Below are 61,209 nucleotides of genomic sequence, written 5' to 3'. Positions count from 1 at the left end.
AGAGCAGAGGTTCATGCTCATTCATGACACTACATGCATTTCAAACTGATATAGGAACAGCCACTATATTGCCATAAACATTGCTCATCATCAACCTGAGCAAGGGATAGGTCAAGTCACAAAGTGAGTACTCACAAGGTACACTCACAAACCAACTGTAAAGACATTCTACTAGGCCCTAAATATGGGAAATGTCTATCATAATTTACAATTACCTCACAAACAGATTCAAAAACAATACATTCACCCCCATCAATGGGACAAGAAAATTGAAAGACAATATCCAAATTCATTATAAACATTGGGACCTAGAAATGGACATACCCCCATTCCATCTTTTGTCTTGCCCATTCACCCTCTAAATGGACACATGCAATCCATGTCTCAAGGCTTAAAAATCCTTCTTTAACCTGTCTCCTCCCCTTCACATTTGAAGTGGATTTAACAAGTGACATCAGTAAGAGATCATGGCTTTCACCTGGATAGTCTGTCATGTTTTGTATACTCCATGTATATGAATACATAAGAAAATAATGAGACATTTTGCAATAAATTGAATACCTGATTTCCCATCAAAATGTCTGAACAATATCTGATTTAATAAAAAAAATCTAAATGTTTGGAGTATCTTCCTTCATTGTCCAACTGTTATATATTTCTTTTAACCTTTTAACAATTTAGTTGACCCTTGCTAACTTATGGGAATGTTAAATAGACATATGAAAGTCGAATGAGCACTTAGGTTTTGTGAACAAAAGTTCCATGAACTATATTTTGGGGAAGTGATCCGGAGGCCAAATTTTTTGTTTAGTTATGACCTCCTGCATGGTGTTGATAAAGCTGCCTTCCAATACCACATTTTATGTTGCATCCATATTGTATAATGTGTATTTTCTTACAGGTTTGTGTGATGGCAAAAATGGTCATAATCCTAAATGTTTGTCGCAAAGATTATTGTTAAACTATATGAATGTAATTATTTTTTAAAGCAAAATGAATTATTAGGCCTACTAAGAAAAATCTCCATGAGTTGAGCACTTAGAAATTGTAGTAGATGTAGCTAGCTAGTATACTGACAGAGTCAGTACAATTCAGACATGCAGTATTAATAGGCCCAATTAACTTGTTCTTCAACTTTCAGTTAAAATGTTAATGAGAATACATACATATTGTAAAGGGAGATTAATAATCAGGGAATGAATAACATATTTACTCTTTGGAGTGCCCACATACATATGGGGTATAGTAGTAACGTTAGGTGCAAGACTCACCGGTTTGTGTCAAGAACTGCAAAGCTGCTGGGTTTTTCACGCCCAAAAGTTTCCTTTGTGTATCAAGAAGGGTCCACCACCCAAAGGACATCCAGCAAACTTGACACCTGTGGGAAGCATTCGCGTCGACATGGGCCAGTGTTCCTGAGGAACGCTTTGAACACCTTGAAGTCCATGCCCCGACGAGGGGTGTTGATGATTTTTTTTTATATTTTGTGATAAAAAAATATTATATGTGCCTCAGTTGCATACATACACTGGGTGTATTTGCATATATCAATATAAAAGGGTAGGAACAGGGCCGCAATCAAAAATGCATTTAAAATCAAAACGCATGGATTACATTGTTCTTGAGATCATACATAATATCACTATAGTCCGAGTGTTCCTTTTCTGAAGTTGCTTTTATTTTAGCGCATCAAATGTGTAAATATTTACACTGCATTAAATTAAAAAATAAAAATATTACACAAACATATCCACACCCACAATAATACAGTTATCTTTCTTGTGATGCAACTTTCGAGATGGTGCTTTAAATGCCTGACAAAGCATTAGCTTGTTTATAGATGCAATGTAAAGCCAATGTTTAACATTGAACCCATTTCAGCCATCACCAGAGTGTGTTTCACAGGTCATTACAAACATTTCCGCGGTCGTTACGTTAACAGGGAAAAAACGAATGGCACAAGCATGAGTGGAAAAGAGTCACCAGAGTAAAATGAAAACAATCAATCCAAGGAAATTTAAGTGACAAATGGGTTTTTACACCCCTCAAACACAGGAAATGGCTGAAAAGGAGAGATCCTTACTGTAGATGTGCGGGGTATTGCTACCATAAGTACTAGTGGTGTGTAGGGCAGCTGCTTGTTCACCCGTACCCTACCGCAATTGCTAATTACCCATCCGTAACCGCCCCACGAAATGTGATTAAAAACCTTTTAAGGATCCGCACCTTTTTTCCAAATTTCGCCTAAAATGACATACCCAAATCTAACTAGCTGTAGTTCAGGACCTGAAGCAAGGATATGCATATTCTTGATACCATTTGAAAGGAAACACTTGGAAGTTTGTGGAAATGTGAAAGGTATGTAGGAGATAAACACATTAGACCTGGTAAAAGATAATACAAAGAAAAAAAAACATACGTTTTTTGTATTTTTTTGTACCATCTTTGAAATGCAAGAGAAAGGCCATAATGTACAGTCGTGGCCAAAAGTTGAGAATGACACAAATATTAATTTCCAAAGTTTGCTGCTTCAGTGTCTTTAGACATTTTTGTCAGATGTTACTATGGAATACTGAAGTATGATTACAAGCATTTCATAAGTGTCAAAGGCTTTTATTGACAATTACATGAAGTTGATGCAATGAGTCAATATTTGCAGTGTTGACCCTTCTTTTTCAAGACATCTGCAATCCGCCCTGGCATGCTGTCAATTAACTTCTGGGCCACATCCTGACTGATGGCAGCCCATTCTTGCATAATTAATGCTTGGAGTTTGTCAGAATTTGTGGTGTTTTGTTTGTCCACCCGCCTCTTGAGGCTTGACTACAAGTTCTCAATGGGATTAAGGTCTGGGGAGTTTCCTGGCCATGGACCCAAAATATCAATGTTTTGTTCCCCGAGCCACTTAGTTATCACTTTTGCCTTATGGCAAGGTGCTCCATCATGCTGGAAAAGGCATTGTTCGTCACCAAACTGTTCCTGGATGGTTGGGAGAAGTTGCTCTCGGAGGATGTGTTTGTACCATTTTTTATTCATGGCTGTGTTATTAGGCAAAATTGTTAGTGAGCCCACTCCCTTGGCTGAGAAGCAACCCCACACATGAATGGTCTCAGGATGCTTTACTGTTAGCATGACACAGGACTGATGGTAGCGCTCACCTTGTCTTCACTGGACAAGCTTTTTTCCGGATTCTCCAAACAATCGGAAAGGGGATTCATCAGAGAAAATGACTTTATCCCAGTCCTCAGCAGTCCAATCCCTGTACATTTTGCAGAATATCAGTCTGTCCCTGATGTTTTTCCTGGAGAGACGTGGCTTCTTTGCTGCCCTTCTTGACACCAGGCCATCCTCCAAAAGTCTTCGTCTCACTGTGCGTGCAGATGCACTCACACCTGCCTGCTGCCATTCCTGAGCAAGCTCTGTACTGGTGGTGCCCCGATCCCGCAGCTGAATCAACTTTAGGAGATGGTCCTGGCGCTTGCTGGACTTTCTTTGGTGCCCTGAAGCCTTCTTCACAACAATTGAACTGCTCTCCTTGAAGTTCATGATGATCTGATAAATGGTTGATTTAGGTGCAATCTTACTGGCAGCAATATCCTTGCCTGTGAATCCCTTTTTGTGCAAAGCAATGGTGACGGCACGTGTTTCCTTGCAGGTAATCATGGTTGACAGAGGAACAACAATGATTCCACCACCCTCCATTTGAAGCTTCCAGTCTGTTATTCGAATTCAATCAGCATGACAGAGTGATCTCCAGCCTTGTCCTCCTCAACACTCACGCCCGTGTTAACGAGAGAATCACCGACATGTCAGCTGGTCCTTTTGTGGCAGGGCTGAAATGCAGTGGAAATGTTTTTGGGGATTCAGTTCATTTGCATGGCAAAGAGGGACTTCGCAATTAATTGCAATTCATCTGATCACTCTTCATAACCTTCTGGTGTATATGCAAATTTCCATCATACAAACTGAGGCAGCAGACTTTGTGAAAATGTATATTTGTCATTCTCAAAACTTTTGGCCACAACTGTATTATTCCAGCCCAGCGCAATTTCGATTTCGGCCACTAAATGGCAGCAGTGTATGTGCAAAGTTTTAGACTGATCCAATGAACCATTGCATTTATGTTCAAAATGTTGTATCAAGACTGCCCAAATGTGCCTAATTGGTTAATTAATAACTTTAAGTTCAAAACTGTGCACTCTTCAAACAATGGCAGGGTATTCTTTCACTGTAATAGCTACTGTAAATTGGACAGAGCAGTTAGATTAACAACAATTTAAGCTTTCTGCCAATATCAGATATGTCTATGTCCTGGGAAATGTTCTTGTTACTTACAACCTCATGCTAATCGCATTAGCCTACATTTGCTCAACCGTCCCGTGGGGGACCCACCGATCATGTATAGGGAAATTCTGAGGCCCGTACTCAACCCGAAAATACAGAAAACGCACTACAGGCCACAATCAAACATGGCAGAATGAATTTGACAGTTGGTGCAGGATTTTGTTTTGCCTGATTTAGATAGATACACTACATGAACAAAAGTGTGTAAATGAACAAATGTGTACATCTGATAGTCGAACATCTCATTCCAAAATCATGGAGATTAATATGGAATTGGTCCCCCATTTTCTGCTATAACAGCCTCCACTCTTCTGGGAAGGCTTTCCACTAGATGTTGTAACATTGCTGCAGGGACTTGCTTCCATTTCAGCCACAACACCATTAGTGAGGTCGGTCACTGATGTTGGGCAATTAGGCCTGACTCGCCGTGAGTGTTCCAATTCATCCCAAAGGTGTTTGATGGAGTTAAGGTCAGGGCTCTGTGCAGGCCAATCAAGTTCTTCCACACCGATCTCGACAAACCATTTCTGTATGGACCTCGCTTTGTGCACAGGGGCATTGTTACACTGAAACAGGAAAGGGCCTTCCCCAAACTTACCAAACAGTTGGAAGCACAGAATCGTCTAGAACGTCATTGTATGCTGTAGCATTATGTTTTTCCTTCACTGGACCTAAGGGGCCTGAGAACCATGAAAAACAGCCCCAGACCATTATTCCTCCTCCACCAAACTTTACAGTTGGCACTATGCATTGGGGCAGGTAGTGTTCTCCTGGCATCCGCCAAAGCCAGATTCGTCCGTCGGACTGACAGATGGTGAAGCGTGATTCATCACTCCAGAGAAGGCAGTGAGCTTTACACCACTCCAGGCGACGTTTGGCATTGTACATGGTAATCTTAGACTTACGTGCAGCTGCTTGGCCATGGAAACCCATTTCATGAAGCTCCCAATTAACAATTCTTGTGCTGACGTTGCTTCCAGAGACAGTTTGGAACTCGGTAGTGAGTGTTGCAACCGAGGACAGACATTTTTTTTACGCGCTTCGGAGGTCCCGTTCTTTGAGCTTGTGTGGCCTACCACTTCGCGGCTGAGCCGTTGTTGCCCCAGTTGTTTCCACTTCACAATAACAGCACATACAGTTGACCAGGGCAGCTCTAGCAGGTCAGAAATTTGATGAACTGAATTGTTGTGAAGGTGGCATCTTATGACAGTGCCATGTTTTAAGTCACTGAGCTCTTCATTAAGGCCATCCTTCTGCCAATGTTTGTCTATTGAGATTGCATGGCTGTGTGCTCGATTTTATTCACCCGTCAGCAACGGGTGTGGCTGAAATAGCCGAATCCACTAATTTGAAGGGGTGCCCATATACTTTTGTATATATAGTGTGTTTCTGCTTATAATTTCCGACAAACTCAGCAAAAAAAGGAAAGTCCCTTTTTCAGGACCCTGTCTTTCAAAGATATGTAAAAATACAAATAACTTCATAGATCTTCATTGTAAAGGGTTTAAACACTGTTTCCCATGTTTGTTCAATGAACCATAAACAATGAATGAACATGCACATGTGGAATGGTCGTTAAGAAACTAACAGCTTACAGACGGTAGGCAAGTAAGGTCACAGTTATGAAAACTTAGGACACTAAAGAGGCCTTTCTACTGACTCTGAAAAACACCAAAAGAAAGATGCCCAGGGTCCCTCCTCATCTGCGTGAAAGTGCCTTAGGCATGCTGCAAGGAGGCATGAGGACTGCAGGTGTGAGAGGCCGAAGACAGCGCTACAGGGAGACAGGACGGACAGCTGATCGTCCTCGCAGTGGCAGACCACGTGTAACAACACCTGCACAGGATCGGTACATCCGAACATCACACCTGCGGGACAGGTACAGGATGGCAACAACAACAACAACCCGAGTTACACCAGGAACGCACAATCCCTCCATCAGGGCTTGTAGGCCTGTTGTAAGGCAGGTCCTCACCAGCAACAACGTTGCCTATGGGCACAAACCCACCGTCGCTGGACCAGATAGGACTGGCAAAAAGTGCTCTTCACTGACGAGACATGGTTTTGTCTCACCAGGGGTGATAGTCGGATTTGCGTTTATCGTCGAAGGAATGAGCGTTACACCGAGGCCTGTACTCTGGAATGGGATCGAGTTGGAGGTGGAGGTTCCGTCTGGGGTCAGTGTGTCACAGCATCATCGGACTGAGCTTGTTGTCATTGCAGGCAATCTCAACGCTGTGCGTTACAGGGAAGACATCCTTCTCCCTCATGTGGTATCCTTCCTGCAGGCTCATCCTGACATGACCCTCCAGCATGACAATGACACCAGCCATACTGTTCGTTCTGTGCGTGATTTCCAGCAAGACAGGAATGTCAGTGTTCTGCCATGGCCAGCGAAGAGGCCGGATCTCAATCCCATTGAGCACGTCTGGGACTTGTTGGATCGGAGTGTGAGGGCTAGGGCCATTCCCCCCCAGAAATGTCCTGGAACTTGCAGGTGCCTCGGTGGAAGAGTGGGGTAACATCTCACAGCAAGAACGGGCAAATCTGGTGCAGTCCATGAGGAGATGCACTATAGTACTTAATGCAGCTGGTGGCCACACCAGATACTGACTGTTACTTTTGATTTTGACCCCCCCTTTGTTCAGGGACACATTATTCAATTTCTGTTAGTCACATGTCTGTGGAAATTGTTCAGTCTGTGTCTCAGTTGTTGAATCTTATGTTCATACAAATATTTACACATGTTAAGTTTGCTGAAAATAAACGCAGTTGACAGTGAGAGGACGTTTCTTTTTGCTGAGTTTGTGTTGCCCTAGAAGACTAAATCAATCCTTGCTCAACACAATAATGTAATAGATCGATATAATTAATGCTTCAATCTAGTTGACATTGGTAAAGTTCTTTGTCATCTTTAGCGGAGCAAAGACATTTAGGGACTGGGGAGAAATTACAATAACGGAAAAAAAATAAAAGGTAAAGATTTTCTGTCCAAATGACATCAGTTTGACCGGCTCTATGGAAGAAAAAAAAGCTGTGAAAACGACCAAACGTGTTTCTGATAAGATTTCAGTTCGGCTTTGATGCATTTTTGTGGTTGAAATACTATCAGCTTTTATGAAGACAGCACCTCTCCAGATGGTATCTGAGCATTGCATTCTCTCAAGATGCATTAATAAATCATATTTCTCCACTTCTGTTCCAAATTTAGCCCTACATTTAGTGTATAATTTTACTGCAAGAAATGCTTAATTCTGCAGGAGTTATTATTAAGACTATGTGAGAGGTTATAGACCTACAAGTCAGTGCCCAGATTTCACAGTTCCCTTGACATGCCATAGGGCTATTTGAAGTCCTGTCTTGTGACTATCAAGTTTGTATAGCGCCTCACAAATCACACATAAGACTGCTATCATCCTCTTTTACTTAACCAAATCTTTTCCAAGCATTACTTTTCTGGCCCTCCCTTCTCTTGTTTTCGACTCTCCTGTCGTAGCGTTTGTCTTATTGAATTAAAACTTTAACAATGTCCTTTTTGCCTCCATGGATTGATGTTAACTTTTTCTGCCTGTTCCCAAAAGTATTATTTGGCGATTGGCTGTGTGGGCTATTTGGCGTGCATACAGTTTATCCCCGAAGATAAGGTTTATGCACTAATACCAGATAGCCTAAAATAATGAAAGATGAACCTCAATGTAGCCTTTATAAATTGCACAATAATTACACATTTATGGATATTATAAGGTATTGTTTCTCTTTATTCAACCAGCCTGCCACCCACCCGCCACACAATATTTAATGACTCTAAACCCGTCCACCCCGCGGATATAACCGCGGGGACAGCGTGTTATGAGTCAATCCGGGCATCACTAATTAGTACATCTCTGACTCCAAGCTCTAGTTAAAACAAATCTAAGGGTATCAGAGCAAGGCCAAGTTGTGTAGATTAAAAATATGTCACACACAAACATTTGTACAACTTATTTACCCCCCCTAACCAAGGGGGCAAGTGACTATCACTGTACCCAGAGCAGCAAGTCCCTCTGAGAATCGGGATAGAACACCAATGACAGATTTGATCCTGATCCCACAGAGAACCCACTGTAGAGGTCTCTCTTTTTGTTGATCTTAGGTGAATAGATCTGGAGGCTTGTCATAACAGTCCCTGACAAGGTGGTGGCAGCCATCTTCATTTAATCTCCTATTAGGATAAATCCATCCTCATTAGTCTGAGAACAACCCCATCTCCACAGTCACATGGTGGTTGTGTCCTGGAGGGGTCCACTCATGTAGCCACCAACCGAATGCCCAACTGTCTGGTAGGGGGCAGAGCCTTGACCTGAGCAGCCTGTGACAGGAGAGACTGACAGGCCGCGGAACAGGAGGTCCATGGAGGGCAGCAAGGGCTTGAGCAGACTGACAGGGCAGAAGGCAGAGCCTCCATGGGGAGTGAAATTCACCTTGTTGGGGTCAGGGCAGGATACCTGGAGGAGAGGCTCTCTCTGACAGGGAGACCTGGGATTGAGGGACAGAAAGAGAGACGATTAGCCCAAATCATTTCTAATTACACAAAGTCTGTGTGTGTTTCAATACTCACATAGCCTCTTCACACACTACGCGTACTCGCTCACAGCCTTCAGGAGGCTCCCTCTGGAAGGAGTAGGTCTTGTTGGGACGAGGGGAGGAGGAGGGCTGCAACAGAGAGGGATCCAGAACTACTGGAGAGGGGCACACGGTCTCACAGTCCACAGGGTCTGCACAAAGAGGAAAAAACATGATTTAAAAAGGTCCACTACAGTATTTAAGTCATTCAAGTCTAACAAACCACCCATTTACTCACCTGGCTCTCCCATGGGGCAGGGAGACTGAGATGGGGAGAGTAGAGCTGGGTTCAGGGCACAGGGAGACTCAGATGGAGAGAGCAAAGCAGAGTCGAACGAGGCAGGGGAGGGCTCACTCTGGGTACCACTGCTGCACCTCTGGGCAGGAACTGGGGCTCTGTGGCCATCTGGGACATCCAGGATCTAACAGGGGAACAGGGAGAGGGTACAGTGAGGCTATGGGACACTGGCCATTGGAGAGAAATATGGGCTAATTGGCTGTCACTAGGGGAATCCAGTGGATCCATAGAGGGCTGAGATAATGGATCTAAGCCAGCCGGTACCCAAGCAGATTGGCTGTATTTAAACATGCTCACCTTGTGCTGGTCCTCAGGTGTCTCTGACACAAAGACTCCCTCCAGCTCCAGGTTCAGACCTTCCACACTGCGCCGCAGCCGAGGGGCCAACCTGCTCAGGGGTGTCAGGGGCACCGTCTGGGGGGGGGGGGGGGGGGGGCACCAAAGACACGAAAAATGGAGCACAGGAGTGTGTATGGTCTGATTTGATCTGTTCCACACAAAGGGGCTTGAGTGTGAAGGTATGTACCAAAGGCCATGTAAATACGCGTATGAGTACGAGCGTATTCCTGTCAATGTGCATTCCTGTCATAGCGTGGCGATGGTGCAACCAGGCAGCTTGATGACACCAGCTCCTAAGAAAAGCAGTGCTGTTTTTCTAGCCCTGTTGCTAACGTCTCTCTACTCTGCCTGAGAAACTCAGAAGGCCAACCATCAGTGTTCTGTGTCAGTAAATACTCTGAACAGCTCCTGGGTCCCACTGTCTGCATACATGACCTTACGTTACAGTCATCCAGGGGACATTCAAATTCAAAAATAACATTTTCAATTCAAGTAAACAAGTTGCAGTATAAATAAGGACGGGTTCAGAGTGCAGATCAAATCCACAGTATTATGGGGAGGGCTGTATAGGACGTACCTGTGTAGCGCCTGGTACATGGCCTCCAGGTAGGGGGTGGTGGGGACGCTCATATCCCCCAGAGGGAGGGGCGTGTCGGGAGCGCTTCTGTAGCTGGTGCTTGAGCTTAACCACCTGATGCCAAGTCATAGAGGGGAAAGGACTTAGAAGAGACGCTTGTCATTCAGAAGAAAGAATGAGGGAGGAATAATTCAACTGGGAGACAGGGGTGTGACTGGCCGAGTCACCGCGGACAACAGGAGAGTAAAAATAGTCCCATCTGAGTTTTACTGGTGTATTGTGAGAATGATGTTTGATTGACAAGCTCCTGGTTAAAGGACCTTTTTTAGTAAACATTTACATTCAAAGGAAGTACTCACATCCCTCAAGTGTTCTGCGCTGCCCCATGATGCTGAGCGTTTGTGTCCGCCAACACTTCTTCTTCCCCGAGTCTCCTCTGCCCAGGAGCTGGGAGTCTATGGAAGGAGCAGGGTTGTTATAGTAACCAGCCACACGTTGCTTATACAACTCTGCACAACACACTTTCTGAAAAACTAAACTGACTTGAAAATAGTTTTTTGCTGTGGAAACATTGCTGATTGGATTGGAATCAGAGAGCATTATGTTCTTGTCGATCATTTAACTACACAACTGGTAACTTTATCTACGAGTTCTAAGATTGACCTTTCAATAGAACAGAGCAGTGAACCCGTTTCACTCTTCTCTAGCAGTACAATTTACACCTATGGAAGTGAAACAGCACCCTAGCTACATGATTTGACTAGAGCACAGAAGTGGTGCCCTACAGCTGTCAGGCACACCTGCCAGTCACACAGCTGTGCAGAGGCAGACAGGCAGGCGAGGAGTAAACCACTGTTGCTGACAACACCCCCTACAAATGAGTAAAACAAAAACCACAGCAATGCAAATAAACAAGTATCACACATCAGCTACAGCAAAAAAGACAACAGCACAGACAGTTTGACATTAGTACACAAAACATGTAGTGACAGCCGTATTCACACAGAATAGGAGACCGCCACAGAGTTTGGGTAATCAACATGGTGACATCCTGTGCTGTCCCTCCTTCATTCATCACAACTGAGCTCCATGTCTTCACATGCCTGAGGAGGAAGAAGAGAGGACAGTGGAGCGTTCCTACCGACATAGGCCCCACTCCTCTAATGCCCACAAGCCCTGGGGTGAGCGTTGCTGGCAGACGGGAGGATGTGGGTGTGTGGCGGTCTATCTGCTGAGCTGCCCTCCCTCGTCTCCACACTCCTGCTTCACACACAGCCTGGACAGGATCCTCTTGCTGATGCCCAATTTCTCCTCAACATCAATTTCTTTTTTCTGTTCTGCCCCCCCTAACTTGAATATTTTCTCTGGGCCTCCTCTCCTCCAAATGCAGGTTCCTCTCCAGGTCACGTTTCCCCAAAATGCAGTCTTCTCTCTGGGTCTAGTCTTCTAGAGCTCTCAGTCCTCTCACAGAGTTCCACACTGATGTCATGACACACAGTAGTGTAACAGAGTCGGTCCCGGGCTATAAACGACAAAAAACCTTGACGCCATCTTCCGCCCTATCTGGTGGAGCCGTGGTCAGACACCGTGGCTAAATGTGTCATGGAGGGACAGTCAGTTACCCAACCCTGTCGGTGTAGTGTTACTGCTCCCCCCCCCCCCCCCCCCTCCACCAAACATGACCACGGGACACAAGGCTATAAAAAGATCCGGTCAAAAGGTGATGGAATGTTCTGGGTGTCTAACGCTTTGAATGCCAGTTCAGCCTCGTGTTTGATTTGATGTACATTTACTTTTAAGTATTACAAAAGGGGTTTTGAACCTGTTACTACAAATTGTTTAGATTGGGTCTCTCTTTAGTTTGTGGCAGAGGGGAACTCCCCCAAATCCACAAGAAGCTGGTTGTATGGGAAAAAGTGACAGTTTCATTACTGAAGAAAGGAGATAATGGCAGACAATAGGAGACAGTTATATCATCTTAAATAAAGCAATGAGGGGGGGTCTGTTCTGTACAATAGAGGACAGGGGGGTTGTTCAGAATAAACTGTGTCAAGATTGAGGGCACAGTGGTGGAGTGTGGTTAGGTTAGCCCAGGCTTTGTGCACTAGATGAGGGGTGGATACAGTAGGGGGGAGGTTGAAGAGACAGCAGGGGATGAAGAGAACAAAACAACTGTTTCCAGTTGGCTGCCTTCCACTGCTCCTCAGCTTCAGAATGGAACTGCTAGACACCTGCAGCACCAGCCTCAGATAGCTCACTTGGTCTTTATATTACACAATAGGACAACAGTGTTTATAACACACATTTTCATAGATTAGAAGTCTGGCCATTGTAAGCAACGACGGTGACAAATTGAATGGGGAGCGACAAATGGCTTTTAAGCAATATCAATACAGGCTTGACAAGAGTATATTCCTCTCGGTTTCAGATCTATAGGAGTTAATGGCTGTTAATGTTAAATTCACATTTGGGCTGTGACTGAGTCCGGTGAGTTTACCTGCGTGGCCTTGTCATTGACACAGGTGACTCCTTGGCTCTCTGCCTCCTTGGGCCACCGGCCCTGCAGATATGGTCCAACAATTGTATCCAGGGACAGGGTGCGACGAATGGTCGGCTTTGGGGGGCGAGACTTTCTCCTGTCGCCTTAAGGAAAAGCCAAAAGACATCACATTTACTGATATGAAACGCGTCTGCTTTATACTGCGAGTGTGTGATGAGGTCAATATTTGTAACAGAAGACAGATGCTAATCTTGTATGGAGGGCTGTTTTGTGCGACGGTGCCCCAGTTTGACAGCATATTGGTCTGACAAACTCAACGCTCAGCCTACCGGTACAACGTAGTTAGAACAAAGTCACATCGTAAAGGAGGTTGAAAACCACTTTAGCACCAGCAGGAGTTCATAAAATGGCCTCCTCCGGCCCCCCCTCGCAGGGCTTTGTGAGCTCGTAGTACAAGTAGGTGTGTATTGGCAGCTCTTTGTAAGTAATCTCTGGCAGGTGTGAGCCAAGCCACTGAGCCTACAGCAAAGCCCTCCAAAGACATGTTGCACAAGACTGGCAAGATACATTGCAGGTAGGGTTGTCTACACGATGAGATTAAAATGGATAAGAGCGAGAATATTTGTATTTGTCAAACGGCAGTCAAGCATCAATCATGTCACCAGAATAAAACCCTCTATCTACTGGAATGGAGCATCAAGATCACCATGCACTTCCATCACCCTGTGAAGTTCAGAACTTATTCCATCTGTAGCCTAAAACTATGGTTTCCCCGAGTAATAATGGGAGGACCACACACCATATCATGTCGACTCCAAGTTCACTTCAATATGATGGTTATTCAGTGGAGGCTGGTGGGAGGAGATATAGGAGGATGGGCTCATTGTAATGGTTGTAACGGAGTCATACATGTGGTTTCCATATATTTGATGTGTTTGATACTGTTCCATTTATACCATTCCAGTCTTTACAATGAGCACGTCCTCCTACAGCACCTCCCACCAGCCTCCACTGTGTTTATTATATCAACATTTGCTAATAAAGGCATTTCCACCAGTATTTCTCGCATAATACATTTTACTGACACAAAAAGATCCCACCATGTCGAACCAACAAATAACCTGTCGGCATTTATAAAATTGTACCGAAACTACCTGTATTGACTTACATTTTATATGGTACCACTTTAGTCGCATTAATACTGTGGATGGAAACGTGGTCAATCAAATCGTATTAGTCACAAAAGCCGAATACAACAGGTGTAGATCTCACAGTGAAATGCTAACTTACAAGTCCTTAACCAACAATGCAGTTTAAAAAAATATGAATAATAAAAGTCATCACTAATTAAAGAGCAGCAGTAAAATAACAATAGCGAGACTATATACAGGGGGGTACTGGTACAGAGTCAATTTGCGGGTGTGCCGGTTAGTCGGGGTAATATGTACATGTAGGTAGAGTTATTAAAGTGACTAGGCATAGATGATAACAGAGAGTAGCAGCGGTGTAAGTGGGGATGCAAATAGTCTGGGTAGCCATTTCATTAGATGTTCAGCATTCTTATGGCTTGGGGGAAGAAGCTGTTTAGAAGCCTCTTGGACCTAGACTTGCCGCTCCGGTACTGCTTGCCATGCGGTAGCAGAGAGAACAGTCTATGACTAGGGTGGCTGGAGTCTTCCTCTGACACCGCCTGGTATAGAGGTCCTGGATGGCAGGAAGCTTGGCCCCGGTGATGTACTGGGCCGTTCGCACTACCCTCTGTAGTGCCTTGTGGTCGGAGGCGGAGCTGTTGCAATACCAAGCAGTGATGCAACCAGTCAGGATGCTCTCGATGGTGCAGCTGTAGAACCTTTTGAGGATCTGAGGACCCATATCTCCTGAGGTGGAATAGGTTTTGTCGTGCCCTCTTCACGATGGTCTTGGTGTGCTTGGACCATGTTAGTTTGTTGGTGATGTGGACACCAAGGACCTTGAAGCTCTGAACATGCTCCACTGCAGCCCCTGTCGATGAGAATGGGGGCGTACTCAGTCCTCTTTTTCCTGTAGTCCACAATCATCTCCTTTGTCTTGATCACGTTGAGAGGTTGTTGTCCTGGCATCACATGGACAGGTGTCTGACCTCCTCCCTATAGGCTGTCTCGTCGTTGTCAGTGATCAGGCCTACCATTGTTGTGTCATCTGCAAATTGAATGATGGTGTTGGAGTTGTGCCTGGTCATGCAGTCATGAGTGAACAGGGAGTACAGGAGTGGACTGAGCACGCACCCCTGAGGGGTCCCTGTGCTGATGTTCCAGTTGTGGTGGAACGTTAATAATGAATTGGAAAAAACATGACACTATTCTCAAATTAAGTAGCACATTTCTGCTTTCATAACACTTCATTTTATAGGGTCCTACAGAGAACCACATCAAAATACATGCTTGAGCAGGATGGGGGATGGCTGACGCATGGTGGAAATTAGGCTATATTCACTGAAAGTCGGTGGTCTGTTTAGAAAAATTGAGGCCAGATGCTACTGCACGTAAAATAGACCCATGTAGCTAAGCCGTAAGATACTATAACAGTTTATCATAATAGATAGCCCACAAACCCGTTAGACTAGTGATAGACAGCAATAACAAAGCAAACTCTAGCGACATTCCCACCATAGTGTAATATTTGGCAAGTGACATTACTTGGCACCAAAATTGTATTTACCAGTCTTGGAATCTTTGCAGCGCGGTTGTGCTTTGTTGTGAAGCTGGAATGGGACAGTGGCTCGAAGTGGTTGTAGACAAGGGGTGCCCCCCCGAGCCGCTTCACTTCTGCACGACATCCCCCCAAGTGCAAAATGAAGCAGCCGAAAGCACTTCGACAGGCAACCGTATCAAAGCTCACAATCAGTAGTTTTAGCGACCTCTTTTTCCGTTTAAATTAGCCCGTATTTCAATATTTATTTATGATAAGTATCCAACATGGTTAGCTTCTTGCTAGCAGCCAGCCTTCTTTTGTGATGACCATGATTTCCTCCAACTTTTCTCTTGAACTAAAATAAATCTCTAAAATATTAGCCGTGCATTTAGTTCACAATTAAACTATTAAATGCCCAACCTGATCATCCACCGTTGGCTATTATAACTTTACATTATGTAAACTATCAGGCTACACATTTGACAAAATATTGCCAAATCTTGTGTCTGAAACTGACAACAGCTCAACTAGCTAAATTCTCCTGTCCAATTTACTTACAAGTGGGCGAGGCTAAAGACACATTCTTGATCTGGTTGGGTACTGAAAAATACGACTTAACTTCTATTGGTCATAAACTCTATCTATCAAGGGTCTGCCCTCGAAAGTCATAACATTCCCTCCCAGTTTATTAAAACTCAAACCAGCAGCGTACACCAGAGCCTCCCACTCCACAATACATTCACACACATTCCTCTTTAATGTTCGAACGTTATGGATTAAACTCCTTATCAACACTGATTAAAAAAATATAAAAGCAACAATTTCAAAGATTTTAGTTTGTTAGTTGCTAAGGAAATAAGTCAATTTAAATGAATTAAGCCCTAATCTATTGATGGGAATACAGATATGCATGTTGTTCACAGATACCTTAAAAAAAAAGGGCTGGGTGTGGATCAGAAAACCAGTCAATACCTGGTGTGACCATTTCCCTCACACAGAGTGACACATCTCTTTCGCATATAATTGATCAGGCCTGTTACTCTACTCCTCTTCAATGGCTGTGCAAAGTTTCTGGATATTGGCAGGAACTGGAACACACTGCCGTATACGTCGATCCAGAGCATACCAAACATGCTCAATGGGTGACATATCTGGTGGGTATGCAGGCCATGGAATAGCTGATAGTTTCAGCTTCCAGGAATTGTGTGCAGATCCTTGCGACATAGGGCCATGCATTATCATGATGAAATATGAGGTGATGGTGGCAGCAGATGAATGGCACGACAATGGGCCTCAGGATCTCATCACGGTATATCTGTGCATTCAAATGGCTATCGATAAAATGCAAATGTATTCGTTGTCCTTAGCTTATGCCTTCCCATACCATAACCCCACCGCCACCATGGGGTATTCTGTTCACAACATAGACGTCAGCAAACCGGTCGCCCACACAACGTCATATACACCATCTGCACGGTACAGCTGAAACCGGGATTCATCCACGAAGAGCACACTTCTCCAGTGTGCCAGTGGCCATCGAAGGGGAGCATTTATCCACTGAAGTCGGTTACAAAACCATACTGCAGTCAGGTCAAGACCCTGGTGTGGACGACGAGCATGCAAAGTAACTTCCCGAGATGGTTTCTGACAGTTTGAGCAGAAATTCTTTGGTTGGGCAAATCCAGTTTCATCAGCTGTCCAGTTGGTTGGTCTAAGACGAGCCCGCAGGTGAAGAAGCCGAATGTGGAGGTCCTGGGTTGGTGAGGTTACACGTGGTCTGCGGTTGTGAAGCCGGTTGGACATACTGCCAAATTCTCTAAGACGACATCGAGGTGGATAATAGTAAAGAAATTAACATTAAATTCTCTGGCAACAGCTCTGGTGGACATTCCTGCAGTATGCATGGCAATTGCACGCTCCCTCAAAACTTGAGACATTTGTGGCATTGCGTTCTGAGACAAAACTGCACATTTTAGAATGGCATTTTATTGTCCCCAGGACAAGGCGCACCTGTATAATGATCATGTTGTTTAATAAGCTTCTTGATAATCATCCACCTGACAGGTGTGGCATATCTTGGAATCAGGGACGTAAACACATTTGGGCACAAAATTTGAGAGAGAAGCTTTTTTGTGCATATGGAAAATGTCTGGGATCTTTTATTTCAGCTAATGAAACATGGGACCAACACTTGTTGCATTTAAATTATTGTTTAGTATATAATTTATCAAAACATTGTCAATATTGGATCAACTTCAGTGTTAAAAAAGCCTATATACAAGCCAGAATGTTCATGACCTGATTTGGAGTTCTGTTCAGATCTTGCAGCTTGCCCATAGATCTACCAATTTATGTTAGCTGATGCTGCTGAAGTAAGACATTGAAAATCAGAGCTCTTATCATATATTCTGAAAAAACATGACGCAAAAGACCTGCGTTGGAGAAGAAAACAGAAATCAAATGGCCAGTAACGCTTCAGTGATCTGCAGGCTCCAAAGGACCTCTTATACAGTTCAAACTACCCGGGTTGAGGTTAAATTATTATTATTATTTTTTTATTTATTTTTTTAAATCGCACACACCAATTTGGAACCTCAGCTAATGTAGTATGTCACTGGAAGACAGTATTTTAACCATATAATTAGGAATTGGAAAAGTATTTAATAGGATCTCTATGACTTTAATGACAGACTCAATGTATGAATACATACTGTAACTAGGCAAATATCCAGACTAGATCATGATGAATTGGTTTGAACTAGCATGGACCTTACCAAAGACTTTGTAACAATATTGGTTTTAATGTTTGCAAGACAACTCTTTACAAGAAAATGACATCATTAATTACAGTGGGCGCATGTATATTATTATTTATTATCAGGGATGTTACTGTCAAATCCATAGAAAGGGGTCTCTGCTTATTCCTCTCTGGTCACACCCAGCTTTGGCCTGTGGCCACCAACTGGACTGAGATGGTACAGAAAGTAATCTAGCATGTACATTCTGACTGGCTTAACGTAATGGAAGGATACAGATGAATTGGAGCAACAGTCTGGACCCTGACAGAGAGGGAGAAAGAAATTAAAAACAGATGAGCAGGAAGTTCAATGGCACTGAAGGGAGGTCATTTGATATGTGTTGTACTGAGTGTAGACCTACTTACCACTTTGGAAGGGTAATAGTTGTACTGGTGGAACCATTTGGGCAATGTGTCTTCGGTAGAGAGAAGTTTACCCAGCCACAGGGGGTGGAAGGTTTCCCTGTGCTGGAGGTCTCTAGAGTCCCCTGCTGGGACTCCCAGCTTCTGGAGGCAGAAGCCCAGCAGTAGGTCCTCTGCAGAGGTGGACTGGCTGCAGGTTCCATGGTGCAGGGCCCTGACATAGCGGCTCACAGACTCGCGGCTCAGTACATAGCCAGCACCACCACTCATGTAGCCTTGATGGACAAAGCGGCGAAAACGTCTGCCCAGATACACTGGCTGGTCTGGGCTGAACCGAGACAGGAGCAGACGCAAGTTTTCCACTATTACATAGGTGTCATCATCAGCTTTGAGGAACCAGTCAGCCTTGTCTAGGTAACTGGAAATGGAGGGAAAGAGGAGGTATCAAAGACAGAAGGTAGAGTTTGTCTCCTTCACCAGCACATACAAATACACATAGTGCTTTCAGAACACATTCACACCCCTTGGCCTTTCCAACATTTTGTTGTGTTACAGCCTGAATTTAAAATGGATTAATTTGAAATTGTGTGTTACTGGCTTACACACAACACCCCATAATGTCAAAGTGGAATTATATTTTTAGAAATCTATGACAAGACTTCATAATGGCTGTCTAGCAATGACCAACAATCAACAAAACTTAAAGATCTTTAAAAAGAATAATGTACAAATATTGTACAATCCAGGTGTACAAAGTTCTTAGACTTAGCCAGAAAAACTCACAGCTGTAATCACTGCCAAATATGATTCTAACATGTATTGACTCCGATGTGTGAATACTCATGTAAATGAGATAATGTTTTTAGAAATGTTTACAAATTTATGGGACATTGTGTGTAGATGGGTGACCAAAAAAATAGCATATTTACATAGGTCACCTGACTGACAGTCTGTCATCAGCCCATCCACATTGCACTACATACATTCAGTGCATTTGGAAAGTGTTCAGACCCCTTCACTTTTTCTTACGTTACAGCCTTATTCTAAAATTGATTAAATAGTTTATTTTCTTCATCAATCTACACACAAGACTCCATCACAAAACAAAAACAGTTTATCAATTTTTGCAAATGTATAAAATAGAAACTGTAATATTACATTTGCATAAGTATTCAGACCCTTTGTTGAAGCATCTTTGGCAGCAATTACAGCCTTGAGTATTTTTGGGTATGATGCTACAAGCTTGGCACACCTGTATTTGGGGAGTATCTCATATTCTTCTCTGCAGATCCTCTCAAGCTGTCAGGTTGGATGAGGAGCGTCGCTGCACAGCTATATTCATGTTCAATCAGGTTAAAGCCCGGGATCTGGCTAGGCCACTTAAGAACATTGAGACTTTTCCAGAAGCCTCTCCTGCATTGCCTTGGCTGTGTGCTCAGGTTCTTTGTCCTGTTGGAAGATGAACCTTCGCCCCAGTCTGAGGTCCTGAGCGCTCTGGAGCAGGTTTTCATCAAGGATCTCTATGTACTTTGCTCCGTTCATCTTTCCTTTCCCTCGATACCGACTAGTCTCCCTATCCCTGCCGCTGAAAAAAATCCCCACAGCATGATGCTTCCATCAGACGTGACGCTTGGCATTCAGGCCAAAGAGTTCAATCTTGGTTTCATCAGACCAGGGAATCTTGTTTCTCATGGTCTGAGAGTCCTTTAGGTGTCTTTTGGCAAACTTCAAGCGGACTGTCATGCGTCTTTTACTGAGGAGTGGCTTCCGTCTGGCCACTCTACTATAAATAACTGATTGGTGGACTGCTGCAGAGTTGGTTGTCCTTCTGGAAGATTCTCCCATCTCCACAGAGGAACTCTAGAGCTCTGTCAGAGTGACCATCAGGTTCTTGGTCACCCCCGATTGCTCAGTTTGGCCAGGCGGCTAGCTCTAGTGAGAGTCTTGGTGGTTCCAAACTTCTTCCATTTAAGAAAGATGGAGGCCACTGCATCTGAGCTCAATTTCGAGTCTCATAGCAAAGGGTCTGAATAGTTATGTAAATAAGGTGTTTCAGTTTAAGGTATTTGCAAACATTTCTAAAAACCTGTTTTCACTTTGTCATTATAGGATATTGTGTGTATATTTAATTTTATAATACAGCTGTAACAGAACAAAATGTGGAAAAATTGAAGGGGTCTGAATACTTTCCAAATGCACTGTAGATCTCCCATACCACATGGATACCACTAGACCACCAGAATCATGTCCTCCATCAATGTGAGAGAGATTAGGAGAACATACTGGTGTTGTGGGAGCATTACCTGTCATGCAGTAAGTTGAAAGCGGCCATGGTCTTATTGTACAGGTTGGCCCGTCCCTCCTCTGTTGCCAGAGCCAGCACGGTCCCAGGGAACAGGAGGTCCGGCTTAGAGCTCATGAAGAGCAGTGTGTCACAGCGAGGCCCCCAGGTGTTCACTATGTGTTTAGCTCTGGTCCACAGAGTCTGGGGTGAGGTCAACACCCAGCAGAGCAGTCGACCCGAAGAGGGGGTGGGGGGCAATGGCGAGAGGACTGAGGCATTAGTGGCAACAGCAGAGTGGTGTACTGAGAGAGAGAGAGAGAGAGAGAGAATCATGTGGCTGAGTGTATTGGAGATATTCAGAGAGGTGTAAAAAATACTGTAGCTCCAATTTACCTGAAGGGAGCTCAACCAAGAGGCTGCTGGTCCGTGAGGGCAAGGGCACTGTCTCCTGAGAGATCTGATAAGCTCTGTTGTAAGCAATGGCCATGAAACAGAGACAGAACCCCAACACAAAGCCAGCACAGAACATAAAATCCAAGAGCCTGGAAGGCTTTGAAGTGGACTTTGACATAATCATCTGCACAAGACAAAATCATATTGTAAAAGTAATGTCTAGGTTTACAAAAAAGAGAATTAGCAGACAAAGTCAATCAAAAACCAATCTGGTTTATAAGAAGTTGCAACAAGGAGACACATCCAGCACTGAAAATGTCTAATTGACATCTTGGAGACTGGCCCTTTATATACTAATCAGACAGCACCAAATGTTCTAGTCACAAACTTGGGCCTTCAATTGTGTAGGCAATACCACACACACACACACACACACAAAAATAAGGAAACGTCCCTCGTCTGTCACCAATGTTGAATACAATTATTGGAACGTACTCTGATGATTGGGTGTTGGTCATTCAGCTAGTCAGAATGACAAAATATCCACAGGAAAGTATTAAACAGACTTCAAAACATGGCTCTGTGTGGCAATCAAGATGTGTTTGCTCATGACTGAACACACGAGATGGATGTACATGCACAAAACCATGTAAACACCTTGTATTATGTGTGCAGGTACATCCATCTCGTGTGTTCAGTCATGAGCAAACACATCTTGATTGCCACACAGGCCCAAGAAATGCTAGACATTTCTACTTCAGTACTGGTGCACTAAAAAGTTGGGTAAACAATACTTTCCGTTGGATATTTTGTCTCAAATTTCAAACAGCTGAAGGACCAACTGCACAGACAACCAAGAGTAAGTTCAAATGTAATGTTATTCAACATTCTGGCTTGTAAGGAACATTACCACAATTCTGCAGTGCTTTGCTTCAGACTGTATACCAAGAATTGGTATCAAAGTCTGATTTAAGCTATGGAAACACCAGCCCAAGAAGCTTGTAGTTAGTCAAAACAGAAGGCAGTGACTTGGTCAGCGGCTACAGAATCACACAGTGTCATAAATACAATACTACAGTGAATAATAAGTGTGTCCTTGTACATCGTCTGGCATCACCCACTATCAACAGATATGATAATAATCCATAACAGTCTATTGACCATCAACCCACACCTTGAGTGTCACAAACACTGGAAGTCATGTGTATTACAGAAAGGGAAAATATAAATATGCTAAACAGTGTTAATCCCTCTAAACTAAATATGAACTTTAGTGATCTAAATGTCCCATTACCAACATGCATAGACCTACAAATCAATCCTAAATCTTACATTTGGTTTTACAAAGTTCTATCAAACATACCAACCCTCTGCCTTCCAGAAACAGAACAATGGCCTGATGTGACTGTTAATTGGACACCACCCCTGCAGAAGCACTGCCCACCAATTGATTGATTGGGGACACATTAGTAAATGGACCACTAGATGGTGCCATAGAGCACCTTGGACACATTCAATCCTGGGCCCAGTTAATCAAAAATTATCCATTTGGATTTCACCTTTCGTACAGGGTTAAATGCATAGAAATATATTGAATAGAAAGGTATCCACATTCAAGACAATGATTTGTCCATTGTATTTATTCTATTTCTGTGCATTTAATCATATCCGATAGGCAAAATCTGGGCGATGGTCCTGCAGGTTTGCAGCACAATGTACAGAAATCAATTACTTTTTTCTTGGCCCAATAGCTTACTAACACACTTGTCTCAACTAATCAAGGGCTGCTTAAATGGAATCCTTTTGTTAGTAGAAAATCAACATGAGTCTTACAGATGTATACTGTTGAAACCAGTGGAGTAGTTGAGGGTAAACATACCTTAAAGTTTACACACCTTGCAGAGAAAAAAATACTCACTGAAAAGGGATTGACATAACAAAAATAAGGCAGTTTATTGCAACTAATAGCATAGGTCATTGAACAAAAATAACCAAATATGCACGTGTAAAAATAACAGAACACTTGATTTATAAAATCAGATTCATCAACAAAATATTAAAAGCAAAGTGACAACAAAACTGTTGATAGACAGATGTAACCAATTGTTGCACACATGAACACATACTGAAACAGTAATATCTGATTACTTAAGCAGGTCAATGATTTGGAGATTCAGGCCATCCAAAACCCAGTATAAATAGAGGAACAATGCCAATATCATTCAGCCACATGCATCAAATACACATCTAGCCACTATGTTAGCAACACTCAACCTGCATCCACTCACAAACACCTAAGAATAGCTGATGTTGTTGTTGGAATTCAGTTCAGCCTTCTCCTCCAAGTGTTCTGACTTAATCACAGGTGCGTCATTCCAGTTTGTCTGTCATTTTGACAGGCAGGCAGGAGGATTGTATAGGCTGAGGCAGGGCTGGGACACACAGACACTACAATGACCAGATGTGTCAGGTGCAGAGAAAGAGTTGGATAAGGAGATCTAGAGGAGAGGAGAATTTAAATAGATAAATAAATACATGCTTTTGGATAGTTTTGTAGCTTTGAATTGCGCTAGTTAGATGTGTCCAAAAGGCATTAAATACAGGCCAACATTTTGACATAGGAATTGACACACACACAGTGAAAGAGCAGGATGGACAGTGTGAGGATATGAGCGAGGGTGTGGGTGAGGAGGGGCACAGAAGAACTAGGATCCTTTTAGTTTCATTACAACTTTAATTTATTCCACACAAAAATCCAGAAATATTGAAGAGCTTTTCCCCCTCTAATCTTTGCAGACATGAAGCAGTGGGTTGAGTGGAGTTGGTTGGAGAAGGGTTTGGTTGAAAAAGGGTTTTGTTGGTAACTGTGTTAATAGTGACAGTAGGTAGGTAGATGTTCATGATCTATTGAGTGTCTCCAGGTTGAGGCAGGCGGGTGGGGTTGGTTGGTTGTTGGCTTTGCGCTGGGCAGACAGAGCTCTGTTGGCATGGCGCCCCCTAGCTGGGGGAGAGTGCAGGGCTGGGTTCCATGCTGATGTTGACCAGACACTCACTGGACTTGAGGCTGGACATGGACTTGCAGCTGGGGAGAGAGGCCAGAGAGCCACAGAGACCTATCATAGAAGGGGTGTAGTCTTTTCCTACAGAGGAGAGAAAAGACAAAACACAATAAAACTCTGTCCCTAAAGCACACTTTGGCTATCAGCATAACTTAAACACCCACACAAAATACACCATAGACACTGTTCAAACATGCCTTTGTATGTGTGTGTTTGTGAGGACATGTGGATGCATTCTTCTAAGTGGGTTTCTGTTTCTGTGTGGTTTTGTGTTGGTGCATGTATGACAGTGGGTGACTCGGTTCACATATTTCTGCAGAATCAGTATACATTGCTGTGCATCTACAAATGTGTTTGTATAATGTACATTTATCTGTCGAGCACCAACCTGTATCTCCGTTCTGTTGCCCATCTGTCTTCTGGGAATCAGAGTTCAGACTGACGTCAGCTGAGAGCTGCTCCAAACTGTGGAAGCTTCTCCTGAAAGGATGAGTGACATCATGAAATACTGTTACAATAACATCTGTGTGGAAATCGCTTTGACATTTCCTGTTTGCTAAAATTATAATAGTTTGCCTAATTTTAGTTTATGTGACAAAGCAAGTAAGTATAGTGTTGCGTTCCATCATCGTACCATCTAAACCGCTGTGAAATATATTTTCCATAACCAAAACCAGCTGTTTGAAGATGCTGTACAAAACCGAAAGTAAAAGAATGCAAAATGAAACTTAAGAACGAGAAGCATAGAAATACCACACATAGAACAGATATACACTTCTTATAGTTCCTTTCAATGAGAATGACATGTCTATATCACACATTTCTATGTGAATTTGGTTGGGTCGCCCAAAAAGTTACATATTGCAGCTTTAAATGTACAGTAGCACAAAAATCACACACATGCACATATACACACACTCATACAGTAGATATACCTGCGGAAGAGCTTGACGTCCCCCTGGTTGTTGTAGCCTCGTATGGAGGACCACTGGTTGACCAGAGGGATGGACAGATCCTTAGTCAGGTGGGAGGAATCACAGGGGATGAGGGCAGTGCTGGAAGGAACACGCTTGTGATTAACTCTTAAAATCATCTGATATGTTATGTACTGCATTTGTGTGTGTCTGTTTATGATGTTTGTATGTGTCCCCGTCAATGTATACCAGTGTGTGTGCATTTGTATACTGCTCTCACAGTTGTGCCTGCAGCTCCAGTACGATGGACTCCAGCTCCTTCTTCTCCTGCAGGCTCTGGACTCTGAGCTCCTCTAGCCTGGCACTCAGCTTCTTGTTCTCCGTCTCCACATTCTTCAGCTGGGACTCCCGCAGACGCACCAGCTCCTCCAGGTAGCCCTGCATCCCAGACACAGGCACCGACCCAGACGCAGACACACAGTTAGAAGATAGGACTGGAGTGCATACAGATAGACTGTGTTCTGCATATCCCAAAAGTACATAAAGTTTTTACTCTATATACAGTGCCTTAGGAAAGTATTCAGACCCCTTGACTTTTTCCACATTTTGTTACAGCCTTATTCTAAAATGGTTAAAATCAAATAAATTCATCAATCTACACACAATACACGATAATGACAATTTTTTGAAAATGTAGGCAATCTTAAAAACTGAAATACGTTATTTACATAAATATTCAGACCCTTTACTATGAAACTCGAAATTGAGCTCAGATGCATATTGTTTCCATTGATCATCCTTTAGATGTTTCTACAACTTGATTGGTTTCCACCTGTCGTAAATTCAATTGATTGGACATGATTTGGAAAGGCTCACACCTGTCTACATAAGGTACCACAGTTGACAGTGCAGAGCAAAAACCAAGCCATGAGGTCGAAGGAATTGTCCGTAGAGCTCAGAGACAGGACTGTGTCGAGGCACAGATCTGGGGAAGACTACCAAAAAATGTCTGCAGCATTAAAGGCCCCCAAAAACACAGTGGCTTCCATCATTCTTAAATTGAAGAAGTTTAGAACCACCAAGACTCTTCCCTGAGCTGCCTGCCCGATCAAACTGAGCAATCGAGGGAGAAGGGCCTTGGTTATGGAGGTGACCAAGAACCCGATGGTCACTCTGACAGAGCTCTAGAGTTCCTCAGTGAAGATAGGAGAACCTTACAGAAGGACAACCATCTCTGCAGCACTTTACCAATCAGGCCTTTATGGTAGAGTGGCCAGATGGAAGCCACTCCTCAGTAAAAGGCACATGAAAGTCCACTTGGAATTTGCCGAAAGTCACCTAAAGACTCTCAGGCCATGAGAAACAAGATGATCTGGTCTGATGAAATCAAGATTGAACTCTTTGGCCTGAATGCCAAGCGTTACGTCTGGAGGGAACCTGGCACCATCCCTACGGTGAAGCATGGTGGTGGCAGCATCCTGTTGTGGGTATGTTTTTCAAAGGCAGGGACAGGGAGACTGGTCAGGATTGAGGGAAAGATGAACGGAGCAAAGTACAGAGAGATCCTTGATGAAAACCTGCTACAGAGCGCTCAGGACCTCAGACTGGGGTGAAGGTTCACCTTCCAACAGGACAATGACCCTAAGCACACAGCCAAGACTACGCAGGAGTGGCTTTGGGGACAAGTCTTCAAATGTCCTTGAGTGGCCCAGCCAGAGCCTGGACTTGAACCCGATGGAACATCTCCGGAGAGACCTAAAAAGCTGGAAGAGATTCTATGCCCCATGTCTTTAGGAATGTAAGGTTATCAGGAGGTCAAAAGGTCACCTTCTGGGCGTACACGATCTTAAACCTCTGTTCCATCTTGCGACACTTGTTCCTCCAGCTCTCCTCGTCGGTGACCAGGGGGATGTAGGGGTGTTCTGGGACACTTTCGTCACTGGCACTGCTGTCCACACTGCACCGGTCATCCTCATCACTCAGGTAGTCATAGCTGTAAGCAGGGGACATATAGCAAGGGAGTTACACACTTTTACACACTGCTTATAGTCATTTGTATAGCTATGACTAAGCTACTGACTAGTATGACATATATTCACGAAGTGGGCATGTGGTTGTCTCACCTCTGAGTGAACTTCAGGTAAGGTGTGAAGTCAATCACTGCAGGGGACTTCCCATCCAGCACCTCCCCCTTCAAGCAAAAACTGGACAGAGAAAGAATTGTGAACTTTAAGATAACAATGTAACAAATAATAATGCTATGATTCTGCAGGCCTGAGTAATGCTGCCTCACCTGAAGTCTATGGTACTGAGGCCAATGAGCATGCCTGTCAGAACAGTGGCCTCCTCTCTCAGTATGATGGCTCCGTCATCATAGAACCTCCTGCAGTGCAAAGCCTTATGATTAGTTATGTTTTGCATGTTGTTTCTAAGGTAGCTTGGTAGTTAATAGGCTAGATGGGATACTATTATGTGGTATATCTGACCTGGTTGTCCGTGTGTCCCTCAGGGCCGTGGCCACATACTCTGACAGACGCTTCTCCATCAGCGCCACACGGATCCATGCCCGACCCTGCAGGAAACAATGGAAGGAGAGAAAGAGAAAAAGAGAGAGAAAGGGGGGGTCAGTGGGAACGAGAGCGGAGTGCCAGCTAAGGGATTTTTTACTCTGAAGCTCTGGTGACACACACACACACACACAGATGATCCCCGTCCTTGCCTTGGCTCGTGAGGTGCTGATGTTCTCAATGTTTTCGATGCTGGCGATGCAGTTGTTCTGCACCTTGCTGCATGCCAGCCGGATGTAGTCCCAGAAACTTCGCTGTCCATCTGAGATGAACCAGCTTCCTGGACCTGGTCCAAAGATAAAACACTGACAATGACTCCCATCTCCTACAACAGCCCACACAGTGTCCCTGTCGCTCAACGCACCACAGCAGATTGGCTTTGCATCCAGCACTTTAACTCAGTCAAAACAGATGGGCATGCCATGAGCTCATGTAAAAATCATTACATTTGCCTATTATATGTGTGACATTATACATATTATGTAAATAGGTAAATAGTAACATTTGAAACTAGGGTAAGCCTTGAGGCTTCCGTATCCTGAATTAGAAGACCGAGAGACTGATGGACACTTCCATGTCCTGTACCTGCCATGTTACCTTTGAAGCGGTGGCTGAGGATGTGTTCCAAGATTGCAGCGAAGTTGACAAACTCCTCGGATGAGTCATCGATGGGCTCGGCTGTGTACTTTTCCAGGAGTGTCTTCACCGAGAATCTAAAAGAGAATAGAAGAGAGAGACAGAGGAATGAGAAACATAGAAGATAACTACGTACGTATTTGCGAAACTATTATATATGCAATAAAAATGCAAGTAGCAAAGAGGTACAGTATGTTGAAAGTAAAGAAATCATGTAAAAAACAACAATAGAAGCAGACAGGCAGAGACAAATGTACTACTGTACTTGACTTGTGCTAAACAATAGCTGAGAGGAGTTCTTTGGGAGCAATGCCATCGAATGCATCTGAGGTCACCCCCAATTGTCTTGTGTGCAACACAATGTCCCCCTTCAGATGCTCCGCAAAGTGTCCGTGACAACAACACAATTAACCCCCTTGTCTCAACCAATGGCAGATGACACGGTTGTCGGCGTGGCAGCCTTTGTTCAGTATGGGCTCCCAGGTCCTGTCCGTCCCTTGGTCTGATCCCTGTAAGGAACCAGCCGACATCAGAGTATGACCAAATACGACCCCCCCCCCCACCCTCTCTATACACGGTGGTCTGATCTATTTAGGACAGCTGTAGCCACTGATTTCGTTTGGTTGATGACCTCAAGATTTCACTGCACATCCCACTGAGAGCTAAGCGCTAGAGGCTATGCTGTGCCTGCTGAGTGTAAGCTGAGAGTCCAGGCACAGACTAGGGCTGACTGCCTCTTGTTCCATGGGAAACACTAGCATCACCGAGGGCAAGACTGCCCTGGCAGTGGGCAAAACTTCCATAGCCAGGGGCAAGACCACGGTCGCGATGGGCAACACCTCCGTCTCCAGAGGAGTGACCACCACCTCCATGGGGGACTCCACCATCAGTAGGGAGAAGACCACAGTAGCTCTTGGCCGAGCTAGTTTCACCAGGGGAACCACCACCACCTCCTTCCGGAAGGCTCTGATGCCAAAGCGCAGGACCACCTAGAATAAATGGACAGGAGCTCAGACGCCAGGGCCAAGACTCCCAAAGCAACCAGGACATCAAAAAAAGACTTGACTGAAGAGGAGGAGTGGAAAGTCACCTTCCTGTCCAGCAAGACTAGCTTCACTAAGGGCAGGATCTTGATTCTGAAGACTAAGTACGCCATCTCCTGGGGCAAGTCATCTGTCTCGTGGAGCAGAACCACCGTTACCCTGGGAAAGATCACTGTGACCATGGGAAAGACCTCCGTGACACGAGACCAGACCACCAGCTCTCTGACCACTCTGACCTTCACCCATGGAGAGAAGTCTGTGTCTGTGGTCAAATCCAGCCTCACTAGGGGCAGACAAACTACACGGAACATCTACTGGGATTTCCATCTGTGATTATTGTATACGGTTACACTCAAAACAGAGGGACTTTTATCTGGTCAGTTTTAGCAGGTCAGTAGTAGCTTAAATCATGTCCATCTGTAATCAGTTATTCCATGTGTCTGATCAATGTGCAGCATTCTGCAGCTCGAGTGTCAATGAAGCGTTCATGTTTTCAAAGAAAAACATTTAGCATGTCTTTCAAAATGAATCCCACATGATGAGACTATTGTTAGGATGTGTTACGGATCTAACAGGCTTGAAATGAGATATTCAGATGTGTGACAGAGGAGATGAGGTTGGTGGTGTGTTGGCAGGGAGGCAGGAGGACACAGCTGTGTGTGGTGTATGTGGAGACACTGGACAGAGCATGTGTCATCAGTGTGCTGTTCAACAGAGAACCTCAACGGTAATTCTCTGAATCAAAAATACAGTTTAAATGTCCCCATTTGTTATAAAACAACAATTGCATGCTGATTAAATTGGTCTGTTTCAAGGTTGAACAGATTACAATAACTATGCTATGTTCAGTTTTATAAAGACAGTCTTAAACTAGGAAATGTGTCTGTCATAACTGATTGATTGATTGATGTAACCTAATGCTTATAAAATAACTGCTTCAACACTGCTTGGCTTAATTTTGTTTGTTTGCAAATTTGACTTATTATATAACATACAAGTAGTAGGAAACAAATGATATGTACTGTCCTGAAGTGGAATAATGAATTATTTTCATACTAAAGGACCATAGACAAATGCAATATAAGATTATCTGATCATCTCTAAATGGAATAAACAATTTTACGGAGACAGACACTTGGAAAAATCCTAAGAGCCACACCCATATTGGAGACCGAAGCCAAGATGCACATTGCACATTTGAGAAGAGCGGACATAGGCCATTGATGGAAAACATGAACTTACGTCAACATCCTTGCCCATATAATAATGTCTCACATTATATGTTTCATGATGCACATGTTCCATACAGCTTCACACAGAACCAAGGATTTACAATCAGGGGATATAGGCAACAATGCCGCAGGATCAAGTGATGTCACCACATATTGTCCTCTGGGCAACAATGTCTCCTTCAGCCGTGTCGTGGTGGTGATGGGACAATCGTTCCACTGTACCAAGCCCTCAGATAGGCTACAGCCACCTACGGCTGCCTCTGTCCATTCACAGGGACACATGGGTGGTATGTGGCCTTCCAGAGCCCACGTCTATAAGCTCAACGAAGGCATTATGTGACACGGGGGTAGCACTATCCACGCTTAGCATTCTGGTCTACTCTGGACTCTCGTTACTGTTACTATCACACCCAAGCTTTACTGAGCGGGGTGTACTGCATGAGCGTGCGATGTGTCGCGCCGAGTGAACCCCAAAATCCACCACCTCAGCAGGGTCAGGAATTCAACCTTCTTCTCAATGGGCAACACCAGCATCACCGAGGGGAAGACGGCCCTCTCCCTGGGAAACACCACTATCAAGAGGGGCAAGACCAAGCTCACCGTGGGCAACTCGTCTATCACCAGGGGCAAGAAGACCACTTCTCTGGGCGCCTCCACCATCGCCAGTGCCAAGACCAAGCTCACTATGGGCAATGCCTCCTTCAGCAGGGGCACCACCACCACCTCGTTTCGAAAAGCCTTTTTCGCCAAACGCAAGACCCTCTAGATGAGAGTGGACATCATTGGGTGGAGGGACTGGTGGCTAATTCAACAAAACTTAAAGACAACATACAACAACACCATCACAGGGGACCTAAGGACATCACCGCAACGTCTACACAGGCTATATCTAAACTGACTTCTAAAACACTGGATTATTTTGCTTTGGACCATTTTACTTTTTCGATCAAACAGGATTTTATCAAGGAAACAGGTCAGTGGTTTTAGAATTCTTAGATGTGTTCTACTCTACCCATGATTCCAGGTGAGTCTTTGAGTTATGGGTTGTGCAGAAGTCAATGTCTGTTGTACATGTTACTGTTGGACACCCTATTCAGTTGCCTAGAACAAAACTTTGAGAACATTTTGCCTGCTACATTGTTGCAATATTCTATGACAATTAGGCACTTTAGGTATTTCTGCAGCCCTGATATGTCAAGGAAATCAGTAGTTAGCAAGATGGTCATCTCTGATTATCAGTAAAAATCAGTTTATGTGATTACAACATCAGAATCTAATATTGTGGTTGAATGATTACAAATTGATAATGTCTCTGGATGTGAAGGGGATTTAGAGCGGTAATAACTGATATGCCTTAAATGATAATGGATTGAGTGCCACAGTAAATACACTTGGTACGATTTGACACTGAAAAACAACTGCCCGGCCTTAAAACAAACATCTTTTGTGCCCCCTCTCACTCCTCTTGGATCTCAGCCAAACCCACTCTCAGCTCTCTTCAAACGTCCTCTTGTTCTTTTTGCTACCTTTCCTACTGTACTTACGTTCAGTTGTGCTTCATTTACAATACAATTTAGGATCAGGGTTCTCTAATTTGTCCAAAATAATCTCAGAAGATTAGGATTGAGAGCTCTCAATCACAATTTTATCTCTTCCCCACTTTGTCTGACTAACTCTCTCCCTCTCCTCCTCCCTCTCCTCTCCTCTCTCCCTCTCCAGTCTTGGCCTAACCAGCAGGATCAGCTGACACTGGAGGATTCCTCCCTGGCCACGGCCATGTGAAGTGAACACTGTTGGTGTGATGCTGTGTTTCAGATTCTCTACTGGGTGTGTGTGCACCTGGAGGATCCCTCCCATAGGGGAGATGAGTTCAGCCAGGGGAGGAGATGCAAGCCCTGTGTCTATGCGCCATGCAATATCATGGGAGGAGATAGTATTAGTTGACTTATTTGCTCTGACGGAGAGACTACAAACGTTATGACCAAAATAATGTGTCACATCAAGCAATATCGATAGATGGAAGGGTGTGTGAATGTGAAGGGAATGAGGAGCCAGGCAGGGTGTCTCATGGCCAGTGTATGTGCATTTGGAGGAGTAGAAAAAGTAGAAAAATAGAGGTGCTGGGCTGGGAAGAACTGAAGGCATAATTCATAATAATGAACATGATGAGGGGATGTGATATGAAGGATATAGTATGTCACAGAGACAGTAGATATGGTAATAGGAGAGGAGGAAGGTGGGGAAAGGTTCAAGTGACATCTGAACTTGTATAATAGTGTATATATACTGTAATGTGAAGTGGTTGGTCCTGCTGGTAACGTTCACATTGCAATGCCAATGAACCTTGCTTATGTTTAGTAAGGCAGAGGTCATCTGTGCAATAATATGCTAGAAATATGTGAAAACAAGAGGGAAACAAGAGGATAATTAGGCTGAAAAGAACACCAATATTACGATCATAATTTGTTATTCTAGGATGGCTGGCTCCAAGTGCTGCTTTAATGTGCACAATGAACAATGGGACAGCCACTTCTGAGTGGATGAGAAGGGTTTTTGTGAGGACAAAAGTAGAGCAGTGGAACCCTGAGGCTGAGAGAGAGGTAGAGAGAGAGACTGAGGGAAAGAGAGGCTGAGGGAGAGAGAGAGAGAGAGAGAGAGAGACTGAGGGAGAGCGAGAGAGAGAGACTGAGGGAGGGAGGGAGAGAGAGAGAGAGAGAGAGAGAGAGAGACTGAGGGAGAGCGAGAGAGACTGAGGGAGAGAGAGAGAGAGACTGAGGGAGAGAGAGACAGAGAGAGAGAGGGAGAGAGAGAGAGAGAGAGAGACAGGGAGAGAGAGAGAGAGAGAGAGAGAGAGAGAGACAGGGAGAGAGAGAGAGAGAGAGAGAGAGAGGAGAGAGAGAGAGAGAGAGGCTGAGGGGGAGAGAGAGAGAGAGAGAGAGAGGGGCAGAGAGAGAGGCTGAGAGAGAGAGAGAGGCTGAGGGGTAGGGAGAGAGAGGGAGAGAGAGAGAGAGAGAGAGAGAGAGAGAGAGAGAGAGAGAGAGAGAGAGAGGTGAAGAGTGGGACCATTTGTGGTGCTTTGCCATTGTTTAACACAAGAAAGGACACACTCAGAGTGAAGAACCATGCTGTACAGTCCCTCACAGAACCCACATTCAAGTTTCAAAGTACTTTACAATCATTGTGCAGCTGGTTCCACTTTATAAGTCCTCCTCAGGATATTACAACAGAGACAGTAATGACACATTCTCCCCAGCCACACCCAAAACAATTGAAGGCTTCAACAGACAAAAGACGACTTGCTCTTCCTTCTCATCTCATCCACTTTTATTTACAGGGAGCAAGGATGAAATAGGGTTGATACCTCCAAATCTTTAACCATCTTATTTATGTTGTTTTCTTAGGTTCAACGTGTTGGCACCAACAGTGTTCATCCAGTCATGGACCTCGTCATGAGAGCTCTTAGGCCAGAATATGCAACAACAAAGTAATATATCAACTGGCCTGTAACAACATTCCCTAGTGATAGCTGTTTCTCCTGGTTTGGCCTCTTTTCAATAAGGTAAAATAGCAGCTATTGGTACAGTCTGTTTCTCTCAGATGAACCAAGTACAGATGACACTCTGGTCCCGCCATGTTTTAAAAACATATGTAGCCCATTGCAACAGCTATACTGTTATGTAAGACTTGTATTTTATTCTTGACATTTTATTATTATTCTGGCCATGGTAAATACTTATAAATGAAAGCCAGCTTAAGGCATGAGTGGTATCTCCTTTAAAAGTAATTTTTTTCTCAGGACTTGAAAAGTTCATGGTGCCAAGTTCCAACTGAGATTTCTTCAGTCATTTTCAAACACACATCAAATTAGTACATGAATACATGAGACTTTTCCACTTGGAGACTACCAGCTGGACCATACTGTATATCTATGACCTCTGCTGACTTAACTATTGACCTAAGACCTTTGACCCAGGGAAGAAACAATAGTTCCCTGTGATGTTGAGAGTATTTCCAGATTTCCGTCACTGTACTGTCTTTTGCTGTGCATGGAAATCTCTGTCATCAAAATAAGTTCAGTCGATGAAACATGATGTAATGGGGAGGTCACTTTGACACATCAGATCACTGCATTTTAGAAGTCACTATATCTTGGCTTTGGTGTCGAAAACAGGGCCAACCCATGAGATGTGCCATCACAGAGTAGGTCTACTAGTATTACTGAGCCCTACTATATCAGTATAGCACTAAAACAACCATGTTAATGACTTGGAGGAAGAGCTTTGAATGGGAGTGTGATGCCAGTTTGGGAAAATCCATTATGATCCCTGATGACAAATTGACATGGGGATGAAGCTCTGGGTCCAGCATTTCACCAAGGGTCAATGACACAGTAAACGGATTCAAATTCAGTAATCAAGAACAACTTTGTATGATAATAGAGCATTCACAAATAGGCCTCAAGACAAGGATTTACTTCCAAAAAATGAAAAATAGGAAGTCCAAACATGTTAATCTATGTGTGTCGATGTCTGGTAAATGTGTATGTTGTGATAGTGGAGGAAATGTTTTGTATTCAAATTGAATATATACACGTGCATTAGTGTTAGAAGAAGGATCATGCTTGGGCTGGTGTGCTAACTGAACACTAATTTGGGCTTCGTTGGGAGGGATGGCTAATGATCTGAAGATAACTGTGTCCATATCAGTCAAACCTTTTTCATGACTCCCTCCGTTACTCTTGGCATTAGTCTGGAGCACAGATCCACCCTCTCTTCTTTGCCCCAAGGCTGCCCTGCTCTGCTCTGCTGGTAGCCCTGCCTATACAATGAGACACACACAACATCAGCCTGACTCTATGCACAGCCAGAGGTCCTGAGGTCACAAACATTCACAACCTCTGTCAACTTGAACACCACCTGGGACAAGGGCTGTCATTGGCTGACACATGGAAGTGGTACACTTCTGTCGGGCAGGAAAAGAGGCCTCTATGACTTACAGCCCATCTTAGACTGCACAATACAAAAGGTAGACTTGACATCGACACAGATGCTTTCAGATATTCAAAGCCTGGGGAATACATGTATTACCCTTGCATTAAACTTAATTCATAGCTCTCATTGAAAAGTAATTCATGTCTTTCCCAGTGGGGAAAACTGTATGATTAGCATTACTGATGAAAAACTGTTGTGAACATTTTTTGTTTTGTTTTGTGTCCTGTGCCTGTGTCTTTAAATGTCTTGGATTAAATGTTCTTGGCACGGTCAGCGTCTGAAAAATGACCGAACTGCAACAAATGTCTCTTTGTTCTCTCACTAATCCTTGGAGTCTGAAGTCTGTGTCTTTGAAAACATTCTTAATTTCTGGTCATGGTCTATGTCTGTTCTATGTGTTCCATTACACTGTGTTCCACTGAATGCAGACAGAACCCTTGACAGAGAGGTGCTGTAATTAAAAGTGCTTGATCGTGTTCCTGGAGTTTTCATTTGTCTCTTTATTCTTCTATCCAAGCAGCAAACAAACACTAAACTCAACATGTCATATCATGAGGATGTGGCCAATGTCGATGTCGTCGGATTGGAAGGATGGCAAGATATCCATGATTAGTAACAATGTCATGAACCATATAAGCCTACCAACACTACACATGAGCGTAACTCATTTTCTGCTCATTTCTTTGTCTAGAAATGATTTAGTGAGAGCACCAGGAGCTTGCGTGATGTCACTCCCGTTGGTCCTCTGTAGAACAATGCCTCCCTCAGGAGATAAAATGTGTCCCTGACGGCAAGACAATGGGTCTCCTGGCCGCTCAGAGTGACAGCACACACTGGAGAACTCATGCCTCATCTGATAGGTTCACGTCTCATCATGAGGGTGCCCACCGATAATATATTCACATCGCTAACATACAAGCTACAAGCCACAGACCCACACGTTTCTGAGGCAACAATCCAGTTGCTGCTCCTACTGGATCTCCTTATATGAAGACAGGGATATAAACCATGATGACTCACCATGGTACATGTTAACACACAACGGACATGAAGACAGGGATATAAACCATGATGACTCACCATGGTACATGTTAACACACAGTGAAGAGGAAGCTTACAGTATAGATGCATAAGGACACAGAGATAAGGCACATTGGGTAATGAGTATAGCACAGCAGCATTCAATGACCATAATAAACATCCGATTTCACTGTGATGTCATTATCTTGGAGCAACATTTCTATAAGCGGTAAATAATGTCCTCGTTCCAAGAAGGTTGTCGTCATTGCTACATCACCGACCTGGGGAATTCTGGTGGACCAATGCCCTCTCAAACATAGGCCTCACACACCCCATTTAATCCACTTTCCTTTCAAATAGGCCGACATAGCGGCGGAGACAGCGGGGTGTCCACCAAGGTGAAACCGCATATGTGGCTGTTAATTTATAAGGCGATCTGGTTCTCTCTCACCGTTACTTACCAAGATAAAAATAACGTAAAACATTTATACATTTAAATTTCCCCAAGTAGCCTAATGTATAGGCTACCACAGTGCCCATAGCTGTGAAATATGTTGCCTTTTGTTTTTCTTTTCGTTTTCTTATGAGAATGTATGATTGGGAACAAACAACACAGGACACAGAGCTGGCACTAACACTTAACTATTGCAGCCGCAAATTATTCCAACGCTTCATACATTGCAGCATAAGCCATTACACATGTATTTCCATGCATGCATTCACTAATATGTGTGGTTAACATGACGTGCCAACCACACGAAACCTCCGCTCCCCTGTGTTTACCTGCATACGGTGATGAGATTTCTTCGCTCCACGCCGACGCTCCGAGAAGATGCCTTTTTCGATGTCAAACCCATAGCCATTGCTTTTCGGACACAGCCGGATTCCATTCAGCGGCGGTACGGAGCCTTCCGGTAGTCCAGCACCACCAAGACCCCTCCCTCCGCAGGCCTATGCCATATATTCCGCTGTCCTCAGTTCTCCGCGAGAAGCAGAGAAATGCTGATGCTTAATTAGTGGGCTCTTCGTTGACGCACAACGATGGAGTTGTGCAGGGTCGAGTTGTACAGGGTGAATAGACAGAGAATATCATTAAAATACCCTCTGCGTCAAGATACCCAATGCACATATGTTGAATTAGCCTACATAAAATATCTCATCGTTTAATAATCCTACATTTTATCATAATGTGCTTTACGGTTTTATAACACTATAGAAAATGATGACTGACTATATAAGATATTATTTAGTTGCGCCACAACATATCTACAAATAATATGTAATAAAACAATTAGAAATTGGCATGAAATAAATGCAAATGTAGTCTAGTTAATTCTATATGTTGTGCTGTAGATAAGTGGCCACAATGTGGAATACTGTGGCTCCTCTACGCTAGAGGTCGCTCTAAAGTCGTCACCATGTTTTTGTAAACAGAGTGAAAGATGGCGGAGTCAGGGGAACCCAAGGCAACATGTACTTTTCTATTTAAAAAGTCTACCAAAAAATGCAACGCTCGGAAGAGAAAAGCCAGTGACAGCGACAAAGGTGAGCTACAGTGTTTGAGTCTAGCTCAGTGTTGTTTCAAAAGCTAACCAAAAGACTGCATTGTGCATGAAAACAATGGCTATTAGTAATAGTCCTCGAGCTAGCTATTGTAGCTAACGAACTTGCAAGTGGCCGAGTACTGTAAACACGGAAAAGTCCCACTCACATACTGATACTTGCCTCATTGCCTCCTCCATTGTCAGATAGCAACAGTGACGAAGACAAGAATGCCGTCGTCAGAAAAGAAAAAAAGACGGGTTCAGCAAACCCTATGATTCAAAGGGTAACGTCGCATGACTGACTACAAACGAATCAGTCTTTATACGAAACATTTTTTTATAGTGTGAAATCATTCTTCTCTTCTCCCCAGACAAAAAAAGTAGAGAGGGAGGAGGTGTCATCTGCTGAAAGTGACGAGGAGAAAGAAAGAAAGAAAGTCACTGTTGCTTACAAGTCCACACGGTCAGCGGTGAGTTATTTTGAAAAAGACCTCTCCTCTACCCATTAATCTATTAACAATGTTTTGTATTTATACCCTACCTACCCATTTATTGCTCAGCCCCGTATAAAGCTATCGATCTCGTCCTCCTCCGTTCGCTGTGTATAGAAACCAGAGGGGCCAGATGACATGGGAGCAACTGCAATCTATGAGCTGGACACAGCAAAGGACAATGATGCTCAGGCCATCTTTGAGAGGAGTCAGAAGATCCAGGAGGCAAGACATCTGTCCCTTGTTGGAGGAACTTTGTTTCCTTCGTGTATCTACATCTTAGTATTGTATCATTTGCATTCTTCCCCCAGTTTTGTTGTAAATTGGGACAGCGTTGGTCCGCAAATGCTTAATAAGGGTCTCTATCCTCTCCCTCACCAGGAACTGACCGGTAAAGAGGATGATAAGATCTACAGAGGAATGAACAACTACAAAAAGCACATCAAGCCCAAAGACTCCACCATGGGAAATGCATCCTCTGGCATGGTCAGGTGTGGATGCATGTTATGTGACAGAGTAAAGTTGAAATGTCTTGGGGAAAGTTTTAATTGTTTTTGCTATGTATTTGCATCATCAATGTTTTCTCTTTTCTTTTGTCAGGAAGGGCCCAATCCGGGCCCCAGAGCACCTGAGGGCCACAGTGAGGTGGGACTACCAGCCAGACATCTGCAAGGACTACAAAGAGACTGGCTTCTGTGGCTTTGGAGGTAAGTGGGATTTTGCTGGAAGGTTGCATCCCCCAATGTCGAGCTTTGCATAGGTCCTCCTTTCCCAACTTGAATTAATCATCTGTGGAAGTCTCTGAAAGTCTCCTTTGTGTGTTTCTTTTCCCCTCTTAGACAGCTGCAAGTTCCTCCATGACCGCTCAGACTACAAACATGGCTGGCAGATTGAGAGGGAGCTGGACGAGGGGCGCTATGGGGCCAACGGTGAGATCACAACAGGGAAGAAACACAAGGCTGTGTAGATTTAAGATTCATCAGATTAGAGAGTTGATGTGTGTGATACAGCTGTTCAGTAATGTGTGGTCTGTGTGTAGATGATGAGAACTACGAGGTGAGCAGTGACGAGGAGGACATGCCCTTCAAATGCTTCATCTGCCGGGAGTCCTTTAAGAACCCCGTCATCACCAAGTAAGACAATGCTCCTTTAAGTGTGTGTAGAGAAACTTCCAGCTAATCAAACCACTCATGTCTTGTCTCCCGCAGGTGTCGGCACTACTTCTGTGAGACCTGCGCGCTTCAGCACTACCGCAAGTCCCAGCGCTGCTATGTGTGTAACGTCCAGACCAACGGCGTCTTCAACCCAGCTAAAGGTGAGGATAACGCATCTCAATTACCATGGTCAGCATAGTGGTATGGCATGTACATTAGGGAATGGCCTTGGATGGTCCACCAAAGCATCACTTTGAGCTAGGAAAACAAAACTAAAGCAGCTTGTTGTTGACTATGGAGCATATGTTGCCTGACTCCTCAAGCTGAATTCCTCCTCTGCTCTATCGTTAGCTACATACTTCAGTCTGAGACCGCAATCATTTAAGTTAAAATGAGTGGTGTTGTACAAGATCATCAGCAATTGTATAATCTCTAACCAATGACACATTTTCTAAATGTTGCTTTACCCACGTGTGTTCTGGCCCAACCATAGGTTTTTGGGACCAGACAGTCTAGAATGTATTTCCATTCTAGAAATCTTAGGGGAGGTACTCGGCTCCAGAAACTCGTGTCCAATGGCATGGCGTTTGGCCGGAGCAAGGAGTTTTGGTAGACAGGCAAGAGCTTATGCACATCGGGTAAAGGACTAGTCCTACAGTTAGTCAAATAGAAAAAGCTCACTGAATATTCATGCCCGAGGCTGTGTAAGGCAGAGTGGAGTTATTGAGCTCCAGGCAGTAGCCCTAAGTGTTCTCTCTCTACAGAGCTGGCAGCCAAGATCGCCAAACACCAAGCCATGCTAGACCAGCCACCCTCTGATGAAGAAGATTAGCAACCTACTGTAAATACACACCTGTCCAATTCCATCAGTGTCTGTCTCCTCTTTATTGTTTCATTGTGTCAATGTCAAGCCTACCGGAATAAAACTCGATTTTTAAATAGCTTTTGAGTGATTACTTACAATGACAGTGAGAGCTGAGGTGAAAGGTATTTATTATCATCAAGTAAAATAGTTGACACTCCCAACACTTTCCCTTCGTGAAACCCAGACAAACTATCTGAAACAAGCACCATTGTAACATTCACTTTTTTGCAGGACATAAATGTCCAATAACAGGAAGGTTAATCAAATACATGGACCTCAGTTGGCACAGTCTAGTGTTAACTTGCTTTGCCATCTTCAGTTGAGGGTTTCAGGAAGAAAGAGATTTTTCTTCCCTCCTGTAAAACTGATGGTTCAGTATGAGAGCCTTTTCTCAGCTGTGAGGAAATACAAACACTGTCTGGTTCGTGATAGCCTTGGACAAACTTCTGGAATCTTCCATCTGTTGTGCTGGCTAGGTGGCTGATTGGGTCAACCCTTGGTAATGCGGTCAGTAAGTCAGTTCCTGGTCTTGGTAATGTCAACAGATGGCTCTAGATAGGGTCAAGTACAGCTCAGATCAAATAAGAGGTAGAGTCTCTCTGCTCTAGCTGTAATGGAACATCTCCATTGGCAAGTGAAAGAGCTGACTGGACATACTCCCCCATACGGTTCTTCGATGGGTCCAGAGCTTTAGTACAATCTGGAGAGATGTGTGCGTGAGAGGAATTGGGTGTCAGTCAGTCCAAGGGTCTGTCTGCTCATGCATCTAATAGACTAGAGCGATAGCAAGGAGGTGAGATGGCAGCTGGCTTTTAAACCCAGTCAAAGGGAGGAGAAACTGCTTAGTTTGAATTATTTACATGGACCATTTAATTAGAACAAAGCGTGTCTTCTCAGAGCATCTCCTGTTAACCTCTTGGTTACTACACACACACACACACACACACACACACCTCTCTCCTGTTCCTCTGTGGTCAGAAGTCCCAGTCATCCACATCCATGTGGCTGAGGCCAGACTCCAGGCTGGCCAGTCCAGAGGCAGCGTCCTGAGGCTGGGTACTCTCAAAGCCCGTGATGGGCGTTACGGGCCGGAACAGCTCAGGCAGAGCCTCCGATGGCCGACGCTTGATCTTGGGAAGAATGGAAAGAAGTCTCATTGGAATTCTAATAATCAAATGTGACTGAATGAAGCCATTATGACTTAAATGTTGTACATTGATGTTGAGGGGGGAGGAACTAGATCCTACTGACCTGTTTGAAGAAGGAATGACCAATGAGAGCACTGGCTGAGGGTCTGAGGGGGGGAAATAAACAATTAAAATGAGCTAAAATTCATAAGACAATCAATGTGAGGACCAGCAGCCTAGCTTGGTGTGGTTCACCTCTTCTCTGGGTCCCTCTGTAGACACAGCTCCACAAAAGCATGGAAGTGGGCAGAGAAGGTACGACTGTAGGGGTGGCTCCCCGAGGAGGAGGGCTCTCCGTTAGAGTGGTGGGCCCCTCCGGTGCTGGGGCCCTCACAGATCCCAGAGTCAGCCCCAGAGCGGGAGGGCTTCATGGTCAGCTCCTCTGGGGGGATGGTGGTGGTGTCCAACAGACAGGGGACTGTCCCATTCAGCTTCTCCAGCAACATCTAAAAGACAGAGGACCACGAATAGGACAGAGGGGAGGAAGAGGAATGGAGAGAGAGGCCAGTCAAGTGAGGAGCAGAATATAGATCTTTCAGAATCAAGATAAGGTGAGGTGTTGATCAGGCCACTAGTCACCTGTGTGGCTGGCATGTCTTTGAAGGGCACATGTCCATTGGCTAGCTCACAGGCTGTGATGCCAAGACTGTAGATGTCTGACCGGAAGTCGTATCCCTGCAGATTCTGACATGCACACACACCAGGGTTGACCGATAGAAACAAACCAAGGTATTATAGTTTAAAAGCAAGGTATTGTATGGAGTTACCTGCTGCAGCACCTCTGGGCTGAGCCAGGGCAGCACCTTGATGCTATACTGGGGGAAGTCATGGACCACTCTCGCCCGCTGGCCGTGACGGATCAGACTGATGATGCTCCGCAGACCAGACATACACACCTGACCGTCTACCGAGATCAACACGTGGCTGGCCTTCACGCTCCTAAACACACAATTAGACGCCATGTCACAATCCTGCATGAAAAGTCCTGGGCCTGTGTGTACTTTGTACTTACCGGTGTACATAGCCCATGTGGTGGATGTAGTCCAGGGCTTTGAGCATGCCCAATAGGATGTAGGCGATGGCCAGCTCATTCATCCCATCAGTGAAGTGGCTGCTGATCAGGTCTCTGGCCGACCCTAGGACATGTTAGACACTACATTAGTCATTGAGAAAGCAGAGGACTGAATAGTAGGGTTAGGTGGAGACAAATTACCTTTGTGTGGGAATGGTAACTAGAGTACTCCGGTCTACATTTAGCTTTTGACTAGGACCAGAGTGGTGTAGTGTTACAGTCAGTGCTCTCCTGTCTGAATCCTCACCATAGGCCATGAAGGGAGAGATGACCCACAGCTCATTCTCTGCTATGAAGATGCTCCTGTAGGGCAGGATGCTGGAGTGGTGGAACAGCTTAGATACATGGAGCTCAGCCTGAGAGAGAGACAGAGATTAGACTGGGTTAGGTTTAATGGACAGAAAGGGAGATTACATTGAGTTATGTAATAGATACAACTTAGACAGACAGATGGGAGGTTGGATTACATAACAGGTGATGTCATAAAGCAAGGGATGAATTGTCACGAGAATTTTGTATCCCAATGATAATAACTAACAATCAATAAGCTTTGACCAATCCCCAAGGTTTGTAAGACACTGGGTTAATAATAATAATTAGTCAAAGACTCAGTTTCTGCAAAAGGTTCATACAGTTTATTCAGAGAATATTCTGAAGTCCATAATACAAAGACATCCATTTTATAGTTCACTCCTTACTTACGCACATACATCCACACAAACAGCAGATATCCTACGCACATACTTACACACGAACAGTAGGTGGGTTGTATCCCTCCCCAGAGTTCTCACCACTGTTTATCACTACCCAGCGCTGTCCGTTCCATTCCCCCGAGATTAGAGGAACATTGAAAATGACTCCCTGTCCTATCATAAGTTTCTCAGAGTTCTAGCCAGGTCGGGTAAAAACACAGTTGAATTGTTCTCTGTATTTTCTTAGACACACACATTTCTATCCCTCACCTGTCACTACCAAACCTTATTGGACTTACATTTAGTACTTTAATCATTCATTATACATGCTACATAAACTAATAATCACTAATAGTTAGGTTTCAGGGTGGAATTATTTAATCATTACCTTTAAGCATATAATTCCCTTATCATGAATGCATTCAGAGGGGAGGACTGAATGAGTGATTTAAAGACAAGGATGATTTGACTAATGTCTGTCTGCCTGGCAAAGGGAAATGTGACAGATGGATGGTAGAATGATAGATGGATGGTGACAGGTCCAGACCTGCAGGTAGTTGACCATTTCATTGGTGCAGGACTCCAGGTCAATCCGACGGATTGCTACGTGTTCCCCTGTGGGTCTGTATCTGGCAAGGTTGACGGTCATCAAGTCCTCCAGGCCTCGACCTAGCACAGCAAAACACACCACACCATTAGACTCGAGACAGGCGCACAAACAATGTATTCAACAACAAACACACAAAGGCCTTGGCAGCCAAGTCACTGGGGTTGGAAGCCTGAGACTGACTGACCTATGATGGTTAGGAGCTCATAGGCGCTGCTGTCAGGGAGGAAGCTTCCCATGGTGTCCCGCCGTGGGAGTGAGGTCAGGCTCTCGTGGCTGTCTTCATGGGCCTGGGTGGGAGAGGCGGCAGCAGGGAAGGAGTTAGCATTGGAAATGATAGCATATATTGGCCCTTAGTGTTGGGCGTTACTAGTGGCATTGTGAAAGTGGCCTGCAAAGGCTTGGTTAGACGTGATGGTTGATGCTAAATCATATACAGTCAGAACACAGAATGGAGTGTGTACAAGCAGTACCTCTAACTTCAGGTTTGAATTCTGTTGGTGGCAAATTATAAGCAAGAAGCTACATAATTTATCAATCATGCCTTCTCTAAACCTCATCACACCATAGTGCTTGAAATATTAACACTCATGGTAAGATACATGCAGAGTGGGTACCCCAAAATAATGTGTGTGTTCAGAAAGGAAGAGGCGAAGCAAGAGGTTGCACTATCGCCAAAATGTGTCCAAAATAAGCCCAATGCGTTTCTATGGGCTTATTTTGGATTTAAGCTAATTTCCTGCATTGCCGCCTTTGGAACAATGACTCCCATTGTTGGGCGGAGACGTGAGCATCTTGTGTATCATCTCAAACGACAAAATAGGGATCCAATAACAGTCTTAAAAAATGCTCAGAAATAAAACTATTTTCACTGTCAAAATGTTTGACTGGGAAAAAAAATGTATGCAAAAAATTACAAGGAGCACATGCTCCTAAATTAAAATGTAGGAACACATAGAAATGTAGGGGCACAATGAAAAATATCTGAGGTATTAATGACAAGAATTGCCAACAATTACAAAATAGTCTCTCCCCCCCCCCCCCCCCCCAACGGGCACTGGTGCTCCCAAATTAAAATTCCAGGTAACAGTAAAATATTTCTATGCATATGCGACCAAAATGGTACCACTGTAGAGCCCTGATATGGGGTGTTGTCCTAAACATACAGTTGAAGTCGGAAGTTTACATATACTTAGGTTGCCGTCATTAAAACTTGTTTTTCAACCACCCCACAAATTTCTTGTTAACAAACTATAGTTTTGGCAAGTTGGTTATGACATCTACTTTGTGCATGACACAAGCCAGTTTTCCAACAATTGTTTACAGACAGATTATTTCACTTAATCACTAATCATTCCAGTGGGTCAGAAGTTTACATGCATTAAGTTGACTGTGCCTTTAAACAGCTTGGAAAATTCCAGAAAAGGGTGTCATAGCTTTAGAAGCTTCTGATAAATGATGTCAATTAGCCTGAGTCAATTGGAGGTGTACCTGTAGATGTATTTCAAGGCCTACCTTCAAACTCAGTGCCTCTTTGCTTGACATCATGGGGAAATCAAAAGAAATCAGCCAAGACCTCAGAAAAACTATTGTAGACCTCCACAAGTCTGGTTAATCCTTGGGAGCAATTTCCAAACGCCTGAATGTACCACGTTCATATGTACAAACAATAGTACGCAAGTATAAACACAATGGGACCACGCAGCCGTCATACCGCTCAGGAAGGAGACGCGTTCTGTCTCCTAGAGATGAACATACTTTGGTGCGAAAAGTGCAAGTCAATCCCAGAACAACAGCAAAGGACTTTCTGAAGATGCTGGAGGAAACGGGTACAAAAGTATCTATATCCACAGTAAAACGAGTCCTATATCGACATAACCTGAAAGGCCGCTCAGCAAGGAAGAAGCCAGTGCTCCAAAACCGCCCTAAAAAAGCCAGACTACGGTTTGCAACTGCACATGGGGACAAAGATCGTACTTTTTGGAGAAACTGTTTGGCCATAATGACCATCATTTTCAGACAAGAGAACGACCAAAGGGGGCGGTGTTGCAATCTACTGCAGAGATTGCCTGGAGAGTTCTGTCCTGCTATCCAGGTCTGTACCCAAACAATTTGAACTTCTACTTTAAAAAAAATCCACCTCTCCAAAAACAAGTCTCTCACCGTCGCCGCCTGCTATAGACCCCCCCGGCCCCTAGCTGTGCTCTGGACACCATATGTGAACTGATTGCCCCCCATCCATCTTCAGAGCTCGTGCTACTAGGTGACCTAAACTGGGACATGCTTAACACCCCAGCCATCCTACAATCCAAGCTTGATGCCCTCAATCTCACACAAATTATTAATGAACCCACCAGGTACAACCCCAAAGCCGCAAACACTGGCACCCTCATAGATATCATCCTAACCAACCTGCCCTCTAAATACACCTCTGCTGTTTTCAACCAAGATCTCAGCGATCACTGCCTCATTGCCTGCACCCGTAATGGGTCAGCGGTCAAACGACCTCCACTCATCACTGTCAAACGCTCCCTGAAACATTTCAACGAGCAAGCCTTTCTAATCGACCTGGCCCTGGTATCCTGGAAGGATATTGACCTCATCCCGTCAGTAGAGGATGCCTGGTTATTTTTTTTAAATGCCTTCCTCACCATCTTAAATAAGCATGCCCCTTTCAAAGAAATGTAGAACCAGGAACAGATATAGCCCTTGGTTAAGGGCAGTCAGGTCTGGGGAGAACCAACACAAAAATATCCTGTGGCGTTCTGCATTAGCATCGAACTACCCCCGCGATATGCAACTTTTCAGGGAAGTTAGAAACCAATACACACAGGCAGTTAGAAACGCTAAGGCAAAATTTTTCAAACAGAAATTTGCTTCCTGCAACTCAAACTCTAAAAAGTTCTGGGACATTGTAAAGTCCATGGAGAATAAGAACACCTCCTCCCAACTGCCCACTGCACTGAGGATAGGAAACTCTGTCACCACCGATAAGCCCACTATAATTGAGAATTTCAATAAGCATTTTTCTACAGCTGGCCATGCTTTCCACCTAACTACCCCTACTGCATTCAACAGCACTGCACCCCCCCACAGCTACTCGCCCAAGCCTCCCCCATTTCTCCTTCTCCCAAATCCATTCAGCTGATGTTCTGAAAGAGCTGCAAAATCTGGACCCCTACAAATCAGCTGGGCTTGACAATCTGGACCCTTTCTTTCTAAAATTATCTGCCGAAATTATTGCAACCCCTATTACTAGCCTGTTCAACCTCTCTTTCGTGTCGTCTGAGATTCCCATAGATTGGAAAGCAGCTGCTGTCATCCCCCTCTTCAAAGGAGGTGACACTCTTGACCCAAATTGCTACAAACCTATATCCATCCTACCCTGCCTTTCTAAGGTCTTTGAAAGCCAAGTCAACAAACAGATTACCGACCATTTCGAATCCCACCGCACCTTCTCCGCTATGCAATCTGGTTTCAGAGCTGGTCATGGGTGCACCTCAGCCACGCTCAAGGTCCTAAACGACATCGTAACCGCCATCGATAAGAAACAATACTGTGCTGCCGTATTCATTGACCTGGCCAAAGCTTTTGACTCTGTTAATCACCACATCCTCATCGGCAGACTCAGTAGCCTTGGTTTCTCAAACGATTGTGTCGCCTGGTTCACCAACTACTTCTCTGACAGAGTTCAGTGTGTCAAATCGGAGGGCCTGCTGTCCGGACCTCTGGCAGTCTCTATGGGGGTACCACAGGGTTCAATTCTTGGCCCGACTCTTCTCTGTATACATCAATGATGTCGCTCTTGCTGCTGGTGAGTCTCTGATCCACCTCTACGCAGACGACACCATTCTGTATACTTCTGGCCCTTCTTTGGACACTGTGTTAACAACCCTCCAGACGAGCTTCAATGCCATTCAACTCTCCTTCCGTGGTCTCCAACTGCTCCTAAACACAACTAAAACTAAATGCATGCTCTTCAACCGATCGCTGCCTGCACCTGCCCGCCTGTCCAGCATCACTTCTCTGGACGGTTCTGACTTAGAATTTGTGGACAACTACAAATACCTAGGTGTCTGGTTAGACTGTAAACTCTCCTTCCAGACTCACATCAATCATCTCCAATCCAAAGTGAAATCTCGAATTGGCTTCCTATTTCGCAACAAAGCATCCTTCACTCATGCTGCCAAACATACCCTCGTAAAACTGCCCATCCTACCAATCCTCGACTTCGGCGATGTCATTTACAAAATAGCCTCCAATACCCTACTCAACAAGCTGGATGCAGTCTATCACAGTGACATCCGTTTTGTCACCAAAGCCCCATATACTACCCACCACTGCGACCTGTACGCTCTCGTTGGCTGGCCTTCGCTTCATAATCGTCGCCAAACACATTGGCTCCAGGTCATCTACAAGACCCTGCTAGGTAAAGTCCCCCCTTATCTCCGCTCACTGGTCACCATAGCAGCACCCACCTGTAGCACGCGCTCCAGCAGGTATATCTCTCTGGTCACCCCTAAAGCCAACTCCTTTGGTCGTCTCTCCTTCCAGTTCTCTGCTGCCAATGACTGGAACGAACTACAAAAATCTCTGAAACTGGAAACACTTATCTCCCTCACTAGCTTTAAACACCAGCTATCAGAGCAGCTCCCAGATCACTGCACATAGCCCATCTATAATTTAGCCCAAACTACTACCTCTTCCCCTACTGTATTTATTTAGCTCCTTTGCACCATATTATTTATATTTTAACTTTTTGTTTTACTTGCTATACTTTATTTACTTTGCCACCATGGCCTTTTTTGCCTTTACCTCCCTTATCTCACATCATTTGCTCGCATTGTATATAGTCTTATTTTTTTCTACTGCATCATTGATTGTATGTGGTTTTACTCCATGTGTAACTCTGTGTTTTTGTATGTTGTCGAACTGCTTTGCTTTATCTTGGCCAGGTCGCAATTGTAAATGAGAACTTGTTCTCAACTTGCCTACCTGGTTAAATAAAGGTGAAATAAAATTTAAAAAAATATATATATATATAATAATCATTATGTTTGAAAATGGGGAGGCTTGCAAGCCGAACACCACCATCCCAACTGTGAAGCACAGGGGTGGCAGCATCATGTTGTGGGGGTGCTTTGCTGCAGGAGGGACTGGTGCACTTCACAAAATAGATGGCATCATGAGGAAAGAAAATGTGGATATATTGAAGCAACATCTCAAGACATCAGTCAGGAAGTTAAAGCTTGGTCGCAAAAGGGTCTTCCAAATGGACAATGACCCCAAGCATACTTCCAAAGCTGTGGCAAAATGGCTTAAGGACAACAAAGTCAAGGTATTGGAGTGGCCATCACAAAGCCCTGACCTCATCCAATAGAAAATTTGTGGGCAGAACAAAAAAAAACGTGTGCAAGCAAGGAGGTCTACAAACATGACACAGTTACACCAGCTCTGTCAGGAGGAATGGGCCAGAATTCACCCAACTTGTGGAAGGCTACCCGAAACGTTTGACCCAAGTTAAACAATTTAAAGGCAAATACTAATTGAGTGTATGTAAACTTCTGACCCACTGGGAATGTGATGAAAGAAATAAATCATTCTTTCTATTATTCTGACATGTCACATTCTTAAAAAAAAGTGGTCATCCTAACTGACCTAAGACAGGGAATTGTTACTAGGATTCAAATTTCAGGAATTGTTAAAAACTGAGTTTAAATGTATTTGGTTAAGGTGTATGCAAACTTCTGACTTCAACTGTATTAGGTTATTAATAAAAAAATATATGCAGTAACAGCATAATAACCATTTCTCTACCAATTTCCAGCCAGCATTGCGAGGTATATGCCCTTCACGTTAAATCACTCAGACGGGGTTGCCATGCATTGCCAAAAATGGAACACATGGAACTCGATCCATTCCATTCAACTCCAGTTCACAACCATTGGTGGATCCAGAGATTTCCACAACAGTGACACATTAGACATGAGCAAATAACCAGTTGCTCATAACCTCTGCTTTCTAGTAAGTGAGAACTACAGTGAACACAGGCAACAGACAAAGTGTCCACACTTCAGACTTAAACTACTTCACAAACATGAAACAGGCTTGGTCAAAATTTGTGAGGACTTTCAGTGAAGAACAACAGAAACCATAAATCAAATAGTAACACCATGTTAAGACCACACTGAGGTTCCTAAGGGCCCATTAAGGCCGGCTTTACAGGGAGATCATCTGTCAGCTGAGACCAAACAGCCGTTTTCCGTGACAGCCGTAAAAGACAAGTACAGGTCAATTAAGCCTGGTAGTTACAGATGACCCGTCATTGCCCACTCTAAAAGACACAAACTGTGGTCAACTTTATGAATCAGGAAGGACTGTTTTGAACTCTGGAGCAACCGATGGAGCCATCAGGTAACAAGTAGTATTAATGGGCTGATCCATCTATCCACTTATACTGATCACATATTTTTTTCCATCAGACTTGACAACCTCGGTTGGGTTAGAGGAGAGAGCAACAATGTCTCATCAAGAGGACGTCACTACTGTAAGCTCCATCAATCTCCCAACTCCCCCAATAGGAAACCCTGGTGGGTGAAGTAGGATGGGCCTCAAAATATAAAGCACATACAGCACAGCATTGTGAATCAGATGCCCATGCACAAAAGCACACAGGGCTTGTGAATTCATTCACGTTGGCTCCACCCTCACACACAGGCAGATGGAACGATCGAGAGCCGTGACTGGAGTACCGCACTTACTTTCCTGTGAGAGCTTCCCTGAGCTTGCTCTGTGGTAGAGAAACCACATCAATGACAAACAAACACAAGAGAAGGATCTGTGTTTAGAGCAGCTCAGGAACCATTAGGTACACTGTAAGTGTAAAGTATAGCATGTGGTGTTTGTTGTAGGAGTCAGATCAATGCTGCTAGCTGGCTCCCATAACAAGGAGGATTCAGTTTAGGCTAATTAGATAACTCTGATGCATCTGTTAAATCAGTGAGGAATCAGTCAAGCAGGATCGAGTGATTATGCATTGCCATGGGAACAGGAAACAGCCAAAACCAAACTTGAAATCAAGCGTATGAACGAACACAGAACAATTATGCAATGTGAGCTGATCGCACAGAAATATGAAGATAATGCTAAGCTTGATAGTGAAGCCACCCCCCCAGCTATTCAGTTCCTCTCTATGTAAACCGATTCTTCAACCACTGATAAATTGACAGTGCTTTCCTGTCCTCATGTTAGTGTCTAATAAGACCCACATACTGTAGAAACATCTCTTTGAACCTGCCTCATCCCCACCACACTTGTTACCCTTAAAATATGATTTCCATAATAAATATTTGACCAAGGTATCATGTCAACTTCGTATATACTACAAAGACCGACGGCGCAACAGAATATTAATCTGACATGCAGTATTCTGAGGCTGCACATTTACTGCATTGATCAAGTCTGCCAGACAAGGAGACATCACACTGGAACAAACTCTCTTCATGGCACACATGTAAGGTACAGTGAGACATTTGACACCTGTAGAACATTTAAGCAAGCAGTAGCTCTTATGTGTCCTGAATCTATGTGGGAGACAGAGGTATCCAGCCACATATTGCCAAAGAACCAATGCTGATTGGATTCCGTAGGTTTAAATTGTATTATACCAATTGTTTGTTAGAGTGTGTTGCCTTTTAAAAACTGCGCAATGCAATATCTTGTTTTGAAAGCAAAGCTGCTCTTAGGATATAACTAGCAGGTTCTGTATGAGGGTTGGGCATCTTCATAGCTGATAGGTATTGTGTGTAAGCAGCAGTTGATTGGGGAAGCCTTTTCAGCATAACCTTTGACCTTACCTCCAAAAAACTCAAAATCCCTCAGGCTCTCCACACTCAATTTCTCTGAGACCCAGCGCTGGGATTGAGAGAGGGAGAAAGAAAGAGACAGATAGGGCAGATACCACAGGTCAATCACTTCTCCAATAACTGATCATTGCTGTGGCACTGACCGGTAAGGATTCAGCACAAGTATTTGATACATTTTCTAGACTGAGTTCTAACGCCAACCGGCAGGGGAGCGCTAAAAGAGTTTACTCACCAGAAAAGACATGGATCTGTCGATTGTGGCAGCTAGAACCGCTGAAACCCCATCCGGAAAAAAATCCCTCCGAAATAAATACTAACACAGTAACAGAGGAAAGGTAACACGTTAACGTTACTTCGCTATGAACAAGACATGTAGCTAACTATAACCTACATATTGCCTATAGAATAATTTAAATTGTAATGTTAATGTGAAAACTATTTCACAAATAGTATAATAGATAGGCCCAAAAACATTGTATTAGCAGGACTACTAGCCAACGTTAGCTAGCTACAGTAACATATAGCTATGTATAAAATAATAATAACGTTAGCGTGGCTAGCTTACGCTACCTTTTTCATTACATTAAACAACACAAATTAGCTAGGTAGCTATATAAACCACGATAGCTAGTAACTTACCTGTATGTTAACTTGAAGGAATAGCTCGCTAATATCTGGTGGAGCGAGTTTGTTAGCTACCATTTTCAACAAACAACTATTATCGAAAAGGGGCGGTAACTAATGTCACATGTTTGCGTTGATTGGTTCGTTGTTGTGAGACACAATCCGTCGCGCGTAAACTACGTCTACACACGGTAATGACGCAAAACACTTTCGAGTCGCGCAGAGAGATTTGGCAGTGGTAAACAGATCTTTCTTGGTGGTGAAAACAGGTAAATAAACAGTACATGAATCCATGAGGTTAGTTTATAGTGTATAACGTACACTAGATTTAACTGCTTTTGCAAATATCCTTTGACAAGCCATATTTGCTCAGTCAATCTTTTGTCACACACCCACTCGTCGTGCTGCTGCGGCCCTAGAGAAGCGTAACATGCTAACGTTAGCTAGTTTAATGTAGCCAATTAATGAGATCCAAACATTAGCTAGACACAGATTAATGCAATATTTTATATCTACATTTGCCAGAAGCCACAGATAATCTTTGACATCCCCCAGACAGTGATTTACGAGATGATTAGCATTTAGCAGACGTTTGTGGGTGACACAAGGCCTGCGATGAATGGACTGGAATGCAACAGCAGTGTACAACAGTCAAATACCAAATTTGATGTTCTTTCTTTTCCCCTTGCTTCTGTAGGACAGCTATGAACTGGAGCAAGGGTGGCCCAAGTGGTAAGCGAGGGTTCGGTTTTGGAGGATTTTCCCTTGGTGGTGGTGGTGGTGGAGGAGGAGGAGGAAAGAAAGAAGAACTGCGCGTGCCTCAGAAATCCCACACGTCCTTCGGAGGCGCAGGGACAGCTGGAGGTTATGGCAAGAACCAGCAACTCCCTGCATTCTACAAGATAGGAACAAAAAGAGCAAATTTTGATGAAGAGAATGCGTGAGTATAGACTTTCCTTTAGGGTGTATGATCAACCAGTTATGCAGGATGTATTAGATTGATTTCAATGACATTTGACTGGTGATAACTTTCCTAACCCATTCCCAGGTATTTTGAAGATGATGAAGAGGAGTCAAGCATCACAGATTTGCCATATATCCCAGCTGAGAACTCCCCCACACGGCAACAATTCCAGTCTGGAGGGGGCTCAGACAGTGAGGATGATCCTCTGGATGCCTTCATGGCCCAAGTGGAGGTGAGTCAAGGATTCCCCTCTTAGACCTGGATCATGTAGGAATATACACATTTTCTCCATAGTTCGTCTGTTTAAAATCTGGGGCTATTGTCACAGAGCTTTTGGGAAATATTGCAGAGGGGTATATTGTTCACCCTCTTGTCTGCTTTAGGACCAAGCAGCTAAAGACATGAAGAAACTGGAGGAAAAAGAGAAGGAAAAGAAGGTTGAAAAGTAAGATCCCTTCAATTTCTACCCCTTAAGCTTAGGGCCTTCAAAATTACCTTGTCAATAATATAAGTACAAATATTATTAGCAAAGGCCCTATTCAAGGCCACCAGGCAGGCAGGTGTAGTACATTCTTCCCATGCACCTGTGTATTGATTTGCACATATTTCCATGGTAATTAGTCAAGTGTCAAAATTATTAATATATTCTCATCCCAAAACTCTAGCGTGTTATTAAGATACTGTAGATATAAAGTTCCCACTTCAACTGCAATCATTCACCACTGTGGAGCAAAGATATGTCTCATTTGAAATAATCTGTCTTGCCATTCAATTACCTTAAATTTCCCCTGTTGGTCCATACTGTAGGTAACTAATCAAGCCTGCCTTGCATGGCGACTTTGTAGGGAGGGGATAAGCGTGACATTAGACAGGTTGTGGGGAATCATGGGTGAACAAACGAGTCGCAGGGAAGTTTTTTTTTCTCCGCTTGTTTTTACAGGGGTATACGTGATGACATTGAAGAGGAAGATGAACAAGTAAGTGATCCATCCAACGTTCCTAATTTACTACTGATCAGAGAGCCTCCAGACCCCAACCTCCCCTCCCGACCCATCTATGGCCAAGTCTCACCACCTACCACATCTCTCACTCTTTTTTTCTCTCTTTTACTCTCTCGCTCTCTCACACTATGCTAACAAACCCAATTGCAGGTTGAATCCTTCGCCCTATACTTCTTGGATATCTACATGCATACTTGTGGTGTCAATTCTATATATTTTTTAAATATACCCATGCCTAAACTAAGCATGTTGATTAATAGTTTATCATCTCTTTTCAAATATGCCATACTGTAATGAAGGTTTACTATTAACTGTTGCTGTTCTTACTACTTTGTGAAGGGGGGGTTATAAAATCTGACACTGTGATCAATTTCAGCCCGAATAACGCAAAGACTGGTTTAAACTGAGTGTTAAAACATAAACTGGCTTAGACTCCGACATTGATATGGGCGATCATCAGAGCATTTTGCCATTGACTGTATTTGAATGTATATCCCCCGGTTATGAGAGTGGTAAGAGTGCCTGCATGAATGTGTGCTACATTAGGCGTTTAAGCTGACTCTGGTTGACTCATGCGGCTGTGCTCTGTGCAGGAAGCCTACTTCCGCTACATGGCAGAGAATCCCACAGCTGGGCTGACCGCAGAGGATGAGGATGAGAACATAGACTATGACAGTGATGGGAATCCCATTGCCCCCACCACTAAGAAGATCATCATGCCCCTGCCCCCGATGGACCACTCTGAGGTAACAGCTGCATACTGCACCTATCTGAGCCAAGAGGCAAGAAGTCATATGTTATCTTGTCAATTTGAGTTTTTATTTTATTTTAGTGTCTGAGGTCCTACATTTATGTCATCCCCTTATAGATTGACTACCCACCTTTTGAGAGGAACTTCTACAACGAGCATGAGGAGCTTCTCAGCCTGACAGGCACAGAGGTGTTTGAGCTGAGACACAAACTCAACCTGCGGGTAAGTGTCCGGAGAAGGAAACGCACACATACAACCACATCTAAACCCAACCACACAATCCTAGCCAACATACCACTTACAGACAACTGTTGTATGATCCCATTGTCTCTTTAACCGAAAGCCTCTTGTCTATTTATTTTGCTTCATTGACTTTGGCAGGTATCTGGTGCCGCCCCTCCTAAACTCTCCACCAGCTTCGCCCACTTTGGGTTTGACGAGCAGCTGATGCACATAATCCGCAAGTCGGAGTACACTCAGCCAACACCTATTCAGTGCCAGGTACCTAAGCAGTTTGTTTCCTAGGTCTTTTTTTTGGTACTTTCATATTGCTTTAGTAGCAAATAGGCCTCACCTGTATTTTCTTCCTCATCTGTCCTGTAGGGAGTTCCCATTGCCCTGAGTGGACGTGACATGATTGGCATTGCGAAAACTGGTAGTGGCAAGACTGCAGCCTTCATCTGGCCCATGCTAGTTCACATCATGGACCAGAAGGAACTGGAGACTGGAGAGGGGCCCATCGCAGTCATCGTGTGCCCCACCAGGGAGCTCTGTCAGCAGGTAAGACAGCCAGGGAGAGATGGGTCAGGAACAAAACATTTCCATGACAAAAAGTTGATTTGGCCCCTGAAAATGATGGTTGTGCTCCCTAGATCCACGCGGAGTGTAAGCGTTTTGGGAAAGCCTACTCCCTGCGCTCGGTGGCGGTGTATGGAGGAGGCAGCATGTGGGAGCAGGCCAAGGCTCTTCAGGAGGGGGCAGAGATAGTTGTGTGCACCCCGGTAAGAGCTCTAGTTGACAATCACTGTGGTAGACTGTGTTTAGTCTTTATGTATTGGAGGAAAAGAATCCCCTGCGGTCATTTCACTTATTGGGTTGTGTATGTTGTTGTTCACACAGGGTCGTCTGATTGACCATGTGAAAAAGAAGGCCACCTCTCTGCAGAGAGTGACATACCTGGTGTTTGATGAGGCAGATAGAATGTTTGATATGGGCTTTGGTAAGTTGGCTTTCCCTTTTTGATTTTGTTCCCAATGACCACTAGGCCCAGAAGATTGTTCACTGAAATTGGTTTGACGCCTATTTATATTATATACTTTTGGAAACTTTTTTCAGAGTATCAAGTGAGATCCATTGCCAGCCATGTCCGACCTGATCGACAGAGTAAGTGTGTGTATGTGTGCATGTACACTTGTTAGAGGCTTTAGATAAGACAACCTCATCCTATGAACCTTAACTTTACTCCTGTCCTCACAGCTCTTCTGTTCAGCGCCACCTTCCGTAAGAAGATTGAGAGGCTGGCTAGAGATATCCTGGTGGACCCCATCCGTGTGGTGCAGGGAGACATCGGGGAGGTAAGACCCGTGGCTCTTCTCACACCATCTGATTGCAACTTCTATAATTTATTTAAAGTTCTACAGCTGGCAGCAGAACATTTTCTAGAGTTTAGTCATCTAAAGCTCTTCAAACCTCCATCCTTCCTCCCCAGGCCAATGAGGATGTGACCCAGATAGTGGAGATCATGCCCAGTGGGGTGGAGAAGTGGGGCTGGCTGACCCGCCGCCTGGTGGAGTTCACCTCCTCTGGCTCTGTACTTATCTTCGTCACCAAGAAGGCCAACTGTGAAGAGCTGGCCACCAACCTGACCCAGGAGGGCCACAGCCTGGGCCTGCTGCACGGAGACATGGACCAGAGTGAGAGGAACAAGGTCATCGCTGACTTCAAGAAGAAGAGTCTGCCCGTGCTGGTGGCCACCGACGTGGCAGGTGAGGTGGGGGTGGGCTGCAGACGAGGGGGTGGGGAATGAATGTGGCACAACATTCCAATCATCAGAGATCTGTGTATGATTACACAGACACTGACAATGATTTGATTGTTTTTGCCTGAATTCCAGAGCGCCTACATACTTGTCATTCTATCATTCACTTCTTCTTTGTCATTTCCTCCCTAGCCCGTGGTCTGGATATCCCTTCAATACGTACAGTAGTGAACTATGACGTGGCTCGGGACATCGACACACACACACACCGAATTGGCCGAACAGGTCGTGCTGGAGAAAAGGGTGTTGCCTACACCCTTCTCACCAGTAAAGACACATCATTTGCAGGAGACCTTGTGCGTAACCTGGAGGGAGCCAATCAAAGCGTCTCTAAGGAACTGATGGACTTGGCAATGCAGGTAAGACATTCTACATGTCCCTGACTGACCGTTGAGGACGGCTATGGAAAGGTTCATTTTATATGACGTCTTTGCTGACCTGCTTTGATGTATTCCTCTCAGAATCCCTGGTTCAGGAAATCACGCTTCAAGGGCGGCAAAGGGAAGAAGCTAAACATTGGAGGAGGTGGTCTGGGCTACAGAGAGAGACCAGGATTGGGAGCTGAAAGTTCTGTGAGTTGGCCATGTCTATTTGTAACATAAATTGTGTTATTTGTAGTGTTTTATCTTTTTGGTAGATCAGTGGCCTAATAGTGTAACTCTTGGTGATTGTTGACAGTTAGTTGTTTCTCCAGGAGCGTAGTGGTGGTGCTGCCATGGGTAACTATGAGGGCTACAGCAAGCCTACCGGAGCCATGGGAGACCGCATGTCAGCAATGAAGTCAGCCTTCCAGGTAACTAAACTGTCACTCACTCTCTATTCTGTTAGCTTTAAATTATCCCTTTTTCTCATTAATTATTTCTGTACGTCTAGAAGTCCCTCTTTAATCGTTGTATGCGTCTATTTTTCCCCAGTCTCAGTATAAGAACCACTTTGTGGCAGCGTCCGGCATGGTTCCTAAACTCACCACTAAGTCCAGTAGCTCTTCAGGCTGGACCAGTGCTGGAAGTCTGAGCTCTGTCCCCACCGGGGCCCCTGAGGGCCCAGACCGGCCCCGTGGGCCCCCCTCCTTAGCCATGGCCCCTCCAGCAGCCCTCGGCATGGGCACCAAGATGGCAGGCTTCACCAGCGCCGGCTCCCTGAGCTCTGTCTCAGACAGCCAGGCCACTGCTCCTCAGGGGTATGCCACCCCACCCTCACCCAGGGAAGGGCCCCGTGACAGACATGGTGATGACAGGAGTCGCCATGGAGATGGCCACTATCGTGACAGGAGAGACAGGAGCGAGCGGCACAGTGGCGGGGGGGAGCGGGACCGCTATGGTGAGCGGGACCGCCACGCAGACCGCGACAGATACGGGGACAAGGATCGCCATGGCAGCAGCGGGCGCCATGGCGATAGTCGTAATGGAGACGGAAGTAGAAGGGACAGGGAGCGAGACGATTGTAGAGGTGACAGGGAGAGTGGAGACAGGGCAGGGAGTGAAGGAAGGGGGGACAGAGCTGAGGGGAGGGGAGACCGAGAGGAAGACGGCTTTGCAGTCCCAGATCCACCAAAACGCAAAAAGAGTAGGTGGGACAACTAAAGCACAAAACACATCACCTGAAAAGCAACCAACCAACTGTTCTTAGATGAGCATGCCTAGTCTGTAGATGCACAGCTGGTCATTTCAGCTGAAACATGCACAGAATTTCAAGGGTTAATGTGTGAACCGACCCTACTGCGCGGTCTAAATGCAAGGGGAAAGATATGCTATCCTGCATTGGTTGGGGATTCAGTAACATGGCTCCTGATTGTCAGCTTGTCTGAAGAAGTGTTGAGATTTTGGATAGAGTTCCAATCTACTGTGCATGGAGAAAAAAATCTACTGTAAATATACCATCCAGAAAGTTTTAACCTCACCATAAGTGGGATGATCAATCTTTCTGGTCAATAGAAGGGAGCAGTGGAGCTGTTATGCAGTCCTGACGCCACAGAAAACACCTGTGATTGAGATGTCTGTTGTATTCTTACGTCCTTTCTCACTGGACAACCCCTGTCGTTCTAGTTAAACTCTTAGCCCTGAGTAACCCATTACAGCCCTAAGGGACTAAATGTGAGTGTGTATTATCAACCCACGTTAATGACAGATCTCCTTTTTATAAGTGTACTACTTCCTGTGAATCCGTCTGTGTTTGTGAACTTTGCATCTTGTATTCACTTCTTAGTAAAGTGCCTCTGTCACTTAGGTGTTTTTTATGCTTTTGAAAGTGGAGTGTATGTAAAATGTATTTGTTCATTTTTGTGTGAGGCTATGCTTGAGTTCATTCACAGGAGGATGTCAAGTATTTTTTATAAAAAAAATGGTTTTGGCAGTTTATTTTGTTTGTCTATAGTTTCCTTTTCTGTTTGTAATTTGTCAATGGCAGTTCTATAAGTGTGCATTCTAAACTTAGCTACATCTGACACAGCCGTTCTGAACTGTAATAAACATAAATCCACTTGGTCCCACATTTGTCACCACTCACTACGTTTGGACACCTGATATTGTAGAAGTGGTTATATGCTAGTGAAAAACTGAACTCTCAAACTCCATAACATTCTGTTTCAAAAGCTTCCATTTTGGAATCGGCTTCTGTCTTGAAAATGACTAGTCTTAGGCAGGAAAATACCCATGAGGTTCTCTGTTATATATATATCTGTAATTTGCACACAAGATGTGACATGAACAGCTGTCATTGTGAGGATATAATTGGCAATTCCTTTTTGCATCTAACCCTTGATGCATTTTTGCTCCTCAGTGTACATGTAACTTCCATAGACAATAGGGTTAAGACTGAGCAGATACATGTGAAAAAACAATGGTCTAATTTTTGTTAATAAAATCATGTGGTTTTTAGTTGTGTCTTTTTGGGTGGTTTGTAGGGTACCTTTTTAGAAGGTATCCAGAGCCAGCCACAACTCTGGGTGCATCTCTTTCCTCACACATATGGAGAATCTCAATTGCAATCTCCTTGTATCCGCTCTCCTTGCCACCTCCTCAAAACCCATTGGATGAGAAATCCAGAGGTCCCTCCCCTCTGATCTTCTCTTCCAATGGGTTTTGAGGAAGCGGGAGGGTGTGAGGAGTATGCAATTGAGAAAAGGCCATGTTCTTCTGATTGACCACGTGAGAAAGAATGCCACCACCCGGAAGAGAGTGATATTCCTGGTGTTTTAGCTAGCAGATCCGACCCACTTGCTTACAGCTGAACTGGAGTAGGACAGGCCTCCTGTTTAGATTAACACACTCTGCTGGTTACTGGTGTTTGTGAGGCAGATCCCATGTTTGATATGGGCTTTGGTGAGTTGACTGCCTTTACTTTACCAAAGACTGGTCTGTATTTTGTCACCTATTTATATATTCTTTTGGTATCCTTTTTCAGAGTATCAAGTGAGGTCCAACGCCAGCCATGTCCAGCCTGATCGACAGAGTAAGTGTGTGCCTGTGTAAGGAAGTATCTTAATTGCATACTCCTCGCGTCCCCTCTTCGGTGGGGTTTAACGGCAGTTGGCATCCAATATGTTGCATTACAGTCCCCAACTGGACTATAGTATAAATCCATTATACTTTGTGATAGAAAATACTAAATAAAATAAAAACACCCTTCAACAAACCATACACTCATTAAAAACCCACTAGCCCATTCCACTACTTTGACCCTATCTGCTCCTACACCATGCCAACGGCCTGAGAGGACGGGACACC

At 44.2% G+C, this 61,209-nt stretch overlaps 6 protein-coding genes and 1 long non-coding RNA gene across 15 annotated transcripts; 3 read left to right on the top strand and 4 right to left on the bottom strand.

Moving 5' to 3' along the window:
- Positions 1–8,071: 8,071 nt before the first annotated feature.
- Positions 8,072–15,887, bottom strand: LOC106601604 (protein FAM117A). Of its 2 annotated transcripts, XM_014193938.3 has the most exons (8): positions 15,358–15,887; positions 12,658–12,803; positions 10,520–10,615; positions 10,161–10,274; positions 9,542–9,658; positions 9,185–9,368; positions 8,942–9,098; positions 8,072–8,859 (listed from the first exon to the last, which is right to left on the bottom strand). In XM_014193938.3, the coding sequence occupies exons 1-8, from the start codon at positions 15,473–15,475 to the stop codon at positions 8,598–8,600; spliced, it is 1,194 nt and encodes a 397-aa protein (XP_014049413.2). In that variant the 5' UTR covers positions 15,476–15,887; the 3' UTR covers positions 8,072–8,597. The 2 variants fall into 2 exon arrangements, with proteins under 2 accessions (XP_014049413.2, XP_014049414.2); XM_014193939.3 differs by lacking the exons at positions 12,658–12,803; positions 15,358–15,887 and adding an exon at positions 11,302–11,761.
- A 2,271-nt stretch (positions 15,888–18,158) lies between these two features.
- LOC106601608 (glycoprotein-N-acetylgalactosamine 3-beta-galactosyltransferase 1) lies at positions 18,159–22,639 on the bottom strand. 3 transcript variants are annotated; one of them, XM_014193948.3, is made up of 5 exons: positions 22,535–22,639; positions 21,168–21,351; positions 20,794–21,076; positions 18,494–18,908; positions 18,159–18,389 (listed from the first exon to the last, which is right to left on the bottom strand). In XM_014193948.3, the coding sequence occupies exons 2-5, from the start codon at positions 21,349–21,351 to the stop codon at positions 18,249–18,251; spliced, it is 1,023 nt and encodes a 340-aa protein (XP_014049423.1). In that variant the 5' UTR covers positions 22,535–22,639; the 3' UTR covers positions 18,159–18,248. The 3 variants fall into 3 exon arrangements, with proteins under 3 accessions (XP_014049423.1, XP_014049422.1, XP_014049421.1); XM_014193947.3 differs by having other exon boundaries at positions 22,531–22,629; XM_014193946.3 differs by having other exon boundaries at positions 22,500–22,613.
- A 456-nt stretch (positions 22,640–23,095) lies between these two features.
- On the bottom strand, positions 23,096–37,696 carry LOC123741702 (RUN domain-containing protein 3A). The gene is made up of 11 exons (XM_045715373.2): positions 37,413–37,696; positions 28,305–28,420; positions 27,860–27,993; positions 27,627–27,712; positions 27,434–27,523; positions 27,264–27,344; positions 26,968–27,133; positions 25,421–25,578; positions 25,162–25,281; positions 24,615–24,706; positions 23,096–24,307 (listed from the first exon to the last, which is right to left on the bottom strand). The coding sequence occupies exons 1-11, from the start codon at positions 37,517–37,519 to the stop codon at positions 24,165–24,167; spliced, it is 1,293 nt and encodes a 430-aa protein (XP_045571329.2). The 5' UTR covers positions 37,520–37,696; the 3' UTR covers positions 23,096–24,164.
- LOC145876452 (uncharacterized) lies at positions 30,715–36,085 on the top strand. 2 transcript variants are annotated; one of them, XR_014391547.1, is made up of 3 exons: positions 30,715–31,591; positions 32,338–32,445; positions 34,020–36,085. It is a non-coding gene; the product is annotated as an uncharacterized LOC145876452 (long non-coding RNA). The 2 variants fall into 2 exon arrangements; XR_014391546.1 differs by lacking the exon at positions 32,338–32,445.
- Positions 37,697–38,031: 335 nt separating the features above from the next.
- On the top strand, positions 38,032–40,757 carry LOC106601610 (E3 ubiquitin-protein ligase RNF113A). Its single transcript, XM_014193949.3, has 10 exons — positions 38,032–38,174; positions 38,378–38,457; positions 38,545–38,643; positions 38,782–38,889; positions 39,046–39,155; positions 39,265–39,371; positions 39,504–39,593; positions 39,704–39,797; positions 39,873–39,979; positions 40,583–40,757. Exons 1-10 carry the CDS (start codon positions 38,072–38,074, stop codon positions 40,648–40,650), a joined length of 966 nt encoding a protein of 321 aa, XP_014049424.1. The 5' UTR covers positions 38,032–38,071; the 3' UTR covers positions 40,651–40,757.
- A 37-nt stretch (positions 40,758–40,794) lies between these two features.
- On the bottom strand, positions 40,795–52,857 carry LOC106601607 (STE20-related kinase adapter protein alpha). Of its 3 annotated transcripts, none has more exons than XM_082972170.1 (13): positions 52,746–52,857; positions 52,339–52,419; positions 52,098–52,155; positions 51,003–51,031; positions 44,429–44,531; positions 44,182–44,303; positions 43,190–43,298; positions 42,883–43,006; positions 42,638–42,809; positions 42,450–42,554; positions 42,066–42,316; positions 41,935–41,977; positions 40,795–41,813 (listed from the first exon to the last, which is right to left on the bottom strand). In XM_082972170.1, exons 1-13 carry the CDS (start codon positions 52,806–52,808, stop codon positions 41,658–41,660), a joined length of 1,416 nt encoding a protein of 471 aa, XP_082828296.1. In that variant the 5' UTR covers positions 52,809–52,857; the 3' UTR covers positions 40,795–41,657. The 3 variants fall into 3 exon arrangements, with proteins under 3 accessions (XP_082828296.1, XP_082828303.1, XP_082828308.1); XM_082972177.1 differs by having other exon boundaries at positions 52,339–52,379; positions 52,746–52,825; XM_082972182.1 differs by lacking the exons at positions 51,003–51,031; positions 52,746–52,857 and having other exon boundaries at positions 52,339–52,421.
- Positions 52,356–60,360, top strand: LOC106601605 (ATP-dependent RNA helicase DDX42). Of its 3 annotated transcripts, none has more exons than XM_014193941.3 (18): positions 52,356–52,441; positions 53,428–53,670; positions 53,779–53,926; positions 54,078–54,139; positions 54,635–54,671; positions 55,289–55,441; positions 55,564–55,668; positions 55,828–55,947; positions 56,050–56,226; positions 56,319–56,447; positions 56,566–56,665; positions 56,782–56,829; positions 56,923–57,020; positions 57,155–57,431; positions 57,617–57,843; positions 57,946–58,056; positions 58,179–58,277; positions 58,399–60,360. In XM_014193941.3, the coding sequence occupies exons 2-18, from the start codon at positions 53,435–53,437 to the stop codon at positions 59,065–59,067; spliced, it is 2,796 nt and encodes a 931-aa protein (XP_014049416.2). In that variant the 5' UTR covers positions 52,356–52,441; positions 53,428–53,434; the 3' UTR covers positions 59,068–60,360. The 3 variants fall into 3 exon arrangements, with proteins under 3 accessions (XP_014049416.2, XP_014049415.2, XP_082828289.1); XM_014193940.3 differs by lacking the exon at positions 52,356–52,441 and adding an exon at positions 52,898–52,999; XM_082972163.1 differs by lacking the exons at positions 52,356–52,441; positions 53,428–53,670; positions 53,779–53,926; positions 54,635–54,671 and having other exon boundaries at positions 54,076–54,139.
- The last annotated feature ends 849 nt before the right edge of the window (positions 60,361–61,209 follow it).

The sequence above is a fragment of the Salmo salar genome, chromosome 03, assembly GCF_965601325.2.
Source record: "Salmo salar chromosome 03, fSalSal1, whole genome shotgun sequence".
Lineage (NCBI taxonomy): Eukaryota > Metazoa > Chordata > Actinopteri > Salmoniformes > Salmonidae > Salmo > Salmo salar.
The sequence above is the reverse complement of the archived record's forward strand: the minus strand, read 5'-3'. Positions and strand labels throughout refer to the sequence as shown.

Coding starts and splice junctions, on each gene's coding strand:
- LOC106601608 (XM_014193948.3), bottom strand. CDS start 21,351: ATGATTATGTCAAAGTCCACTTCAAAGCCTTCCAGGCTCTTGGATTTT. Junction 21,077..21,167: donor CTTGGTTGAGCTCCCTTCAG/GTAAATTGGAGC, acceptor TCTCTCTCTCAG/TACACCACTCTGCTGTTGCC. Junction 18,390..18,493: donor ACTATTACCCTTCCAAAGTG/GTAAGTAGGTCT, acceptor CCTCTCTGTCAG/GGTCCAGACTGTTGCTCCAA.
- LOC106601605 (XM_014193941.3), top strand. CDS start 53,435: ATGAACTGGAGCAAGGGTGGCCCAAGTGGTAAGCGAGGGTTCGGTTTT. Junction 55,948..56,049: donor CAACACCTATTCAGTGCCAG/GTACCTAAGCAG, acceptor TCTGTCCTGTAG/GGAGTTCCCATTGCCCTGAG. Junction 56,666..56,781: donor AATGTTTGATATGGGCTTTG/GTAAGTTGGCTT, acceptor AACTTTTTTCAG/AGTATCAAGTGAGATCCATT.
- LOC106601610 (XM_014193949.3), top strand. CDS start 38,072: ATGGCGGAGTCAGGGGAACCCAAGGCAACATGTACTTTTCTATTTAAA. Junction 38,175..38,377: donor AGCCAGTGACAGCGACAAAG/GTGAGCTACAGT, acceptor CTCCATTGTCAG/ATAGCAACAGTGACGAAGAC. Junction 39,798..39,872: donor AAGAACCCCGTCATCACCAA/GTAAGACAATGC, acceptor TGTCTCCCGCAG/GTGTCGGCACTACTTCTGTG.
- LOC106601607 (XM_082972170.1), bottom strand. CDS start 52,808: ATGGTAGCTAACAAACTCGCTCCACCAGATATTAGCGAGCTATTCCTT. Junction 51,032..52,097: donor GGATTTTGAGTTTTTTGGAG/GTAAGGTCAAAG, acceptor TCTCTACCACAG/AGCAAGCTCAGGGAAGCTCT. Junction 43,007..43,189: donor CTCTCCCTTCATGGCCTATG/GTGAGGATTCAG, acceptor AACATGTCCTAG/GGTCGGCCAGAGACCTGATC.
- LOC123741702 (XM_045715373.2), bottom strand. CDS start 37,519: ATGGAATCCGGCTGTGTCCGAAAAGCAATGGCTATGGGTTTGACATCG. Junction 28,421..37,412: donor AATCTCATCACCGTATGCAG/GTAAACACAGGG, acceptor ATTCTCTTTTAG/ATTCTCGGTGAAGACACTCC. Junction 24,308..24,614: donor GCAACAGAACGGAGATACAG/GTTGGTGCTCGA, acceptor TCTCCTCTGTAG/GAAAAGACTACACCCCTTCT.
- LOC106601604 (XM_014193938.3), bottom strand. CDS start 15,475: ATGTCGTGCAGAAGTGAAGCGGCTCGGGGGGGCACCCCTTGTCTACAA. Junction 10,275..10,519: donor GCGCAGAACACTTGAGGGAT/GTGAGTACTTCC, acceptor ACTTGGCATCAG/GTGGTTAAGCTCAAGCACCA. Junction 9,659..10,160: donor ATGTACCAGGCGCTACACAG/GTACGTCCTATA, acceptor CCCCCCCCCCAG/ACGGTGCCCCTGACACCCCT.